At 37.8% G+C, this 71,592-nt stretch overlaps 6 protein-coding genes, 1 long non-coding RNA gene and 1 pseudogene across 14 annotated transcripts; 3 read left to right on the top strand and 5 right to left on the bottom strand.

The window, feature by feature from the left end:
• Positions 1–3,933: 3,933 nt before the first annotated feature.
• On the bottom strand, positions 3,934–4,933 carry LOC114532823 (zinc finger CCCH domain-containing protein 10-like). The gene is given in 3 exon segments (XM_028554417.1): positions 3,934–3,949; positions 4,167–4,304; positions 4,449–4,933. Coding segments are annotated over 3 exon segments (633 nt in total). The 5' UTR covers positions 4,928–4,933.
• Positions 4,934–15,884: 10,951 nt separating this feature from the next.
• On the bottom strand, positions 15,885–20,185 carry LOC114532843 (zinc finger CCCH domain-containing protein 10-like). 6 transcript variants are annotated; one of them, XM_028554442.1, is made up of 3 exons: positions 18,770–20,185; positions 18,548–18,614; positions 15,885–17,181 (listed from the first exon to the last, which is right to left on the bottom strand). In XM_028554442.1, the coding sequence occupies exon 3, from the start codon at positions 16,927–16,929 to the stop codon at positions 16,183–16,185; it is 747 nt and encodes a 248-aa protein (XP_028410243.1). In that variant the 5' UTR covers positions 16,930–17,181; positions 18,548–18,614; positions 18,770–20,185; the 3' UTR covers positions 15,885–16,182. The 6 variants fall into 6 exon arrangements, with proteins under 6 accessions (XP_028410243.1, XP_028410241.1, XP_028410242.1 ...); XM_028554440.1 differs by having other exon boundaries at positions 15,885–18,614; positions 18,770–18,812; positions 20,054–20,185; XM_028554441.1 differs by lacking the exon at positions 18,548–18,614 and having other exon boundaries at positions 18,770–18,812; positions 20,054–20,185.
• A 124-nt stretch (positions 20,186–20,309) lies between these two features.
• LOC114532822 lies at positions 20,310–21,566 on the top strand. The gene is made up of 2 exons (XM_028554415.1): positions 20,310–20,831; positions 21,209–21,566. Exons 1-2 carry the CDS (start codon positions 20,590–20,592, stop codon positions 21,564–21,566), a joined length of 600 nt encoding a protein of 199 aa, XP_028410216.1. The 5' UTR covers positions 20,310–20,589.
• A 1,291-nt stretch (positions 21,567–22,857) lies between these two features.
• On the bottom strand, positions 22,858–24,375 carry LOC114532866 (annotated as a pseudogene).
• Positions 24,376–26,226: 1,851 nt separating this feature from the next.
• LOC114532850 (zinc finger protein aebp2-like) lies at positions 26,227–39,290 on the top strand. The gene is made up of 5 exons (XM_028554450.1): positions 26,227–26,385; positions 29,865–30,304; positions 31,920–32,044; positions 32,700–32,767; positions 36,683–39,290. Exons 1-5 carry the CDS (start codon positions 26,333–26,335, stop codon positions 36,828–36,830), a joined length of 834 nt encoding a protein of 277 aa, XP_028410251.1. The 5' UTR covers positions 26,227–26,332; the 3' UTR covers positions 36,831–39,290.
• Positions 33,497–36,337, bottom strand: LOC114532852. Of its 3 annotated transcripts, XR_003687984.1 has the most exons (6): positions 35,507–36,337; positions 35,325–35,406; positions 34,836–34,910; positions 34,699–34,739; positions 34,328–34,404; positions 33,497–34,060 (listed from the first exon to the last, which is right to left on the bottom strand). It is a non-coding gene; the product is annotated as an uncharacterized LOC114532852 (long non-coding RNA). The 3 variants fall into 3 exon arrangements; XR_003687983.1 differs by having other exon boundaries at positions 35,325–36,337; XR_003687985.1 differs by lacking the exon at positions 34,836–34,910 and having other exon boundaries at positions 35,325–36,337.
• A 1,533-nt stretch (positions 39,291–40,823) lies between the features above and the next one.
• On the bottom strand, positions 40,824–47,234 carry LOC114532863 (lysosomal acid lipase/cholesteryl ester hydrolase-like). Its single transcript, XM_028554460.1, has 7 exons — positions 47,052–47,234; positions 46,027–46,343; positions 45,635–45,878; positions 43,142–43,306; positions 42,974–43,045; positions 42,578–42,649; positions 40,824–41,976 (listed from the first exon to the last, which is right to left on the bottom strand). Exons 1-7 carry the CDS (start codon positions 47,130–47,132, stop codon positions 41,725–41,727), a joined length of 1,203 nt encoding a protein of 400 aa, XP_028410261.1. The 5' UTR covers positions 47,133–47,234; the 3' UTR covers positions 40,824–41,724.
• A 3,508-nt stretch (positions 47,235–50,742) lies between these two features.
• On the top strand, positions 50,743–53,282 carry LOC114532821 (zinc finger MYM-type protein 1-like). Its single transcript, XM_028554414.1, has 2 exons — positions 50,743–51,075; positions 52,425–53,282. Exons 1-2 carry the CDS (start codon positions 50,743–50,745, stop codon positions 53,280–53,282), a joined length of 1,191 nt encoding a protein of 396 aa, XP_028410215.1.
• Positions 53,283–71,592: the final 18,310 nt, after the last annotated feature.

Below are 71,592 nucleotides of genomic sequence, written 5' to 3'. Positions count from 1 at the left end.
CTGATGCTACTGAAGACACAGTGAGCTCGTTTGACGAATTGGCAGCTGAATTTTCTACAGCGGATAAAGCAGCGCCAGCAATTGACGAAAAATTGGCCAAGGTTGTCGGTGATCTTGTTACAAACAAATTACCTAAATTGAAAATCGAAGAGCTACTTGAGAAGTATCTTCGACCAGATAACTGTCAGTTGCTTGTAACGCCAAAAGTTAACAAAGTTATTTGGCACCAGCTTAAGCAAGGGACTAAAACAGCGGATAGCTCCATGCAAAAGTGTCAGAAATTATTTATGTCCTCATTTATGCTATTATTCAAGCTTGTGGAAAGTCAACCGGGGAGGTTAGAACGATTCTAACCCATGCCCTTGTTCTCGCCTTGTCGGGCAACAGAGAATTAATCTTAAACGTCGAGACTTGTTACGGCCTGACCTGAATACACAATATGCATCGCTGTGTAACCCCACGACACCTATAACGAGTGAGCTGTTTGGAGATGACATCGGGAAAGAGATTGATGAAGTCGCAAAAGCCAATAAACTTGGCAGTAAGCTTTCCAGTTCTCGCAGAGGGCGGGGACGAGGATATCATCCTTATGCAAGATTTCAATCACGAGGATCAAGCAGCGCAACATTAATGCGAAGCAATGCCAGTAAAGGATCAAGTCACCGGTTATCTACACTACAGTCTTTTTCGGGGACAGAGGCTCCCACCGTCGAAGGCCAGGGGCGAAGTTCAGTTCCAACCAGACAAGACCTCCACCAAATTAGTTTCATCTACTCCACAACAGGTCAGTTATATTAATCGCATAAATGAATTGATTAACAAACAACCACCTTTTATGGCTGGGCAACTAAGATCCCATCTTGAATATTGGGAAAGAATTACTTCAGACCCGTTTGTATTAAGTTGTGTGACTAATTATAAAATTGAGTTTGATTATGAACCATCCTCAACAAGACATAGCTTTAATTTGGAATATAAATTATCACAACCGGAACAACATGCTGTTGATAAAGAAGTTACCGAGTTTTTATCCAAACATGTTATTGAACATACAACACATGAGCCTGGTGAGGTTATTTCACCTATTTTCATTCGACCAAAAAAGGAATCAGGCAAATTTCGAGTGATTTTTAATCTTAAGAAACTTAACGAAGCTGTTACCTACTGAAAGTTTAAAATGGACACATTAGAAACTGCTGTGAAAATGATGAAACCTGGCTGCTTCATGACGACTATTGATCTGAAAGACGCATACTATTCTATCCCAGTTATACCAGCAGATAGAAAATATCTTAAGTTTTGCTGGCGCGGAGTACTTTATCAGTTTACAGCGTTACAAATGGGACTAACGAGTAGCCCGCGCATTTTCACCAAAGTTCTGAAGCCTGTGTTTGCAACTTTACGATCACAATATGGCCACTCGTGCCTAGGTTATATTGATGACTCCATTTATCTCGAGGTCACTGTTCAATCATGCCAAGATGCTACGTTTAATGCCACTAATTTGTTTGTCCAATTGGGGTTCGTGCCACACCCTACCAAATTAGTTTTTCAGCCAACCCAAAGTTTGGAATTTTTGGGATTTTTGTTAAATTCGCTTACTATGACGGTTTCTCTCCCAGAAAAGAAAATTACAAAAATCATAGCTACATGTTTGCAATTGTTACGAGCAAAACGGTCTACTATACGAGAATTAGCCTCCCTCATTGGTACTCTGGTCTCGACGTTTCCAGGAGTTGAATTGGGCCCTCTATATTACAGGGGGCTCGAGCGTGACAAAGATTTAGCATTAAAACAATCTAAAGGGGATTTTGATGCCAAAACCTGTTTATCACAAGCTAGTATTGGTGGGTCTCCTCCCTTCCGACAGCGTCGCGAACTATCGATCATGGTATACCTAAAATTGTTATGTCAACTGACGCTTCCCATCTAGGTTGGGGTGCTATAGTTGGCACAAACACAACACAGGGACTTTGGTCCGCACAAGAAGCTGTAATTCACATAAATGTTTTAGAACTGTTAGCCATAAAATTTGGTCTACGGTCACTGCTTCATGCAACTCGAAATCAACACATCCGCATCGAATCAGATAACACCACAGCGGTCGCTTATATAAATGGAATGGGAGGATGCAAATCTATAGAGTGTGACACTGTTAGTAAAGATATTTGGTTATGGGCAATAGCTCACAATAACTGGTTGTCCGCTGCCTTTACTCCGGGGAAACAAAATATTATTGCTGATAAACTTTCGAGAGAATTTAATATCGCCTTAGAGTGGACGTTACACTCGTCCAAGTTTACCAGAATTGCTTGGCATTTCGGTCAGCCGGATGTTGATTTGTTTGCCAGTCGATTAAATAGACAAACGGAAGTATATATCTCATGGAAACCGGATCCTCATGCATCCTTTGTTGATGCTTTTTCGGTAAATTGGACCAGGTTCTCTAACAGTTATGCTTTTCCACCTTTTTGCTTAATTGCTAGGTGTTTGCAAAAAGTTGTTCAGGAGAAGATTACCATGATCATTGTTGTACTCAGGTATGGTTCACCAGACTTTTAAGTTTGTTAATCGAGTGCCCCCGATTCTTGAGGGTAACGGCGAATGTTCTATTCAATCCTCTGCACGGTCACATTCACCCTCTGAGCCCCAAATTACTGTTAATGGCAAAATATCAGGAACAACATCCTTGAATGCAGCGTTTCTCCGCCAGTTGCCGACGTCATCATGTCATCATGGAGACCAACTACTCAGAAACAATACAACGTCTACCTCAACAAATGGACCAAGTTTTGTTTTCAAGAACAAATTAATTCAATGTTACCCTCTGTGAATGACGTATTAACTTTCCTTAACAATTTGTTTGAACAACAATTATCTTATTCGACTATTAACACAGCGCGTTCAGCGTTATCAAGCTATTTAATGGATGCTAGGTTTGCTGGTACGAATTATACGGTGGCGACGCATCCTTTCATTGTTCGGTTTTTGAAAGGAGTTTTCAATTCCAGGAAACCAACACCTAAGTATTCTGAAACGTGGGATGTAAATGTGGTGCTGGATTATCTGGCAACCATGCAGCCTCTCGATGAATTGTCTTTAAAGGAACTTTCATTCAAACTTGTCACGTTACTAGCTCTAACATCAGGACAAAGATGTCATGCTTTAACATGTTTGGCTACTACGGCTATGAAAAAGACGGAACAGTATTATCTGTTTCATCTTACCGACCATCTTAAACAAAATCGACCTGGTCGTGTGTTTTCAACACTTTATGTACGCAAATATCAAGTAGCAGAACTATGTGTCTACAGAACGTTGGAAGTTTATTTGGACCGAACATCAGCTCTTCGGAAGCCTGCATTTACCAGGCTACTACTTTCTTATGCCAAACCACACCAACCAGTTGGTACCAGTACAGTTGGCCGATGGATCAAGCAAACACTAACTCTTAGTGGCGTTGACACTGCAGTGTTCACTGCTCATAGTACAAGAGCAGCGAGTGTAAGCAAAGCACGAGGAACAGTACCAGTAGATTCAATACTCAAACATGTTGGTTGGTCATCAGACTCAGTATTTCGCAAGTTTTATAACAAACCTGTTGTTGATGATAATGTTTATCAAAATGCTGTGTTGCAATAAATTGCGTCAATTTCCTGTTATGTTGTTTGAACGTTGTGTCCACAATTGCTTTGAAATCTCATGTTAACCGGAAGTACGTAACTACGATTTGGTAGAATTTAAAGTTAAACGAGACTTACCTGGAAGTTGAAGTTTGATGATAATTCTACCAAATCCGTAGTTGTACTGAGGGTTAACATGCCCATCCCTACCCGCCCTCTGCTAATAACCTTTGTTCTAGTGTGGGACATTGTGTCCACAACAGTTTTCTTCAAAGTCTGACTCACGACAACACACCGCGTGCATCTCATGTTAACCCTCAGTACAACTACGGATTTGGTAGAATTATCATCAAACTTCAACTTCCAGGTAAGTCTCGTTTAACTTTAAATTAAAATATCCAATCAGTTCTTCATTCAAACTTGGTATAACCATCGTAACCAGTTGTTCCGGCGGGTTTGGCAGATGCATACGCATTATAACTTCCAGCACCTGCGTATGAATCTCGTGAAGGATAACTTACGCTGGAAGCGGAACCGCTGTACGAATCGGTGCCGTAGCCGCCTCCATATGAGGGAGCCGCACCTCCCCCGGACCTCATGTAGCGGGCATTCTGCTCCAACAAGATATCATTGGTGGCTCGAAGATCCGAAACATCTTTCTGCAGCTCGGATACTTTTCGTCTTTTTTCGTCTTTCGATACTTTTACGAGTTTTTTGGCAAATTTCGTACTCAAAAGCCCAACGACTACGAGTTTTGGCTGATGGCGTAAGCAAACAACGCACGAGAATGACGAATCTCGTACTCGTAGTCGTACTCGGAGTCACTGCTAAAGCTCCCTATTTTCTTCCATGAGGTAACGGTAGTCATTATCCATCGCATCTCTGGGACGTTTCCGCGGTGGTTCATCGTAGTAGCTTCCCCCACCGCCGTACATATCCTCCGGAATGTGACGGAACTTACACCCAGATCCACGGTTGCACTTGTGGTTGAGGAAATCTTTACAGATCGGAACGTTGGAATCCCGCCCACGTACGCCGCGAGGATGTCCCGGCGGAAGTTGCCCGGTACGCATAAAATCTTTCTCCTCTTGGTTGGTCACGTGAAGGTACTTGCACGTGCTCCGGTTGCACGTGCCGTTTTGGAAATCGCGGCATATCATTGGCTGATCTTTAGGCTCGCTGCCCATTCCCGAGGGATGAGCGAACTTGCATTTATCCCCGCGACTGCAGACACCTCGCTGGAAATCTCTGCAAATTTGCTCGTCAGATTTCTCCACGTTCGCGTCCGTCTTTTCGCCTTCCATGGAGATTATCTACGATTCTGCGCTTACGTCGCTGCGTCGTCTATGAACCGCGTGCGTCAAGGCCTGCTTCTTACGCGTCGTCGGTCAACTTGCGTGCGGCTGTTTAGCTTCAAATGCGCTCTTTGCGTCAGCGCACTTTAATACTCGTGCTTATATGGCAAACGGCAGCGATGCGCTTCCTGTTTAGCGCACGGACTTATAGCGTCGAGGCAACTCTTTGTGTAGCACTATCCAAGCGCTTGCAGGGTGCAGCTATAAAGGGCGCAAAAAATACAGAAGTTAGCTTTGGTAACAAAAGTGTGTATTATACTCCAGCCAGCGTATATACTTCATACCCTACGTTAACAAAAACCCCCAGTAAATGTGCAACTTAAGCTCACGCCTGTACCTGACTCAAGAAACATTTCTAAAGCTGCTAAGCAAAATGCACTGCCTGATATCAGTACAGTTGTATAGTTGCATAACGTTTGCCGGTATACTCTAAAAGTATATATTAAATAGGGCTCCAAATACAGGTCGAGGTATCTCCGGTTAAATTGACCGTCCAACCTCATTTTTGCTCGGTCAAAATCCGTTTTTGTCTGGTCACTAATTCAACACAGCTTTCAAAATTCAACATGACAAACCAAGAACCAAGACACCCGGATTCTTCTTTATAGTATTATGTTAATAGTATAGTGCTTTTCAAGAGATTTATGTACTGTATGGTAATTAATGTTGCTCAAATGCGAATGTTAAGTTGGTAAATAGGCCAAGCGAATTATTAAACAAATATGACCCGTCAAAATGACCGGCATGGAAAAAAATTAACTGGTCAACAAGCATTTCCGACCATTTTCCCTCATTGTCCGTTTACCGGCCATTATTTTAAGAGACTGATTAAAGAAACCTCGGGTACATGAACTTAACTAAAACAATGCTACACAATGCAACTTTTCTTACAACTTACAAGGCGGTTCTGAATTAGATGCATGTTGCTGTATGTAGACAGCCAAGTATTTTGTAAGCATTCTCTCTTTTAAGTTTCATGCTTTTAAAGCTATGTTTTCTAGTAAAAAAATTAGATTGTTTTTCAGTCAAAATTTATTTCATCATTTCCATTAACCGCTTCTCTTTGAAAAGTCTAAAAAATAAAGAAAGCTGGCAGGAAATAATATCAATATCTTCCAAAAAATCAATATTTTCCAATTCAAACAAATCCTTTATTGAATGAAGACTGTATTGCAAGGAAAGACCCGGAGAACTGGGGTGCTGAACGAAATAACAAACATATCTTACCATTTTTTAACTTTAACTAAAAATCTGGGCAAATCTAAACCTTTGAAACAAGCAGAAGATGCTCCATTGATGCCTCCATCTTGGACCCTAGCGACAGAATAAAATCACAATATAAAAATTAGATAAAAATATCAATGAACTAAATTAAAAAAATGGTAATTATATAAAAAGATTTCTATAACTGAATTAAGCAATAACGCAAAAGTAAGGAAGACTATCGACATGAAAGGTGTAAGTACATGAATGTAATGATTGATAATAGGTGATTTTGTGAAAAAAATGAATCTGTTTTGAAAAATGCATGTTTTACAAACCTGAGTATAAAAGTAATAAAACCAATATCTCCAAACTTTTTACAGCGATTCAAACAAAACAATGTTTTCGAAAAAAAAATTGAAAAGCGTTTAACAAATTAGTTTTTTACCTTGTAAACACTTGTAGACCCATTTTTTACTTCTTTTGTGCTTTCAGGTACAGTATTTTCGTTAAAATAACGCTTTTCTTCATTTGTCCCTTCAGTGAGAAAAACAACTTGCGGCCATTTTAAAAAACCTTATGGTGAGTAATAACTAATAATTCCAATTATACAAGGGCTGAGGAGCCTGATGTATAATTGGGGTTATATGAGTGAACGAAGGGAGAAATATATGAGATTACAAATGGTATGAGTTCGTCTTTACCGCGCTTCGGACCACTTTTTTAACACCAGGGTACCCCCTGTGAGAAGAAAAGTAAAATCGCGCGCTTTGGCACTGTTGCTATAGGAACGGTGTCCCATGATCCTCCAGCGACTATTTTAACACCAAACAAGAAGGGAGAAATTCAAAGAGTTATAGGGAGGGTGTGTCCCAAGAACACCAACGGGAGGGACTCATATATTTCTCCCTTCGTTCACTCATATAACCCCAATTATACATCAGGCTTCTCAGCCCTTGTATAATTGGAATTATATTTCATGAACTCCGGTCGAAATATATGAGATTACAAATGGTAGAGTTTAACACAATACACTCCTGAAGTGAATAAGATCCTTTATTGTCAGGCTCAAAACCAAACTGTAACAAGAACCGATTAAACATTATTTACATGTATGGCCTAGGACAGCACGGCCAAATTGAGTGTTCATCACAGGTTGTAAAACTTTTGGAAGGTAGAAGCGGTGGACCAATCAGCCATTTTTAAAATTTCCTCGAGAGGAACTGACGCGTTTGCTGCTGCCGAGGTGGCAGCTCCCCGTACCGAGTGAGCTTTGAATATTGAGGTGTCTATGCCGGCTTGGGCAAGGAACTCGCGAATCCATCGTGCTAGAGTTGAAGGAGAGACTGGACGGTGTGGTTTAATGTAAGATATGAATAATTTATTCGGTTTGCCCTCCAAATTACTTCTGAGCGTAGTTGTCAACTCAATGTATTGTTTGAAGCAGGCAACTGGGCATAGTTTCGTATCTTCGGGGAAGGACGATACGATAGCGAAAACAGGAACATCTGGTCGTGTAGTTTTGGTTTGTGGTAAGGTGAATGTGATGCCTTCCGGTGACAACCGGTAATGGTTAAGATCCAGTTGCGAAAGTGAAGACACCCGTTTAGGGCAAGTAATGGCGAAGATTGTAGCCAATTTCCCAGACAGTTGTTTTAGAGTCAGCTCAGTATTACTTCCTAGTTTAGACAAGTAGGCGGTTACCTTGGAGACATCCCATGTCATGGAATACCCCGGTTTTGGTGGGCGGAGGTTTAGGATGCCCTTTAGTAAGTTGACCACGTATGGATGTTGACCCACCGAGTAACCATCAATTTTTGGATGAGTAACAGAAATTGTCGACCTTAAAACATTAATCGAACGGTACTCAGGCCACTGTCATAGCAGTCTGATAAGAAGGTAAGTATGTCTTTCAGAGATGCTGAAACAAGATCAATTTGCCGTGGACAACACCAGCCGCGCCAGCGTTTCCAGCTCGATTCGTACGTCTTATGTGTGGAGGATCGAGTGGCTGCGATGAGAAGTTTGGCAACGTCTGCCGGAAGGCCTTCTGCTTGATAGCGCTGTGTGAGATATTGAATACGGCCATGTGAAGCCGAGGGTGCATTGGATGAATTCTCTTTGGTTCTGTCGGGTCTATTAGGAGGTGAGGTGATACCGGAAGCAAGACTGGCTGCCGGGTTAGTAGCTGAAGTAGTAGAGGCCACCATGGTTGGGCTTGCCATATCGGGGCCACTAGAACAATTTCTGTTTCGTCTGTCACTGTTTTGTTGAGGACCTTTGGGATCATGTTGAAGGGTGGGAAAGCATACCCTTTCAGTTGGTTCCAATTCAGACTGAAGGCGTCTGAGTGGAGCGCATTGGGGTCGGGTCTCCAGCTGATGTACGTCGGGAGTTGACAGGTTAGTCTTGAGGCAAAGAGATCGGTTCGGCAATGTTTCAGGAAAGGTTTGATGATGCTGGGTTCTAGCATCCAATCGCTGTTGTCTGTAAATAGACGCGATTCCCGATCTGCCAGATTGTTCAACTTCCCGGGGACGTGGAAAGCTACCACAAATATATCCTTCTGGATGCACCAGTTCCACATTTCTAGAGCGAGTTGGAGAAGCTGAGGAGAGTGTGTGCCGCCCTTGTGGTTTATGTACGCCACAGCTGTAGCGTTGTCCATATTGAGCGACACAGTTATCGAAGTTTTGTTTTTGGTATTCGCTGATTGGGTATTCGCTGAGCCCAACAGACAAAGTGTCTGTTCAATGGAGGTTTTTAACTCAGCTAAATCTACGTTTACATTGTTTTCGAGACGATCATGTAAGGTGCAGAGGGGCCCTGTGGCATTAAGTAAGGAACGTTGGGCAACCTGTAGTTCCTTGTCCCGTTCCTGTACAAATTTTCGATTGTTTTGTGCAATATGTTGTACCACTGAAGGGTCAAGGGTCGGGGCTACTAGAGCCTCAACCGAGGGCACAGCTTGATTCTCTAAAATTTCACTCACTTGATCAAATGAAAGTTTTCGGCGGAAATTTTTTTCCAAAAAGGATGTAAAAGCTTCTGAAAGTGACCAAGAAAGGGTCATATTATCAGGATCATACATGAGTTATTAAGCTCTTTCGTAATAGGGGGAATATCTGTCCCTCTCCCGTGTAACTTCACAGAAGAATCCAAATCTGATGAGTCGACAGTCGTTTCTGGTGACTTAATAGTCAAATCTGATGGCTTAATAGCCGTGATTGGTGGCCCGAGAGCCGTAGGTTCAGGCAAGTTTGCATCTAAACTGTCGATATCATTTCCCGCTGAAACTGACTAAGCGTCATCTTGAATCGCTTCGTTGCATTGTGAGTGGGAAGCCTGCGAGGCTGTTTCACTGGTGTGTCTTTCCAGGTTATCGATCCTGGCATTGCAGACCGACATATCTGCTTTTAAATCTTTCACAGATTGTAAAATTTCACGAAGAATCTCTTCGTCTTTGTGACCGTTGTCACTGGTTCTGCGTCGTTTTGACGATCCGTTCTTCGATATATGATGCGAATTTTCGCGCGAATGAGATCGTTTGCGATGATGTTGACTCGCCATATTCCAAGCTTAGATATAGAGGGATGAAAATACTAAGTTTTCGTCGCTGTTTAAGAGAAAGTTGGATTAGAAAAAATGATTTGAAAGGAAAAACAAGAACTTACCTGTTTATGGCCGAAGCACAAGGTAAAAAAGTCGCTGGAGGATCATGGGACACCGTTCCTATAGCAACAGTGCCAAAGCGCGCGATTTTACTTTTCTTCTCACAGGGGGTACCCTGGTGTTAAAAAAGTGGTCCGAAGCACGGTAAAGACAAAGTCATACCATTTGTAATCTCATATATTTCGACCAGAGTTCATGAAATATAACCATTAGATAGATGCAATTTTTTTGTTTTTGCTGATTGTTTTGTGAATTTTGTGTCTCACGCGCTGCGTGATATTCCGCGTGATGACTTCCGGTGAGTTGACAAGTCACACGTGTCATGAGAGAATTTAATTTGTAAAACGCCGTTTTTAAGACGAAAAATTACTTTTTTAAAAAATTCGTGCTACCTATATGGCTATTTCTGGAATAATTCTTGAAGGGTATCGGTATATGTATCCTTCGTTAATTGTGGAAAGGCAATTGAGCATATTTATGGCTCAAAATTTATTTTTAAAAATCAAAAAAGCTGGTCCAATTGATGCCGAAAGATATTAATTGGCACTATGGAATATATGTACTCTGGCTGAATTCTTTGCAATGAAATCCCATATTTACACGTAAATATTATTTATGCGAATTTTTCACGTTTCTAACCGTCTTTTAAATCTGTTTTTTTTTAAATAATATCAAGGCATAGAGTGTCTTATTGCTAATTTTTTAACCTGGAACTGAAACCATATAATATGGCCATGTCTTTATTTTTTGTCTTCAGAGTTACGCTAAAAAGACCCGTGTGTGGTCATAACGGTCGCGCATAAGCATTAATTTGTAATTTTTGTGTGAAAAATAGTCCAAGACAAAAGGTGATGAAGTTGTTTTTTATAGCCAAACGCCTAAAATCGCTAAATACGCTGAATTGCTCGCCTTATTTACATGACATGTTGTTGTTGCTCATTTCAAGTACACAAAGTCCTTTGTAAGCTCTTACATTTCGTTTTCACATTTCTATTAATCCTAGATATTTGTTAATTCGTTTCGTTTTATCTCCTGGAGATATATTCTATCTAAAGCATGTATTACATGTTTTCTAAACTCAAAAATAACTATTGCACAGCTTTCCTACTCAGCTATATTTTTTCCTGTTTTTGCCAGCATCAAATAATCTCATAAACTACCTTTTAGCTCAGAAGATCCACTTCATCCATCTTTTTAAAAATTTTAAGTCAAATGAGACATCGCCCTAAAGGATTTGTTTAAATCAGCATTTGTTTGTCAAAAATTCGATTTTTCTATCGATTTGTCTTTTGCTTTGTGGCCATACATTATTCCATTGCCATTGGAGTCTACTTAAACTTAAAACTAGGACTATAGTTTGCTCTTTTGATGGACAGGTAACTGAATGCAAGTGAAATAACTCATACCACTAAGAACATTGAGCAAACATAATCGCATGCCATAATCTGACGAACCCTCAGAAAAGAATGTTAGTCCTGATCTTATTATGTTAAGGTTATGGCAAACATAAAGGGACAAACATCATTTGCTCATGACTGAAGCAGTGAATTTGAGATCCTCTATATTATAATAGCCAATGCCACGCAGAAAATTGCAGGTTAGTTTGATTGTTATCCATTTTTCATTCCTGTGGAAAGTGCTTGTGCGATATGTAGGGTAAAATGCATCATTAATGCACCTATTGTGTTAAAATAATAGCAAACATCACGGTCAAGAGGACAAACATCAATCACTTGGTCATCAATGGAGCAATGAATTAGTGAAGATCTTATCTTTTAAATGCTATTCAGCATATCAAAGTGCAAAGTGATGCTACGAAATGAGTCATTTACATTCAATGTAAGGAATGTGTCTTCCTCCCAATCTCATTCAGGACACATGAATTTTGATAGGAACTTTCATAGACATCGCACGAGAAAGGACTGTAAGGTGATTGAGATATCATGCCACATTATAATTGAATTTTAAAATATCATGATGGTCAACAAAATCAGCCGTTTTAAACGCGAAACTTTTTTTTCAATGCTTATTAGTAGTAATTCATAATTTCTTGTATGCATGTTAGTATAAGTATAGTGTAAATGTGGTATATGTGTCTAAAAACCCGAGTGGAAGATTAGCACAGGCTAAACTGGGGTGTATAATTATGTACTTCACTTCCCGTCTTCAAATAAAGTTTATTACACATGCCACCAGATTGATGCGAAAATTGAAATTGGATTTAGTTCCTTGTGGAAAATTGATTTCAGATTAGATGTTAGCAAATGCAGTTTAGCAATGTCAATGCAATAAATAAAATGCCTTTTATATGTGATGATTACGATCAGTGCGCTAATTGCGCTAATTAGTTACCGAATATTGCGGACGCGATGGCGCGAAAATATTTGACGCAATAATTAGCTTCGTCATAATCACTGTCATAATTGTCTGACTGCGCGAGTGAAAACATTACTTTCAACGAGTGAAAATTCTTTTAAAATGGCTAGCAATGAAAGTCGAAAAACTGTGCCACCGGGTCAATATCGGTTGGATATTTACTCTGGAAGAAAGTACCAGCCAGCGCTTCTAGAATTTCTAGATATACAAAACTACGTCTTTTCGTTGATTGATAACGCGAAGAGAATCTTGATCGAAGAGGAAATTATGAACAAAAACAAACTCCAAGAAAGTTCAAAGAAAGACCACGGAAAAGGTAAGAAGGAATTTCTTTATATTCTAATGATGAAGTTGTCGATTTGCGATTATTTGTCTCGTATATTCAATTGGGTACGGAATTGATCGCGTGCAGAAGAGTACGAAGTGCTACGTTGTTCGGTTAAGAAAAGAGCGTTCCATCCGCACAGTGAGTACTGCATTTGCACGAGGTTGCAGTTAAGTATCTATGTGTGCAACTATATGCACTTTATTTGCCATTTCTGCTGATTTTGTGAGTAAAATTTTGCTATATTCTATATTCTGTAGTTAACTAATCGTTATTTTTTTGAATCGAGTTCGTTTGATATCGCCATTGTCGCGCGCGCAGTTTGTTGACGCGTGCATTCAAAACAGAGTAAAAAATACAGAGCTGGCACTCAGCAATGACTGAAACTTGGTCGGGTATATTAAATGAATATGGCGTTTTTTTAATGCGCGTGAGCGAAGAGTGGCCAAATGCGCATGCTCGCCAAGGGGCGACTTTTCCTGACCAACGTTAGGCCAAATTTTGGCAACTTTGAGCTCATTCGTCACTCTTAAAAATTTGCTATTAGTTTTGTTGTTTTAAAATATTTTACCATTCCACATTGTGAATTTTATTAATAAAGTTTTATTTTATTTATTTATTGATTCCTATGAGGAAACAGTGAAATCTAAAACGACTGTTTTTCATTTCACCAGGAACTTTTTTATTTTAAGCGTATTATTTAGCAAATTTTCTCCCTCAGTTTGAGCAACCGTTTTTGCAGTTACTGGAACGTGGCTTGGTTCTAATGTTCTTGATGGAGAATTGTTTCGGTTCTTTCTTTCAATATTTGAACTAAGCACATTATTGTTTAGGCTTCTCTGTGTGTATGTTTCTTCCAAGGTTCGAACCAAAAACATCGTTGTTAAAGCTAAACTGTGTGTCCTGCTCGTTTGTCTGATCATCCGTCCGTTATATAGGCTATAGCTGTAACGTCCGTCTGTTATAAAGGTTAGTGACCTTAGCTGGGGTATATTACCATGTGGTCACTAGCGTAACTAGCCTGTATATATAACCCAAATTGTATTAATACGCAAAATTTTGCTAAAAAATAAAAATATATTTTACACAAACTCGTTCAAACTCGTACAAATTCTTTCAAGGTATCCTTATCCTTTTTACCGTTTTCCGACTTTTTTGTGGATACTAGTTTCGATTAAATCATCTTCAGTCCATCTTTTTTTTGTTACACACTTATCTTAGCATATTTCATTGCTATTTTAGACATGGTTTTGAATTGATCTTCGTTTGCAAGGGAGTTTGAATCTGTAGAAAAAAATGATGAAAAGATATCGTGCACTTTGAATGACAGATTTTAGTCAGTGGTACTGATAAACTATAAACTTGTAATTGTAGTCATTTCTTTCAAACTTCATTATGGAAATAATTATATGAAATTTAATATGTTGTTAAGGTGGTTTAACTTGGTTAAATATTTGTGCCATAAATTGTAGAAATGTAGTTACCGTTACCGTGTTTCTGTAATTCTATTGCCCACGACCAGTGTCACAGGATATGTATGTCCTCAAACTCTACGCCCAATCGACCTTTTTCTTTTTGCTATCGCCACCATTTAGCTTGAGTACTATAAACCATAGAGATTATAAATAACACTAGAGGGGGCATTGGTATCGGAAACATCAGTCGAAAAAGGGAGCGCGATAATGGGGGGCAAATTCAAGTCCCGGATGCTAAGCCAAGCGCTGATTGGCTAGATCAATGCCTCCTTAGCAACCACGTTAGCAACAATTTTAAAAAAATTATATTCGTTATTTAGGTCGCTTTGCCGGTTTTTTAAGGAAAAACAGTGCTTTTTGAAACTGGTTTTACTAATTTAGACATCCTGAGACGATATTTTAGGCAAAAAAACATTTAGAAATAAAAAAAACTCGTTAAAAACGACATATTTTGGCCTCGGACATCATGAATGAGTGAACATCCGGGACTTGGATTTGCCCCCCATTAACGCGCTCCCCAATTTCTCCTCGATGACTCCTCTAGTTTTATTTATAATCTCTATGCTATAAACTCGATGGTGACATAACAGTCAACCAAAGTTATCAGTCATTGTTGATTGAAAATGTAGCTCCGGGTGAACAATTTATGTGTTGCATTTTCCGAGACACAACATCCTAGATTTTCACATGAACCTCATCGTTTTCGATGTAAAGTGGAGTATGTGAACTGATATGGAAACAAATCTACTACGCCCCCCCCCCCCTCGCTGCTAAAAGAGCATGGCTTGCGATGTTGCACGTATGTCAGCGTAAAGGATGGCTCATGCATATGCGCTGATCGAAATAAAAACAAAAGATAAGTGTGGGTGTCAAATGATTCCCAACATTTTCAATGTCTTTGACGAAGGGGAGGAGGGTGTTTTACCATCGCCTTAGCCAACGATGCCAAAATTTTTGAAAGAATGCAAATTTCAAACATACTACGAGTGCGCGATTACATTTGAAATTTCCATTCTTATAGCCCGATTCTCATCTTTTATTTTAACCCATAACCAAGAAACATTCACTGCACCCACTTGCAATCAACGGTGACATTGATTTAAATGAGCTTGTCGATTATCAATGCATTAAAAGACATCTAAAAGCATTTTGCTCTAAAAATTCACAAAATCACGTGTCAGATCCAGAACAGAGGGTTAAAGCGTCATGCGCTGTTGCATATCGTGCGGGCATAAAAAAAGTGAAGGTTCCTCTTTTGAGGAAAATATTAGCAAAATAGCCATGTTTAGAAGAATAATAACCGATAAACCTCACTCCACTGACAGGGATCCGTCAGTAAGTATCACCCAAAATGCAGGAAATCAAGCATAGAGACCCAAAAATACAATAGGCCACTAAGGTCAGATGATCTGAAATGACGGGAAAGGACTGAGAATAATTGTCAAATAAAAATCCATTTCTCGGGTTGTTCTCAAATTAATATAATTATTATGAAATATACTATATTTCCGTTTCAAATTTATGCCAGAGCTATAATTTTCATAGCTAAACCAAATCACAAAATTTTGAGTGCCAAAAGGCAGAATTCATTAGGTAATGCAGAATGGATTTCTATTTCGACAGACTTTCTGAGCGCTGATTGGCTAAAATATGAACGGGGAAATCACATGTAATGTGAACTTGCAGAAAATGAACGCAATAAAAATCTTCACGTATACACGAGAATCCAAATCTCACTCCGCTGACAATGCGAAACAATCTTTCCACAGAACAATTATATTTTTGAGTTGTTTGAAACAAGTATTACATGATGTAAAGCTACATACAGAATATTTAACTTGTAAAGAAAGATGGATCGTGAGATAGCCTGTTGTAACATGAAATTCAACATAGTTTTATCAGACTGCCGCATTTAGTTATAGACTAACGTTTTTAGAAATATTACGACCATGGAAGGATAGGTAATACTTCTACAAGAGTTTTTACCAATTAAAAAAAGGCCTCTCAGGATATCAAATGATCTCTCCCACAAGGTCATGTTAAGTAAAAAGAGAGCAGTATTGCGTCCTTCATTACTGTCAATAGTTTTCTTTTGAATATGTAGCTAATTAAAAAGTGAAAACCCTTAATAATTAAAATATCCAATCAGTTCTTCATTCAAATTTGGTATAACCATCGTAACCAGTTGTTCCGGTGGGTTTGGCAGATGCATACGCATTATAACTTCCAGCACCCGCGTATGAATCTCGTGAAGGATAGCTTACGCTGGAAGCGGAACCGCTGTACGAATCGGTGCCGTAGCCGCCTCCATATGAGGGAGCCGCACCTCCCCCGGACCTCCTGTAGCGGGCATTCTGCTCCAACAAGATATCATTGGTGGCTCGAAGATCCGAAACATCTTTCTGCAGCTCGGATACTTTTCGTCTCAACGAGACATTTTCTTCCATGAGGTAACGGTAGTCGTTATCCATCGCATCTCTGGGACGTTTCCGCGGTGGTTCATCGTAGTAGCCTCCCCCACCGCCGTACATATCCTCCGGAATGTGACGGAACTTACACCCAGAACCACGGTTGCACTTGTGGTTGAGGAAATCTTTACAGATCGGAACGTTGGAATCCCGGCCACGTACGCCGCGAGGATGTCCCGGCGGAAGTTGCCCGGTACGCATAAAATCTTTTTCCTCTTGGTTGGTCACGTGAAGGTACTTGCACGTGCTCCGGTTGCACGTGCCGTTTTGGAAATCGCGGCATATCATTGGCTGATCTTTAGGCTCGCTGCCCATTCCCGAGGGATGAGCGAACTTGCATTTATCCCCGCGACTGCAGACACCTCGCTGGAAATCTCTGCAAATTTGCTCGTCAGATTTCTCCACGTTCGCGTCCGTCTTTTCGCCTTCCATGGAGATTATCTAGGATTCTGCGCTTACGTCGCCGCGTCGTCTACGAACCGCGTGCGTCAAGGCCTGCTTCTTACGCGTCGTCGGTCAACTTGCGTGCGGCTGTTTAGCTTCAAATGCGCTCTTTGCGTCAGCGCACTTTAATACTCGTGCTTATATGGCAAACGGCAGCGATGCGCTTCCTGTTTAGCGCACGGACTTATAGCGTCGAGGCAACTCTTTGTGTAGCACTATCCAAGCGCTTGCAGGGTGCAGCTATAAAGGGCGCAAAAATACAGAAGTTAGCTTTGGTAACCGAACACCCTATACTGCTACAAAAGTGTGTATTATACTGCAGCCAGGCTGAGCCAGCGTATATACTTCATACCCTACGTTAACAAAAAACCCCAGTAAATGTGCAACTTAAGCTCACGCCTGTACCTGACCCAAGAAACATTTCTAAAGCTGCTAAGCAAAATGCACTGCCTGATTGACTGTACAGTTGTATAGTTGCATTACGTTTGCCGGTATACTCTAAAAGTATATATTAAATAGGGCTCCAAATACAGGTCGAGGTATCTCCGGTTAAATTGACCGTCCAACCTCATTTTTGCTCGGTCAAAATCCGTTTTTGTCCGGTCACTAATTCAACATGACAAATCAAGAACCAAAACACCCGGATTCTTCTTTATAGTATATGTTAATAGTATAGTGCTTTTCAAGAGATTTATGTACTGTATGGTAATTAATGTTGCTCAAATGCGAATGTTAAGTTGGTAAATAGGCCAAGCGAATTATTAAACAAATTTGACCCGTCAAAATGACCGGCATGGAAAAAAATTAACTGGTCAACAAGCATTTTCGACCATTTTCCCTCATTGTCCGTTTACCGGCCATTATTTTGAGAGCCTGATTAAAGAAACCTCGGGTACATGAACTTAACTAAAACGATGCTACACAATGCAACTTTTCTTGCAACTTACAAGGCGGTTCTGAATATAATACATGCATGTTGCCGAATGTAGACAGCCAAGTATTTTGTAAGCATTCTCTCTTTTAAGTTTCACGCTTTTAGAGCTATGTTTTCCAGTAAAAAAATTAGATTGTTTTCCAGCCAAAATTTATTTCATCATTTCCATAACATTCATCATAAGCTCCTAAATATATTGCATTGTCTAACATCACACAATGGTAATTATCTGCAGTTGTTTGTGCGTCCACTTTTGGCCTTTGCCAAATTGTACATTAGGGATATTTTAAAAGTGGTGAAAGCAAATAGGGCTTCCACAGGAAAAACTACATCACTCTTTCAACTACAGATATGTATATGTGTTGACTATGACTAATATCTGCGATCTTTTACTTTGTTACTTGGGACACTCTATTAACATACTCAAGTGAAATTTGACGCAGTGAATTTAAGAATGCAACATCGAACCCTATTTGCGTAACATAAGAAATATGTATTTGTAATCAGGACCCCACATTAAAAAGACACTTCTTTTTTCTTGAGTGTACAGAAGGGAACAAAAAATTGATGTCATTTATTCAATGTAGCAGATTATTTACTATAAATAAGGAAGTTGTTATGCATCTAACAATTGATCATATTGGAGTGAATAGGATTTTGAAGTAGATGCACCTTATACTGATGGCTTCTAATCATTGAGTTAAATGAAGTCAGTCAAATCTCATCAACCAAGGCTTTTCTGGAAGTATGGGAAGGTGGGAGGGAGTTGTTTTAGAAATGTGAAGAAATGAGTGAAATTAGTGCTGAAGTAAGACCTTATAAAAAGTAACTGTGAATATAACGTCAGATTTACAGGTGCCTGTTAATGCAGTTTAAAACTACGTTGTGAGTCACCTTAATTTCTTCTGTGAGCTGTATTGTGGATTATTTGTCGACACTGGTTAAAAAATAGAAACTTTATTAGGAAACACAGACTTTGTTTAGCTAAGCAAAGAAGTCCAACCAAAAGTGTAATTAACTTGCACGGTGAATGACTAGCAAATCACGTTGGAAGTGTGACTAGTCACTCATTACAACACTAACAGCAAATCTCTACTGCTCAAAAGTCAAAAGAGGTCTCAAACACATACTGCAATAATTTGTGACATAAATCTTGGTAAATGAGAGGATAGTAAGGTCATTGATAGAGAAAAACATTCATCTGTGAATATGTATTGGTTTCTAATATGTGGGTCATGATTGTTTTCAGTGTAGTATCATTGTGAAAAGTTTTTTACAAATTTATTAGCCACTGTAAATATTTTTTCACAAGATTGGAATTTAATAAAAAGCTATACAAAGGCTTATGCTGGACAGAAGGGGCAGATCATAAAATAAAAAATTTGCTTGCAAGAACAAAGCCAAGTCAATGCAGTCAACGACTAACTTGCAGTAGTATTGTGTGGAAATTTCATGCAGTCATATAAAATATTTAAATGGCTTTAGTTTGCTTTACGAAGAACATGTATAGACATGTTTGACGGGGAATTAGTAACATAAATAAATTAGCTTGTATGTATAGGTACACCACACAAGTGATTAATATTGCAAAGCTTCCAGGCTGGTAACCTGTGCCTGCACTGATGAAGGCCCAGGTTAACAGACCAAAAGCTTTGCAATATTAAATACATGCAGTGTATCTACAAGCTAATTTAGTGATATTGTGATATCACCAATCACCATGCGAAATTACAGGAATATTACTAGTAACATTGTCCAACATTGTATCTACGTGTAGACAACGTATAAAACGTGTATATATGACGATGATTTAATAGCACAACAGGGGCAATTGAATTGTAGAAAAATAGTTCCTAAAACTAAATTCTTAAAACTTTACATTTCTAATAAATGCAATTCGTCTAATATAGGCCTCAAGTCTTGATATTACTGCACACCAGATGCGATAAAATATACAATAACCAACAAGAAAAAGCGTCAGTATTCCTAATAAACTACTGAAAAGCAAAATAAAATAGTTGTAGTCAAACTATTAATCTATATACGAATATTTATCGCAAGAGATGTTCACAAAAATTGACCGAGTTTATGAATCGAACCTAATGATGAAACGCGCATCATAATTTGTCTTTCGTAAAACGACTGCAAATATTCATAGATTATCAAAAAGTACATTACTTGATCAGCCTTATATCTTCTAACGGTAGTCTTCTTTCTTTTACCGAATATCTTGCAAGAAAAGAAAGCAAATTCTCGCTAATATGAAAACCCTTCCAACAATCAACAAATTTTTCGATCAAACCACGCGACGACTACGAAGTACGAATCAAGCAGTTGAAGAATCTTCGTGGAAACCCACGTAACCGTCACGCGTGGTTAATCGCGTCGCGCGAGTTTGGACACGAAAATCAAAATTTCCTACTAAGGCCTGTTTCAAACGTCGCATTTTGCATGTGTCGAATACAATTGTTTGAATTATCTGCATGCGAGATGCGACGTATGAAACAATTGAATTCGCCGTTTTTAATTGCGGTCGACCGTGATGCTAAATTCGACTGTTCCGGTCGCATTATGCGAGCTCGATGCGACGTGGTTTCATAGGTCGCATTTTGCATGTGTCGAATTTAATTCGCTTGAAGAAAAAGACGAAGAACGTCATGTTATATTATTGAAAGAATTTCCCGCGTTTTTTCGTCCATGTGGTATATGCAAATATGGAGGACAAAGACAAAGGAAATATTGAACCAAAACAGTCGACGACGTATTGTATTTCATGTGGAAAGCTAACAAACTACATTTGCCTGCAGTGTTCTGCGTCTGTTTGTAATCGCTGCGCGATACATGAACCAGACGACGAATGCCAAGGCTGGCTTGCTGGGAAAGCAGTTGGATATTGTATCAATTGCAATATTTTTGGGCAAGAGTATGAAGAAAAATTAGAAAATAACAAGAAAAGGTTAGAAATGTGACATTTTTGAATGTATGACGTAAAAACATATCGACGTAAAAAGTGATTATTTCTTTTGAATTCAGTTGACGTCAGGCTGAATCAGCCAATTTTATTGATTTTTTTATTCGTCATTTGCTATATAGCAACAATAGCTATAAATGTTAAAATAATATGATTATCAAAATTGTGCCTTCCAGAAACTGAAGGATTGGAGGCTAGAAATTGACCACCCATTTAATGTCCAAACATGGCTATCCCAATGCTATATACTGAAAATAATTTGCTTCCATAATACTTTTCCTGGTGTACTTTATTCATGTCCACAATTTGCAACCAACTATTGCTGGTACACATTTGGGCAATTTGTGTATTGTTTTATATAGTGAGCAAACAAATGCCGGTGATAGTTCTACAATCCCACAGAATGAGGATGATGGTGAAGAAAATTGCACAAGATTTATTGGTACCAAGAGAAAAAAAGGAAAGGCTGGAAGAAAAGCAGTGTGGAGTACTGATGCTGTGGATGACTTAGTGGATATCATTACATCTGATGACTACAATAAACAAAAGTTGATATTTACTAACACAAAAAATCAAAATAATGGCATTATTTATGAAAAGGTATTAACTGAGCTGAAAAAAGAGCAAAAAAGAGGAGAAGAGATTACGTTCACTGTTCAACAGTTGAGGACAAAATTTAAACGTTGTGTCAGCGATTGTAAACAAGCTTGCCATGAATAAAAAACTGCCACTGGAATCCAACGCTTCCAAGATGAAAAAGGATTTGGAAAATGGTTTGACTTGCTTTTTCCACTTGTGAAAACACGTGACTCATGTCAACCCGGTATGGCAGTTGAACCTTCTGCACTTAATGATCTTAGTGAAGAGGAAGAGATTGCAAAAACCTTTGATGACTTTGTTCCTCAAAAGAAAATAAAGCTCCCAAAGAAAAATCAAGTAACTGAAGCTGTTGAATTGCTTAAGCAAATTGTTGAAAAAGATCCAGCAAAGGAGCTAATTACATTTATGCAAGAAGAAGCAGACAAGGCAAGAAAGCATGAGCTTCAGTTGGTGGAATTAATGTTAAAACATACTTCTACACCAACTAACAGTAACCAGGTTAATCTTGTTCCACCACATGATATCTCAGGTATGAGTTTTGGTTCTGTCCATGGAGGACCACATCAAAATTGGAGTAGCCCTCAGCAATATTTTAGTAATCAAAGTACTGAGAGTCCTATGTATAACATGCCAACCATTGGCCAACCCTCAAGCTTTGTATATCATCCTGGAAATGGGTTCAGTCCCCAAGTGTGACCAAGTAGGCTAAGTATTGTACAATAGGGATTTAGAATTGTTGCTGTTTTGTTTCCAAATGTACAATCTTTAAAAATAACTGTAAGAAATATTATAATAGATGTCAGAAGGAAGAATTGGACAAACATTTAGATTTTGTTTGCAGCAGAGGTAGTTAAGCCAATGTGCATGTAATATGTGAAGGCACTAGCTCTGATGAAAACATTTGTATTCAAGAGTTCCCATATGGAAAATCTAGACTATATTGAATTACAGTCTATGACAAACCAGAACAATATTTTTGAACATAAATATTTATTATTAACATTTTGCATTTTTTGGTAAAAAGAACAGATTAATACAAACATTTTACTAGGGTTTTTGCCCAAGTCAATACTGATGCATAAATATTACCTTATGCAGAGAAAGAAATTTTTTCAAACACACTTACTAGAGTATATAAATTTGTATATTAATTATTAGCAAGAGTAACCTTACACTTAAACTCTGATACCATATCAACAGCGCATATTCAATGAAACATCTTTTCCCATTCATTTTGCTCATTTGAGCATTTCTTCCTACTGTAATTTTTTAAATTCAAAGTTACTGTTGCAAACACTTCAAAGTTGAAATTAACGTGAAGTGTCCCCTCATAAGGTAATGTTGGGGATATATATAATGCATCACTTTTGACTTCAGCAAAAACTCTTAAATTCCTTTTAACAGAATAAACAAGAACAACGTTCAATTATGTTCGAATAAATCCAGTCTCTTTTTCAAGCCAAAGTTTTTCAACCAATGCCATTCTAATCTTTTCCGCCAGAGGCGATGAATTGTTTACTTTGGAACAATTGGTCATTTGCAGTATTTCCCGAATTTTTTCTCTATCCCTCTTCTCACTGGTAGTAGGGTCAATGGTAAGGTCCAACTTTTTTGGCATTGTATCACCCAGATTGATACAAATATTGTGGAGTACCATACAGGCAAGTGCAAATATGCGAACATTCTTGCTGTCGCTCTCACATTTCCGAAGAAGCACACGCCATCTTCCCTTTAACTGGCCATATGCCCCCTCTGTGACCATCCGAGCACGACTTAGCCGATAATTAAAGTATCTCTGTTCGGGTGATAAAACAGCATTGGTGTAGGGTTTCATCAGCCATGGTGCGAGTGGGAATGCTGAATCACCAACAATAAGAGGAGGCACAGTTTGTGTGCCCACTTTTTTTCCTATCGATGGTAGACCATCGCCCTCTTCGATATTTGACCAAAGCTCAGTTGACTGTAGAATTATTGAGTCGTGTGAGTTTCCTGGGTAGCCACAGCTCCCCAAATGAATCGATAATGTGAGTCAACCAATGCCATGAGGACAATAGAGTAAAAGTTCTTAAAGTTATGGTACTCTTTGCAAGCTTGCATTCCACCTGGAGGACACTTAATAGGGATATGGCAACCATCAACTGCAGCCCAACAACATGGAAATTGCCACATTTCTTCCATATCCAAGATTTTTTCCCGAAAGGTCTCCTCTGAGTTTGGCATATGCTTGTTGACACTGTCTTCCCATAGTATCTCAACAATAGCTTCAGATACTTCTCGGGTAATTGTTGCAACTGTTGACAATCCAAGACCACAAAGTTCTGAGATAGTGTAGTAATATGTCCCACGGCCAAGGCGATAGAGACAGATAGCCAGTCGCAAAGCCGGCTCAACAGGCTCCTCTGTTAAAGATTTCCTTTCCAATTTAGTACGTATGCGCCCAAGAATAAAAGAAAATGTACCTCTTGACACTCTGAAGGTTTTTTTAAACCGAGCATCAGAGTATGTTTGCCACACAATATTCCACCAACCTGGATTTCGTTGAAATCTCCGACATGAACGCTTCACGGTTGTAGCTGAATTTCGTGCGGATAAAAGGAGAACTACCACAGCACATATTTTTAATAGCTTTTGTCTACGACTTATTAAAAAGTGCAAAGCTGCTTCGAATGTCTTTCGCCTCTGCCTTGCCCGATGTATTATATTATTTAATATTAATATTTTGGTACACTTATTTGAATTTGGCGCCATATTGCGCCATTGCTTTATTTATTTATTTACGTCATTTACGTCATGATATGCGCCCAAGCGGACTGCCGCTAATTGAATTCAGCACATGCGAAATGCGACATTTGAAATGACGGTCGGATTATTGTTTTAGGGTCGAATCTAATTAGAATTGTATTCGACACATGCAAAATGCGACGTTTGAAACAGGCCTAAGGGGGCCAGTGAACTCTCGCTCTCTGATATAGAGAGAGAAAGCTCACTGTCCTCTAATAGCTCCGTGAACTCTCTCTCTCTATATATAGCTCACTGCTTAGGGCGTACCGTTGTTAGGACCGGTTAGGAAGTTTTTGCACATTCATAGAGGAGACTGAACTTTCCCTTTACCCTCAGATGTCTGAAATGAAAATAATTCAGAAAAATTACCATTTTACACGGAGGTGTCCAGGCCAAAAATATATTTTGGACGTAATCATGGTTCGGGAGTATTAGTTTACTGTATCTATATTCCTAAATCTTTGTCTGCTTATACTTGTACATAGGCGTACGGGCGCAACTTAGTTTGAGGGGCAAAAAAAAATCGCCCGAAGTTTTCATTTATACAATGTGCCCGAATTATAACTTTTACCAGATTTGGCAAAGCGGCGGATGTGCTTTTAAGAAAGTGTAACAAAAATAGCGAAATAGTATACAAATATGTTATATATATATTACAAAATTTGGTTTTAAAAATTTTAGCCATGTAATTTAGCTTTCAGTTTGCCAGAAGTTTCGGCTGAACTTTGCCCGAATTTCTTGATTTTCAAAATTTTTTTGCGCCTATGTATTTGTAGCTGGAGTAGTTGGTTGAGTCTGATGATTCTAAGGTTTTTGCATGTAGTCTGTCACCTTTCTATACCACAAGCAAACAGACCGTTTATTACCCATGAATTACCAAAATCTAGATGTACAGTTCGTTAACATGTACTCATGTAGAGTTCGTCAACACAGGCAAACATCGTCACGCAGCTAAAATACTGTTGATATATACTTTGTTTCCAGATTCCAGATTTCCAGTAGTGGTTAAATTAAACAGCACTGATAGTCATCATGATTTTCACAGCAATAAAAAAGGGAGGCCCAGCCAATGGGTGCAACTCAAACTTTTCCAACGTTCAAATTTTTCTTGAAGTCTGAGAACTGAGAAGTACAGCAATATTAAGATATGTGGACAGTACATGATCATATGTATAACAACTTCCACAACTAAGAATGTAGAAAATCATACTAAAGGTTAGATTTAGATTTATATTATCCATTGATTACATCTATACATGAGTAGTAGCCCAACAGGCTACTACTGTTGGGCTGTACTAATGGGGTGTAGTATGATGTCATACATATAGCATAATAATTTCCTCATACCTGGCCACTGGACTAGTACAGACACTACTGTGCGTCTGTGCCTATACCGTAACAATATAGTTTTGAATTTCAATGGGGTAAACATACGCAAGTGAGTCTAAAGGACGAGTGCTGACAGCGCTAATAGCCTAATGCCGCTAAAGTACTTTTTCGCAATTGTACTAGAAACTCACTATTAGACCTATTACTCGTTAATGACATAGACGGATGTTAAGTATAGCGCAATTACATTTGAAATTGCACCACATTGTCATTGACATTTTAAAAGTAATAGCACTCCTCTTTGCTTATCAAGACAATTTTGGATTTATGTATTTTTTAATACTGAAATAAATTCATTAAAATGTGAAAGATTGGGCTCTCTATGTAAAACCATTAAGCTATTTGCTATTTAGCCAACCCAATGAACACGGTGTTCGTTAGTAACACCTCTTCCCCAGGGTCTTATCACGTGACTTAGAACACGTGAATCGACATACAATATGGCGGCTGAGAATAATGTAGTTGATAGTATAGTAGAAAATAGGGAAAAGAATTTCTATGTTGGCGTTAAAATGAAAGGAAAGCATAAGAATGGAGTTATACTAGACAATAATAGTACAATCTCCACCTGCTTTCGTGAAAAGGACCAACAAAATGGGCATCTATCAACTAAATTGAATGGATTTTACAGTCACATAAACTCAGGAAAAGCTAGTCCCATTCGTGAAGGCATAAGGGCATCGTCTTTACGTGCATCACCAGTTAGAAATAAAAGCATGACCGTACCGAATTTAGATAGTTCAAAAAACGAAATGAAAGGCGAAAATAGGTAAGATATTTTGGAATTTTTTGCATAAAATATGCGTATATAACAATGTGACATGTTTTGTGTTTACATTCTGAAAGTAGGTAAAATACACAAAACGCGAATATTCTATAAGTAAGTTTATATTTTGTTGTGAGTGGAACATCGAGTAGAGACTTCTAGAATAAATAAATTGAATGTGATTCGCATAGCATTCTGCTTAGGTTGGTGTGTTTTATTCGGAATTTTCTTTGTTTGATTATTCGCTTCTTATTCCATTTAAAATGTTATCTGCGCAGCTTTGTGTGTTGCCAAATTAAAGCATTTAAAAATAAGGTGGAGAAACGGGAATAAATGGTTAATGTAGATAGGATATGATGCCTTAATCTAAAGAATGCCTATCAAATAACACCACTGAAGTTACCATATTACAAACTGCACAGTTAGGCACAGCTGCACCCAATATTTTTGTTGAGAAAACTTGCATATATTAGATGCCTAAATATACCTAACAATCATTTTGTTAGAGAACAAACAGATGATCAAGTCCAAGTTGCCCCCTTGTTGCTGCGATTATATATATGCACTTCATTTTTTATTCATTATTTTTGCACACTTACAAAAGATTTCATGCATCTGCACTCATTTTACACAAGCTTTTTGCACCAGAACTACGACTTTCCAGAACATATCTCTATAGAAGCATGTGTTCAGGGCATGTCCAGGCTTATCTGACTAACAAGGTATATATTGTCAATGTAGATGCACCATTCTCTCTTTCACTGGGTCAAATTGAACAGTTCATGTTTAATTGCCCACACGACACTCCTGTCTTTAAGTTCTGTGTATTAAATTCTTCATTATAATACACACATTAAATATCAGAATAGTTTTTCAAAATTATGTGACCTGAGATGAAAAGTTGCAAATGTGGAAAATACATTTGTCTAAAATTAGCAAATTTGTATGCTTTTGTACTAACCATGAAAAATAGTATCAACTCTTGCATAGTGCATGATATGAACATATATACAAAATTACTAAACAATTGCTAAATTTGGGATGCTTTAATAAGCAACTTTAAGTATGAATGCAGATTGTGACTATTTTCATCCCGAGCGGGCGCGGAGCGCCTGCGAGGGTACTAATTCCGCTCGAGATTAGGAATACACCCGGTAGACATAGGCGAATCCAAAGTTGTCCAATTCTTTGTCATGGACGTCGACGTTGGTGGTTTTAAGTTATGCGCATGCGCGAGTAACGTCTGGTAATCAACGAACATTCTGATTGGCTAAGACAGAAAGTTTGTATTCAATGAGAGCGCAGCAATTTATATTAACTGTCATTTCGTAAACATTTTGTAAAACGTTCATAAACTTGTGCAAAGGAAGTAAAACGAAAAGAACAAGATATAGAAGCATGACAGTTAGCAAAGAACAGACGGTCAAGACAAAGCCGTGTAAGGGAATAATTCATAATCTGCAAAACTTATAAATGTTAAAGTGTTTACTTTGTTTATTCGTATTTGTTCGCGACAAGATGAGCCGTATTGTATACTTTTCAGCTTTGTATGCCGTTATTTGTTTAAATTTCACTTTTTATGCAAACGCATAAACCGTGAAAGGCATTACACCTTTGCTTAACTTCAAAAAAGTGTTTTGAAAGTGTAATTTGAATTTTGGTACAAAAATACACATTTATAAAGTATAAACTTTAGCCGCCGTCGACTGCAAAATACAGATAACATTGAAGTTTTTTCTTTGTCTGTAAGATTTGTACTGTTTTAATCGTTCGAAACTTCGATTTAAACCGTTTACTTAATGCGGCATGGTAAATGCAGCAAAATTGAACGGGCAATTACCTTAACTAGCTTTATATTATTTTTGTATTTAATGATGGAAACATTAGCTATAATGATACTCGGTAAAATAATAAGACTGATTTGAGTTTTGTGTCATTTCATAATATAAGTTTAGTTAAAGAAATTGTGACTTGGTTTGACTGCAGCATTGTCTAGCCACCATTTAAATACAATTTATACTGCACAGGGAATCTGTCACACATTCCATTATCTGATGTCGTCCCACACACAAAAATAATTTTAGTTACATTTTACAATGGAGTATTTTTTAAGAAGTTTGAACTTTGAACTGATAAATTGCAGTGTGTATACTAAACGTAGTGAAATATTTTATTTTATTATTTTATTGTATATTATGCATTCTGATTTACCATCGCTGCTACTAAAAATGTATAAATTGACCATTGTCATCCAGCCAGGAAAACTACAAACACCATTATACTCAAAACCAACAGATTTCTTTGTGCCTGGGTCACTACAATTTTTACAAGTAAAATATCAATCGCAATAAATCCCTTTAATGATAATTAATGCATGCTTACTATATAAGTTTCAATATAACCAAGGAGCAGTGTGGCAGCGTCTTCAAACAACTTAGCATCAAATGTGGTATAACAACTGCCTAAATAGACAAAACACTTCTCGACGTTTTGACCTGAGAGCCTTCATCAGGAGAGTTAGTATGAAAATAAACAGGGGAGAATACATGTTTTGTATGAGGGCTCACATGACATGAAAATTAGAGCCCTCTGCCCCATTTCCGGTACTGACGATTGCCGTAAACAACAAGAAATGCGACTCATCCACAGTCTTGGCACTCTCCATCCCTCTGGCATAAATGAAAGACTCTCTTTCATTTAATGCTACTTCACCCATAGTAATACGACTACCATTCCTTTGTTTACATCAAAGCTGGTTGTAATATGTTTTCGTTGCTGATTAGGCTTCCCTCATTGCGGGCTATTCTTAGCCCACAATAAGGTGCCTCTTTGCAGGCAATGTAGTGTATTCCAATTTGTTTTGATTTTTTGTTTTCTATTGGCCCATTTTTATCATGTGTTTTGCCCCCATACAAAACATGTATTCTCCTCTATTTATTTTCATACTAACTCTCCCGACGAAGGCCCTCAGGTCGAAATGTCGAGAAGTGTTTTGTCTATTTGAAACGTTTGCAATACACTTGCCAACTTGATATTTTACTTGATTAAATTCAAAATTTGTCTGACCAAAAATTTCCTATTATGTAGCAACATAGGTGCACATACTGTATCTGAACTCTGCCATAATCTAACTCTGCCATAATCTAACTCTGCCATAATCTAAGTTAAACTGGCACATTTTTTTCCTCTCTTTATTGATTATAAACAAAATATTAACCTCAAACATTTGGCAGCATATCAGTTAAAACAACTGAAAATTGCTATCAGGTGTGGAAATTTTGACTATAGGAATTGGATAAATGTTTAAAAAATAGAAAAACAACTGATATATGGTTCTATAAGGTAAAAATGCCTATTCTTCATTTTAGCACAACGTTCAGATTTAAGTATTTCCACTTTCGGAGTTAAGTATTTCCACTAAAAACATATATATATATATTTAGGTTTGTATTTGGTTAACATATATAGGTTTGTATTTTTAGGTTACAACATGATGGCAAAAAATCCGAAGGTTTTTCATGTAAATGGATGGATTGTGATTTCACTGCTTGCGAGGTGCTTGAGCTTGCTAGTCACGCTCAAGAGAACCATGTTGACCCAATGAAGTCATGTGACGTATTTGTCTGCCTATGGCAGGACTGTAAAGTTTTCAACCGACCAAGTTGTTCAATGAGCTGGCTCACGAAACACTTAGAATCACACATTGGGGTGAAACCATTCAAATGTATCTTTGAAGGGTGCTCCATGTCGTTTTCAACACAAACCGGTCTTGCTCGGCATGTTCCGTGCCATTTCCAGGATAATGCACGTCAGTCAAAGAGGAATGTAAATAACAATGTCGGAAAGGATGATTCGCCAAGTAAAAAACAATTGAGACGGAAACGCTTAAAATACATACGATACAAAAAACCTGGCACGCATGGTAAGTTTCGTTATAGTTTTCCAGTTTCTGTGGGGTATAAGATTTGTATTCCCCATTGAGTATGTTTGACAAAAAATGAACACATTCAATGTAATAGAAAAATAGCCGAATTCCAATTAGGGACGGGAAATTCATCTTCGACGGGAAAGTTGATTGTAAGCTCTAACACCATCAAAGGCAACCAGTTATCCCAATATGGTATAAGACTTACGTGTGAGCACAATTGAGGCGGGGAAACAGTCCAAACGCACGTAGGATAGGTAGATACTCTTTTGCCATTGGCGACGAAAATAATAGATCATAAACTCGTAAATAATCTGTATATATATTTTAACCCGAAATTGACGATATAAGACTTAGAACGTGAACCGTGAACGTGAGCGTGGTTCGAAGACGTTTTCTCAGTAACTCTGAACTTTACTCTGGTTTGTAGACGTTGTTCTTCGCTTGTAGACCTTTAGCTCCTTAATGTGAGAATACCTCAACTATACTGCCGAGTTTTGGAGCCTACAGCATGCCTTAACCATGCACAAAACTTAATTTCCTATGGTACCCTACAGTATCAGAGAAATGATAGTTGTCACTAACGTATATAACCCAGACTAGCAGTTCCTAACCTACATTGATTGCAACCCGTCTCAATATAAATAGGGATGGTGGATACGTTTATACGTATGTCATGGATCGGGTAATGCTTAAATGATAACGTATACATTTGTACGATAATCATTTTGTTTGTACTTTCTCTTAGCGTTGTTCCGTTCTTGACCGTGTTGATATATTTGAGAAACTTGTCTGATTTATCCGTCTAAATTCGAACTCTAAACAAATTTCTCGTCCAGACGGGATTCTTGTCCAGCTTATCCGTCTGCATGTTTAGACGGGAAAATTCGGACGAGAAACCCGCCTGTGACCGGATTCACATCAAACGAATTTCCAGTCAAAGACGAGTTATCCGGCTCTAATATGAATTCGGCTATAATGACAAATGTGGTTCGCTAGTTTACGACACTGCCAGGCATTTTATGAGTATATTCAAATCCTTTGTTACTTCTACGTTTAATTCAAATTTTCTATTATCACATCAACCAGTTACATTATTTAGTTGTAGTAGAACAAACGTGTTAATCACTGATCAGAAGAAATGAGTGCAAACAAATTTTCTTAACCACTGCATGTAATTAAATTTCTTGATCCTAATTAAATAGATTAGCTCTTTTAAGGACAGACTAATTGAGTCCAAATTCTCCAGAAAATCAAGCCATTGCTGTTGCAATTGAATTCATTTTTCTAACGGGGTTCATCGAACCAAAATCTGAAACCTCAATTTGACGACGTAACCTTATTAATGCTTGTAAGACATTCCCCGCTGGGATTTGTTAATAATGCAATGCACGTCATGTTTATAGTAAGATCAATTGCATTTTTCATTTTTGACATGTACAACTGTAAAGATTTTAGATGGAAGTTAATAAGTTCACGGCAAACAGGTATATAATCCATGGCAATTACATGTAGTCACAACGATTTTTATAATATAAGATAAGATTTTTTACTGTCTAGATTGTAAGCGATCTAGATTTTATCTGATCTTAGTGGCAATTTATTGTTTTAGGGAAAGTTGAAGATTTTGTTGACCAACACACAGTGGACAGCATCAAATCGCGGTTGACAAGTATGATTGGAACAGATACGGAATCCATCGGAATCGATGGATCCAGCATACATTTTATTGCTGAGGTAATTGTGCAAGTTGAAATCTGCCCCGTTCTTAGTTCTGAGAGATTATAGACATGGGCTCATGGGAAGTGAAATGAAATATTGCCATAAGCTGTCCGTTTTTCCAAATGGTGCATAACCGTTGCTAAATATAAATTGAAATTCCACTTGTTCTGCATTCAAGGCCATTCTCGTTTATTGATTAATGCTCGTTGGGAGGATCGATTGATACTCAATATTCGGCGTTCACTTGCTTGTTCGCTTGTTTTCTCGGATCCGATTCACTTTTGATAGATTTTAATAGTCTAATTACTTACAATGTATATGGGCAGCAGATAATTTTAAGCCAATGCAGCACTACTTTATCAATAACAGACTTTATTCCATACTTCAAGTGAATTGGATCCGACAAAATTGAATGTGCGAAGAGGCCTTAAGAAAAAGCCTGTCTTGGACAGGCGTCCTGTTCGATACAAACACTTCTTAAATACCAGCCTTCCGGAAATGCGAATCGTTTCGCTCACGTCTCTATATAAAACTTTTCTGAACTTCCCTCCCTAATACAGACGCTGTCGATTACTGTACTCCTCAAACTGAATCCCTTTTCGCGATGGATATAAATCATTCAATTTTGTATATGTGTTAAAACAACTTAGCTTTTTTTTTTTTCTTCCAGCCTTTTGGTAAAAGAGTAAGCAAGAAGGGTGAAAAGGAGATATTACTTCATTGGATACCAGAATCAATGTAATGTATAAACTAACTGTTTACTTTCCCCCAATTGTCCATGATGGTTGCAGGTCATGCATATTTCAGTAGAATTACCCTTTACAATTCCTGTATACCACGCAGTTGTAATTTGCATGCATGAATTTGAAATATTCATATTTATCAAATTATTATTAAACTTACCGTGGAGTTTTAGTATTTGTCCTAAAATCACTTTATTTTCACATCCCACGTCTACTTTAGCACCTTCCTATAAGCTTTGTTTTCATCGAAGTATTCTCCTGACTTTGCTAGTTGGCAAAATGCTCGTTGTCTAATCTTCGTCGAAATAAACCAACCTATACGAATCAGTGAATCAGTTCATTTTATTGTGTAATAGTTTGATTGCGGTGGCGATGTTGTTGATGCTGATTCGTTCAGCTTGGCTGAATGATTCTGCAATACACATATTCCCGCTTCGACCCTGATAACACGCATGCATGCTTGGAAAATGTATATTAATATGTATTAATGCATTTTCCACGCAGATGTTATTGAAAGCCATAGGTCGGATGAATTGCAATACGGATCAGTTATGCACTATCGTTCAAAATGTTTGGAAATATTGTAGCTATTATGTCAAACTTTCTATATGTATGTCTCTGGAATATGAAAATTCGCGTAACATGGCCAAAACGCTTCACAGACCCTTCTAAGACTGCATTTGAAGAAAAGTTACGTTTCCCTGACTTATGTCGTATAACTACATGTACTGTACACTGTTAATTTTGCGGTGTCATATTGACACCAAAAAAGGTGTCAAATAAAAAGGTACAGAATAACACCATATCGGGTGCTAAATTGACACCGCGAAATAAGGTGTCAAATTAGCACGATCTTTGGTGCTAGTTTGACGCCTACTTTTGGTGTTAATCTAACACCTGAAGTTTGTGTGGATTAGTTTTTGCACTTTTAGCGCTAGCAATGGAGCGACTAAATAGCATAAGCTATAATCATACGAAGTAGACCAAATGCGATTAAAAAATATTTATTTCTTCATATGCTGTGACTGGAAAATCTACGTAGCTACAAGAATTTTTAAAATGTTTACGGTACTTAACGTCCTTCAAAAGTTTTTGTCCTAAGGCTTCCCGACGAGAGCAGTTTCCAAGAATGCACACACATTTGCCACACCAGCAATGTACTCCATGTTTAGTAGATAAAATGAAGTTGAGTCTGTTCTTTGATAAGTTAACATTTGCCCCTCCACCGCAATCATCAAAGTTTGAACATCTGAAAGGTCTTCTGAACGAATTAGCCTTGGGTCCTGATCTATGGAATCAACAACGTATAATAAATAACAAATATTTTTAAAGAGGACTTTAAAAGTGTCTAAAAAACAAAATCAGCCCACAGAGTTTTGTCAAACTTAGGGTTAGGGGTAGGGTATTATGTCGAACAAAGAAATTTGACAGTCAATTATCTGTTTGGATTGTTTGTTAACAAGAATTATGGCAAAGTGTTGAAATAGAGCACTTGACATCAATCCAACAGGTACCTTCTATCAACATGAATGCTGTAAACTAAAAGCAAACTTACCTCTGTAATATAAGCTGAAGTGCAGGATATTCTTCAAAAATTGTTTCTACCCTTGGCCTTGTTATGGTCCATGAACCCTGTATCAGAATGAATGTTTAACAAGTCAGATCCATTTAATAAAGGGTATATACGTATAATAGAGGTGTTATACTGTATTTTTTGATAGCATGCCTACAACCAGATTCAATTTCCTACTCCCAACTATTCAACTATACTCTAGTTCAGGAACATTTTAAAATCAGGATTAGGATTTTCAGGAATATTTTCAAAATACAAACCACACAAAATACAAAATCTAAGATGGTCGACAGAAACCAAGTTTGGCAAACACAGATAATCATAAAGATTACAACAACAAGGTTATCACTTACTGTTCCACAACCACAATTGAGTCAGCAAGGAAGGGATATTTCTAAATTTTCATAGATGAAATATTTTATTTTTCTTCCATGGTTGGATACATTAATTGTATACACTTTCATTGTTGACAGTAAATATCCCTTCATACCCTTGTCATATCATTAGAATTACAGTTTCCCCTTAATCTGCCACATTTGAGGCCTTCATTCAATCTTGGTGAAAACTTAAAATAGACAAGAATTATAATTAATCATAGGTATTGTAGATTTATTTATAGTTGATAAATGTATCAGTCCACAATTCAACCTCACTATAGAACACAATCAATGGCTGGGCAATTGAATGACTGACAGTATTTGTTAGAATACAAGTTGAATTCAAATTTTTCAGCAGGCTATTAGATAGTACTTTCAGGTAACCTGTAGGAGATTTTATGTCTCAATAATGTTATCAAAAGACATATTATATAGGCACATATATTCCATGAAACAAAAAACATTCTCTAACATCAAATGTATCAAATAGGACACAAATTGTCAACTGCTAATATAGGATAAAATATCGTTAAATTACATCAATATAAGAGCTTAGCGCAGATGCTTCATAAAATCACGGTAAAATAAACATGAATAGATACCTATTATTGCAATGATATTTTCTTTGACCCAGATTGCTAAAGAGATCATCGCAGTATTATAAGTAGAATTCATTTGGCTTCTCTATAATAATAAATAACACACATTTGTTTGTTTGGCGATTTGGCCGTTTGAGCGAACGTGGACCTCCGTACTCGATCAAATTCAATTCAATTCAACTTACCAAGATATTTCTGAGATAATATCATAGCCAATTGTCTTGATATTTCCTTATGTGAGTCCGTTGCTGTTCAGCATATTTAGAAGTACCAAAATAGTTAAGAAATACGCTCAAAACGTCTTTAACACGGCAGTATGAAATACGATTCAAAAGAGTTTTCAAACGACGCGCTCAAAATTTGGCAATTTGCATACAGGCGCTGATCACGTGTTATATTTTGTTCCTTATATGGACATACATATCAGGCGATTGCGAAATAAATACTTTGTAGCAATCAATACATAAGCAGTCCGAAAATATAGCACGGAATAACACAGTTTGATGAAATGAAAAGGACAATGCATCACTATCGATGTACCATTTGTCTAGTATTCGTCTCTATTGGTTTTTTTCCATGTCGTCAGATCACTCAGATGAATAGTTGTGCGAAAACGCACAGGAATTTCCTGTTCTAAAACATTGATTCGAAAATACAGATTTATTTTCCAATAACTTAAATAACCGCTCTTTCCCTATCCATTCTGTCTGAAGATGACTTTGTAATAAAGTCGAAAATTCTCTACCGCCATTTAGTGTTATTTTGACACCCCATACTTTAACCCTCAATCTGGCGTTATTTTAGCACTTTCCGTCTGCGAAATAGGTGCTATTTCAGCACCTTGCAAAGGTGCTGAAATTATAAGGTGTCATATTGGCACTTTTAGCGTAATGTCAGATTTGGTGGTGTTAAATTAGCACCGAAATTGGTGTCAAAATAGCACTTTCTATTTAACACCACTGCAATGTGTTGATTTGGCACCTACGCTGGTGCTATTTTAGCACCTCAAAATTAACAGTGTAGAACTCAACGCCACGACAACGGCTGATATTAAGAGAACCCTATATATGAGAGAGTTCTAGACGCTGTCTGCATGCGCTGTTTTTTACGTGGAAAACTACAGACTCCACGTCCTACTTATAGTTCTCCTGCATTTCAATTAACATCTGCGGTTTAGTGGAGCTCTCCCCCAATGATGACGTGTTGTCTTAAACCTTACCTTTTGCACCATTTGTTCTATATATCATGCATTTATAAATATATAATTTCAATAGTTGCTTTCCTAAATTTTTAAGCGTATCATGTGAAACAAGGCTTTATATTTTACGCTTTGTTCATCATGCACGAATTTCTCCTTTCAGTCTGCCAGATGAGTGGGTGCCATTCGATGAAATTGAGACGTCCTATCGGAAATCTCTTCCAATTCGTTGCCTGCCCAATGACGTAAAAGCCCAACTGCATCCCTCATTTTATCGCAGGTTGAGTCACAGGAAAAAACGACGAAAATGAATATGGCCGCATCATTTTTGTTATCATGCATGGACATCCAATATTAAATGGCATTGTCAAATTATTTATTTCCAGAAAAATTACACATTGCGGGCATTAACCGCATAAAACTAAAATAAAAGAAAGGCTGTCTCAAGATAAATACGCGTCTATACGCTTACCTTTAGCCAAAATTTGGTGGTGAAATTTGTGTGTAAGGGTATATTTCGTATTTGGCTGTGTGTTTACCCGCGTGGAACAACTCGTTTCAACTAAAAACGTCTCTGGTTACAGATAGCCTGCCATTTATTTTAGTTAAGAGCCAGTCCACGGCCACCAAACATTGATTCTTTGAAGGGTTATCGTTTTGAAGCCATACAAAATCCGTTATATAGAAATGCAGAGCAGAGCGAATATCTAACCGCGAATAAGTTACTGTTCTTTAATTTATAAACATACTTGTCTGTCTTCTCAAAAAGCACTTGGAACTTATATAGATCGTTTCCAGCCTGCATGCGGTGACCGAATCAGACAGTGTAATGAGAAGACCATGCATCAATCCCTATTGCTTTAAAACATGATAAAAAATATACGATCTTGTGGTTTATATATTATGTTTCCTTTTGCACAAAATACAAAAGTCAAGAAAGAATATTTTGTGGCCATTATTGCATATATTTCTTTTAGATTTTGCCTCTTGAAATCAGACATTGTATTGCATATAAAAAAGACATGTTTTCAATACTATTTACCAATTGAATAGTTCACACCTTTACAAAAATATGAAACCAAATTGCTTTTCTTAGTAAACCGTTAACGAATTTAATAGCATTTTTACCAAAAAAAACCTCTTAATATTTACTTTGGTGTTCTAATAAAGATCAATTAAGACATAACCAACACATCACCAAAAGACAACCACCTTATCATCGTTACAATCATTTTCAGGCAATTTGGTTGATATGTCGTCAGGTGCAAACGATCTATATAGTTAGAAGAGTGCGAGATGCGTAGATGCTTCACAAACTGGACATATGCATTGTGTCCTAATATTGCATTTTTGATTGAATTCGAGATTCAAAGCCAATTGCAAATCACCACAAAATCTATAAGCGAGGCCTTTTATGGCACCAGAAAACATTTTCTAATGCTTCTGTCTCTAATATTGTAACCTGTTATATAGCACACCTAATCCAGAAATCAGAAACTTCTAGAAAAAGTACATGTTTAGCATTAACTATCAACACTGCAATATATATGCGGGTCTGTTTATATGAGAGTCTAGACGGTGGTTGCGTCATGCGTAATATACACATGGTTTCTCCATATTAACATGCTTTCTAGGAAATTTCTGTTTCGAAGATGACGTTCCACCTTGGCTTAAATTGAAAGACATGACCAAACCTGACATTAACCAAAAGACATCAACCATGCAAAACCTGTTTTATGTCTGTACTTTCGTATTCTATCATTACGGAAAGAATGTCGGATGCACATTTTTCAGAATGCTAAAATAGCACGAAAACACACAACGCTGTTGAATTAGAATACAACAAAGCATAAATTCCTGTTTAAATGTGTACTCCGAAAATACGTCAATTTGTTTTTTACCACTAAACAATATTCAACTGGCAGTAGATATTATGGCAAAATTTACATTTGTCATCTCTTTCGTAATCGTGGGTTTCTCTGCATTCAGTTCTCTGGATTCAGTTCCCTGGTTTTCAGAATGAGATCAACTTCTTAATCTTGTACAGCAGCATTCATTTTCCATACTGTAGTAACTTATGTCAGACAGCTTCCTTTATTATTTTGTGACTCGACATGCACTCCTAAGATCAAGAGTGGAAGTTTGAACAAAGCTCCACCTAGGTGGTCGTAATAAGTTGTATTTGACAATGTCTCAATAGTTTCGCAAACTTTTCAATAAGTTTCACTAACTGCGCAAATTTTTGAATTAATTAACGACGGTTTAGTTTAGTAAATTTCTGCACGATTTAGAAAAACCTTCGCTTCAAACTATAGGAATTATTTTTAAATTGTCCGGGGCCGGTTGTTAAAAGCTGGATTTGACGCTATCCACCGGATAGTGATCTTAACCGTTGTAAAACGCTGTTGGAACAGAACCACTGGAACTAAATTTTAAGGTTTATTAAGATTTAAAAGGCTTTGAAATTACATGCGTGAAGGGTGGCGTTGAATCGCGCAATTTAGCTTTCTTACAACCTGCCCCAGTCATGCCTAGTTTAATCCAATTATCCAATCAACTGCTTAAGTATATTTTACTTTTGTTTTGTCTTAAACATATTGGCCTATACACTTGTAAAGCTTGTAGATGTTTTTGATAATCTCGGCTTTAAGCTACATTGTATATAAATTTATTGTCACATTTTATAAATTATTCATTTGTATTTGTTGTAAATACCTCTATACTTAAGTTGTGTAAATAAATGCACCATTCGATATCAACTTAACAATTAAATCACGCCCATATTTTTAACATCTACCGTGTGATGTTTTCTTTGGCATTAAGAGGGTAGATGGTTTCCGAGTATTGGGAAAGGCAAAGTTCGATTAAATAGACCAGAGTGGTTCGCACGAGACCAGAATGGTAATTTGAGTCTCTTCAATGGATAAAATGAATATTCATTAAAAAAATTTTGTATGGCGTTTGTATGGTATGTTGTACCATAAATTTGATAAAAGACAACTCACTCCCTAAAATGTTTGCCAATCTGAACAACGCCCAACTATCAGAAAAAACGCTTATGCTCATGTCGACATGTTTTAGCTTGATTTTTCAACAACCCCTGGGCATAAAATATTGGTGGTATCTTCTCCTGGGCAACTGCTGTCGAACATAAATGCTGTAAAATAGTTTTAATTATGAGTTTTAAAGTCACTGGTTGGCATGAAGCCTTTTTGGCTAAAAGTTTTTTTCAAATCTGGAATTTAAAACAATTCATTTATAGTTTTTCTCCTCATGGTCGCAGACGATTGGGCTGGCACTGCATGGTGGCGGCGGCCAGATGATCCTATTCTTAACCGCGTCAGCTATCGTTCCATTCTTTACAGAGTTCACTGCGTCTCACTAATAAACAGGGGAGTGCATATTTGTTCAGGGCTATTATGATAATTCTATATATAAAAGCGATCGTATCAAAACCTGCGTCACTCCGGCCTGCCTAAACTTACCCTTTGCTCTCCTGGGGCGGGTTGTATCAAGCCCGTTTAGCTTAAGTCTCTCTTGAATGAGTCAACTTGAATAATATACACTGGATTTGTAGTTGTAAACAGTATCTTTGTATATGAAGGTTAAAAAAATTTAGTTCGTTTGTTGAATAAAACGATAGACTTGCTTTCTATTTTAAACTTAACCACCGTTAAAGCTGAACGGGCTTGATACAACCGGCCTCTGTTGGGTAATGCATGACTAACGACCACGCAAAGGGTCGAATGAACCAAGCCCAAGGGCGTAGAAAGCAGGGGTGCTGCGTCAGTATGAAGTATCACGAATATCACGTCAATGTGACGAATCTCGTGGCGGTAGTGGGAGTCGTAGTCAATTCTAAAGCTCTCTAAATATATGTAGGGGGGCGTATCTTTCAAGCCCGATAACAAAACGGTACTTTAATTAAAAGAAAATTATTTGAAATTCAAACTTTGAAATTTGAAATTGAAACAGACAGTAACACATGTATACTTGTGTTCTAAAATGATCATTTTCCGTATCTAGAGCAATCAAATATAAAAAAAATTCTAACGAGGCGCCAACCATGGTGGTGCTCGTAGCTTGCTCTGTCCCCCAATCCTCAATACCTTCCTACGCTCCTGAAATGAACTTCGCGTATCTATATTATAAAGTTAAAATCTTCTGGCGACGACCCTGACAACCATTCGTATGGATTGTGTTTTTCTACTAGTTCTGGTCACACATTCACTGATCTTAATAGATAAATGAAAGACAAGACTGCACTTCTATTAAATATATTTAATATGTACTTCTTTCCTTCCTTCTCTAATTAAATATATTAATATACTCATTTCTTTCATTATCTAAAATTTAATAATTACATCATCGCGTTTCTCATGTACCGAACGAATTAAGAGCACGCCGACTGATGCATGCAGCTACCATTTTTAATGCGTCGGGCACAGATAGAAAACGCGACGACTTGTAATTGTGAATAAGAACTATAGATTGCGAAGGGCAGTCAACATAATCTTATGCAGCACAACTTTTAAGTTTGTTTCCTTTAAACATAACTTTAGGTTGCATTCATAAAGCGTGATTATCAGGCACTTTCAGTCACGAATTATTCTCATTACTAATTGCATTCTCCATCTAATATAATATTCTTTAAAAAACAAGGAGGAATTTCGTTTTAGACCAATCAGACATTATGTTTACATTTCTGTAACCAATCAGAATGCATAAATATTGGCTACTTCCGATAAAAAGATACATTATTTACCATTTACCATCTTACATAAAGTATTATATATTTTGGCATTCTAATTGGATTAGCCTGCCGATCAGTTCAAAACGAAATTCCCCCTTGTTTCTTTAAAATAGATTTTTTCGAAATTACTCGTAGATACTCATTTTGGATTAACACCAATTTAATACGTCAAAATGAACCCCCAATTTTGAGTTCGCAATAGATGTTCCAAGCAATGAAGATACTGACGTCTTGGGCAAGCCAAGCTAATCGTGTTCGGTCGGTCTGCATATGGGCCTTGGCCCCGGTCAACTTGACTATGAAGAATTTCAACTGTTTTTCTAAAGACAATAAAAATCGTGCAGCCATAAATTGTAACATTATGTGATCTAAAATTATAAAAATATACTGGCCGACATTTCAGACTCATTGATATATAGATAGCTACAGTATTTTCATTGATTCGGAACATTTTATGCCATAATCTCCAACATAGCATACTCATTCAAATATTTCAAAAGAGGTTTGTAGACCAATCTACTTGCATCAAGACCCCATATGAAATCAAGATGTTCCCACTTCGGTATCTCTTGACTGTAAATAACGTTTGGTAGGGCTTTGGCCAGTAAAGCTACATCGCGTGGGTCAGCCAACCAGTCATGCTCGCCGTAATATAGTACAGTCGGTACAGAAACATGGGACGCGTTAAATACAGGTGGTTCAGTCTAGCGAAAACAAAAATCCATGTTAATTTCTTCAATGATTCCTTTGTATTTTTCAATAATAACTAAGCTTTCCGATCCAGCGATTAACTGTTCGGAACTAACCTCAAATAGTTCAACGAGTTATGTGGCCATAACAAAAAGCTTAATTGTGCGGGGATGTATTAACTGTTTATTGACCGAGACTGAGGCTTTTTAGCATGGACCAAGCGACGAAGGAGCGAGGTTCATGCAAAAAACCTCGGTGTGATATTTCACAGAACAGATCGAACAAGCGAGGTCAATAATCTGTTAATTATATGGCTGAACTACATGAGATATCCGGGATAGCGGTCCAGATACGGAATATACGGACATGGTCCGGATATGGGTTTTTACGGACTCGTCAACCAATCAGAATCTTGAAAAGCTATACAATGAATTTGTGTATTCGTCTTATGCTGAATGTTTCTTTTGAAAGCGATTGTTACTATGGTATGTTATCAACAAAATACATAAAGATACACCCCTGTAATTAAGCGGTCACGGCTTCTACACGAGTAACCCATGCAAGCAGTGATCAGATATAGGTACTGCCACATTACAAAAATTGTATGAAAAATACCATGTTATAATGATCCAAATTGTCCTTTTTATTGTAATAGTTGAACCTTTGAAATTTCCCAGATTCGACCATCTATAAAATATAGTAAAACTTGATTAATAAAGACGTTCTGTCTAGCTTAAGTTAGTTGTTTCCAATCTACTAGCACACCCTAATATCTGGTAAACTCTTTCAATCAAAACTACTGTGACCAAGTAATAGCATATCTTCACTTGCATTCATTTGAATTTATAGGTAATGAACGAAAAAGAGACGCTCTTGCAAACTCTGTATCTTTGTTTGCAAAGCAATGCTCATTGCAAGTAAATTTCTGCCCTAAAATATTCTCTGCCTGCATTTGTGTCGTAAATTACACATTCCAATTATATAACATAAAGTAATGGAATTACTGCATACCTGACCATAATGAATAATGTTCTTTACTGACGTTCCCGCAGGAGTGTGGGAAATATAGACCGGAAGACGAGTCTTAAAAAAAAATTATAAAAATAAAATTTAGGACCATTCGCATTTCACTTTCTTAAACTACATCGAGAAAAACCCTTTAAAAGGAAAAAAAAGTACCTTATTTAACTGAGCAGCATCATAACCACATAACAAAAACATCACATTTTCGCAGATAATATCTTCGAATTCTTTATGACCACAAAGAAACGTGGCGAGAAATTTCATGAAAGCATCAGATGGCAAGAAGTCAAACCCACATGCTCCAATAAACTTGCAAAGAAACTTAAAAGAAAGATTGATGAATAAAAAAAATCAACGCGGCTGACTTTAACCGCTAAAAATGATTCCCCGGCCTCAGTAATGTAACTTATAATTTTATTAGTTTTTATATTGGCAAAAAAATTATTCTGAAAAGCAAAGTTAAAAAATCATAATATTTATTATGTTTTACATAAAATACATTGGTTTTAACAAAACAAACTATAACTGGTTTTTCCGCACGAAAAATATATAGACATTTGGGGTCAGGTTGAATTTTCATTAAACCTAGCCAGCCACAATTGGCCAATCAGAGTCGTGATTTCTGAGATAACAAGGATTTAACAATATAATTCATGTAAAATGTTTATACAACCGGCCTCCGGCTGGAATAGAACCTGCAGGTAAGCTTGTGGCTTATTTGATATCGCAACTGAAATAAAACGCCAAAATTCGTTAAGGCATTACTAAATGAGATAATAACGAAACAAATCATGCTTAACGGTTAAGACTAAGAACTGGTATTGTAGGCACAAGCTATAACTTGATCCGGCAATATTGCACGAATCACTGAATTCCAAGGGCTGGTTGTATAAAATTCTTTAACTATATTTTGCATAGTTAAATCCTAGTTAGCTCAGAAATACACGACTCTGATTGGCCAATTCTGTCCTTAACTACAGTTAAAAGTTAACTAGCCTTTTAAACAACTGGTCCCACGATTCTACGTGGGCCCGAAACTAGATGCGATAATCGAGGGGGGTTGGTTCAATACTTGTTCTACCGAAGAAATCCGTTAAAAGTAAAAAAAAATATTAACTGATTATTGAACGAGCGTCAGAGGTCTGTACTGTGAAATATCAGACAGAGGCTTTTTAGTTGCGACCTGAATTTCTGAAGGTCTGACTGCGCCCATTTTTTAAAACTTTTCAATAATTCCAGTTTCAAAGTGAGTTTGTTTTCAACTTAGTATACTTTTAGTGTTATTAATAATGGTAATTGCACTGCGTGAAGTGCAATTTGGTGTGAAATCAAACGCGTGATTACAATTCACGTGATTTCACACCAAAATTGCACGACACGAAGTGCAATTTCCACTTTATTATATTCATTTTGAAATCATTAAAAAAATTAAACAAATTCAAAACGATTTATTGGCTGTTTATTATATGGCAAGCGTCACTTCCGGTGAAATGGAGCTCAGTGATTGGCTGAGGAGAATTTTCAGCGGTCCATTACTTTCCCGTAATGGACCGGCACTTACCAGTAATAGACCGGCGTTACCGGCGATCCATTACGAGATGAAAAACAGAAAAATTCTGAGTGAAAAAGGCACAAATAAATGCTCAAGAGAAAATTCATTTGATTCTGAAATTTTTAAGACGTCTCCAGACAGTTTAGGTAAACTAAATAATTCAATGCGGAATAATAATAATTTCCCGATCGGTCAAATAACATAGCAAGATGAAAGTTAGTAAGGCAATTTCGCATAAATTATATCAATATAATACAGTAAGTAATTAGTACAGACAGTAGAAGCTGACTGCGCGCGTAAACATTGTAGTCGAAGACTGAATACAAACAGATTTCTGGGCTACCTACTATGTTCGTACTCGAATAGTCGAATTAGCGGTAAGTTGAATCGGTGGTTTGACGCATCTTCGTTCGCTGTTTGTTTTAGACGCTATCAAAAATCCCCCTAAATGAAACTACACTAAATATCTGATTTTAATAGTCAAATAATTAATTTTTGGGACACCCTCCATGTAGTAGACACACTATATTATACATATGATCTAACGTTTAAATTGACGTACGACAATTTTATAGTTGGTGACCAAGTGAAGAAGTTTTTAGTTTTGTTATATAAAGAAATTTTAACTAGTTTGATGAGGTGAATATTATTTTTGTTTCAGTTTCCGCTGAATTTCCTGTTTTGGCGCAGAAATCATCCGCGTGGATTTCGGCAGTCGGCACGTATTTTCGCGGAATTCCAGCAAGAATTTTTATATAATTCTATGAACAAACCCTGTCTATAAGAAAAACGTGAATATGCTAGCAGAAGCACTGCTAGCAAAAGGGGGAATATGCTAGCTGAAGCACTAGAGTGCAACGAAAATGATACACCGGTGAGTGGCGAATGCTTTAAATACCGCATGTTCAGAACTATTTGGCTTAAAGTAGTATATCAAGGCTATTTTCTATGCAGTAATCACATTGCATAATGGGGTCAAACAATGTTACGATGTGTATTACACATATGTTGTCAGACATTTAGGAAGCTTGGTTAGTTTATGTTTATATTAGCTGGGGCATGAGGCAAAGGTTTTACCTAAACCAAATTACCCTTACCTCTACATCTTTAGAAAAAGGTGCAAGGTATCTTATAGGACTTGTTATATTTCCAACTGTGGCAACAGGACCAAGTGCAATTAGAACATTGACTTTGCCTGCCAGTTCTTTATACACAGACAAACCAGCAAATGCCATCATGGTCCCTTGAGAGTGTCCAATGTAACCAAGTGATGCCATTTTTGTAGTATTTAACACATAGTCAATCATTGCTGGTAAGTCATAAAGTGCCATTTTATCCCAGCTGAAATGTATAATAGAACATCACCATGCAATGCAAAATTGAAATAGCTTAATTTTGATGTCTTGATTTCCTGCATGTTCTTATACATATGGGAATTAAGACTTGATAACCAGAGTTTAACATGACCTAATGCACTCGATCCACATACCTGAAGTCCCAGAATTCTGTTTGATCAGGTTTTAGAGTAACATGTTCTAAACCATAAGTATTTCCACGTACATTACCCAACCACACATCAAAACCTGCATCAGCCAAGAGGTAACCTAGTGATTCACTGGGGAGATTTGATACCCAGTTACTGGATGAACACAACAGGCCATGCTGTAGGAAGACAACTGGTTTGTTGCTACTTGAATATTTTTCATTCTTTCCATGTGGAATGCGATGAATCTTTAATATGTAGCCATCAAGAGTTTGCACCTTGTGTTCTTCTGCAGGGTAGCCCCAATATTCAATCATTTGAGGCTGCAAAATATTATACAAATTAGTAAAAAACTGCAGTGGACACAAAGCTTGATTGGTACTAATGTGATAACATGATTGGTACATCTAATTACCTATGCATAGTTCTTATAATTAAATTTAAGACTTTCTAGAATGTGAATTAACAGTTTTATGGGTAATAGTTTATATGTAATAATAATCTACCAAGCATCAATAAAAATCTCATAAAATGAATTAGAACGGAGAAAAGGAGTGTTAATTTTCCAATAAGGGAACTGTCAAAAACAAACACTCTCTAATACACTGTAGTTACACTCAGACCTCTCTTATAAAATATGGGTTCCAATTTTAGCTTTGCTGTACTTATAAATTCGGTGTAGTGTGAACTGAGCTTTAGTAATTATTAGTGATTAGTGATTAGTGAACAGTTCTTTGCACTGTCGTTGATTACCCATATGTCCTAGCGCAAAAATCGCCTGACACCATCAGGGCAAAGTACATATTGAATTTATTCATAAATGTATCGTATGATCGAAGTACTAAGAATACGTACATATTCCGATACAAATTTGCATCGAGTAGATTAATACCGAAATAATTAATCTCACAAAAACGTTTTGCATTTATGTTACAACTGTTGTAATATTTACATCTTCTACATACAATAAAAATTTCTTCGGGTCGCCGATCAGGTATAATTTATTATTTATACGGAACCGCCATACCTACCACATTAAAATTGACTTCAGGGTCAGTCCGTGCGTCGAGGTATGTAATTTGGAACAGCAAAATAAACAACAAGCCATACATAGTACGAAAATCGCAGAGTCTAGAGACCAACACAGCTAGCAGTAAGGTACAGTACGTCTTGCTATAACTAGACACCTATAGGCTATGATGCAAACTGCAAAGGCCTTGACAGCTAAGAGGTCAAGCTTCCGTTCGTACTCGGGTCACGCCACGATACAGATTAACTCATTGGGTAGTGAATGCTGCCTACTGAGTGTTTTGTCTTTTCAGTGGTTTCAGTATTGAGATGAATAAACCGTTGATGATGGTATATTCAGCTCAAAGGATTTCAATGTTTAGCAAGCACGCCCTTGAGCTGGTGTGATATATTTGCGCCTGTATCGAGCAGAGAATATCCGGGGGAGAGTGTGGGTGCAGCTCAAGGGGTTCAGCTGAGCCTTCTTGGAATTATTTAGATTTAAAATTATCTAAAATACGTCAGACGCTTTTTGACCAAAAAATGCAACGCAATGGCGTGTAAAATGTTAACAGCTTGAGCCCGTTTACCACCAGGCGAATTTATTCGCACGACGCGAAACGATATCTGAAATTCGGTGATGTGATTGGTCTGCGAAAAAATTCGCCGCGAAAAAGTAGAATCGCTTCCTACTTTTTATTCGCGCAAATAAATTCGCCCTGTGGAAAACCGGGTGATGCAATTAGAACCTCGTCCACACTAAAGCCGGCTTTCCACTAGCGATATTTTTCGCGCGAATCGACAATTTACTTGTGTTCCAGATCTCTCAACTGCAACCATCTGGAACAAATTGCTCAAATACAAAAGAATAAACTCGCTTCGCCCGAAAATTATCGCTAGTGGAAAACCAGCTTTATGCGTTATCAAATATCTCCGTTTTCATGTGATTGAAAACGCATCGATCGCTTTGCGTCCACACTACTGTTTTCCAAGCGTTTTCGATCGTCCACACTAAAGGCCGACACACACCGGACGGGATTTGCCCTGAATTTTTCAGTTTTCAAAATTTGCTAATTCTAACAATGCTGTGATATTCATACTAATTACTGAATGATAGTGCATTTTGACTGGTCTGGTACCTATATCTCTCAAAATTTTCTTTGTGAATTGAATTAATTTGCTTCTGAAAATGAAAAATTCGCTTCGCGTTAGCGAATCACGTCCAGTGTGTGTGACAGTGTGGGCCTATAAACGCTCAAAAACGCGCGCCTGCAGTATTTAATATTTGCGGCATTTTCCGCGTGCGGATTTTCCTATAATCTCCTTATCAGTGTCTATTTAACAAATAGATTACAATGAACCGTTGTCTGTTCAGTTATAGATACACGGTATGACGTCATATGTGATAAGAACAAAAAAAGTGGCCACGAGCCGCCGGGGCGAGTGGTCACTCTTTTGTTCTTATCACATATGGCGTCATACCGTGTATCTATAACTGAACAGACAACGGTTCATTGTAATCTATTTGTTTTATATAATAAAACTGAAAAAAATCCAAAATTAAACCGGTAAAAAGAAAATTGCTGTGACGTCATTCCGTGCGTCTGTCCTCTTATAGATCATGGCTCTCGACCAATGAAATTGCTTGAATTCTTTACGTTATTATATAAAATCCTATAATCCTATAATCCTATAATCTCCATATGGCTTCGTCTTCTAAGACTTCTTAATTGCTAACAAGCAAGAAGCTTTTATTTGGACCGATAGCGAAGTTGAGTTGCTGCTGAGAGTTGCCAACTTTAGTATGGATTTAAATACAAGGCTTCGACAGCATTAGTGACTTTAGAACCGAGATCGTTCATAGGGAAATCAACGGAAGGTTGAATAGCGCAATGTTTATTTCTAAACAAGCGTTTATTATAAGTTTGTAAGCTACAGTAAAAGACACCTGTTGTATTAGTGTGGATGAAAGGCCAAAACGCATCGAAATGTTTCCGTTTTCGAACGAAAACGCGTTTCACTTACGAATCAAGGTTTCCAGATGGAAATCCACTTAAACGAGGAGTGAAGCAAAAGCCGTTGCAGTTGTCGTTGCCGTTCTATATCGCCAAACTTTCTATTGAGTGCAGTGTAAACGGGGCTCAGTACCGACAGAGGACAGTATGATCGGTGATCACTGCAGAATAAAGTGCTTTGATCAGTATTTAACATAATTCAGAAGTTTTCTTCGTCACTGGTTACGAACAATACATCGCTGTCAGAGTGTAAATATAATGAATGACATAATACCCGTGGTTTAATAGTCCAACTGTGGACCGCATGCTTGCCACGTGTAAATTTATGTGTTGATCTTCAGTAGGAACACGTCTGTCGGGTCTCACGTTTTTTACGTTTATACAAAGAAATTGTTTAAATGAATTGCTGGATTGAACGAAAAACCTATTAAAGATTTTGGATCGCTTGCTGCTAACGTAAGGACAACAGACTACTCCAGTACATGCCGAAATTCAGGGGAAATCCCCTGTCCAATTGATGCCATGCACTTACTGATTACTGATTCGCAGCGCTAGATGGCTAGAGTCAGTACAATTCCGTGAAATGAGACTTACTAAACGGTAAGAAGGCTTCTACTAAGTATTATGTTCCATTAACAAAAAACCGTAACGACAACCGTAGCAGTTTGAACTTTGAAATTCTATGATGCCGTAACTTTACAGTACAGGCATCCGCCATGCAACACGGTATTAATGGCTGCCAAGGTGGCTGATGCTATAAAATATTTCTATGTGTGTGCAGTCAACAATGACCGCTTTATATACAGAAATAAAGAGTTAAAAGACAAACTTACTAGCATAGGCGTACGGGGGGGTGGGGCTGGGGGGGCTGCAGCCCCCCCAATTTTTGGGGGAATTAATCTATTCGGGCAAAAAGAGTCTTGTCATTCGGGCAAAGACGTTACGACGGTCTGGTGATTACACGGGGAATCTATTCACCCAATAACGCTAAACTGAAACTGTTGTGTATATTAGCATAGATCGCATAACTGGTTCAAGCATGTGCGTCAAATTAACCTTTATTAAAGGTTAAGTGCTATAAATTAACCGGATTTGGTTTTGATCACAATCGGATAAGTAATTTTATACCACACGGTTTAGACTAGTGTAACGGATATCGGATAATGGATTAAATGTAAATATAGGCTAATACTAATAGAATAAGGAAAAGTAAGCTGCCGCGGATGCACCATTGCAAGTGCGTCCGAGATTAATATATAAATATAGCAGTTGATAATAAATATAGCATTCTAGATAATAAAGGAAGCGTACACGCCCTATGGAACGAGAGCATAAATACCAAATGCGAAATATTGAATAATAGAGTTGGATCTAAACCACATGTGTGTGCATGTGAAGTAAACTTACACTAGTCTTTCCTCAGGCCTTTATCTTTTTTGACCGCTTCGTCGCTATATAAATAATCGCCTGGAATATTACAAAACTCAATAACCAAGCTCTAATAAAGCGTATGGCATCTCGTAAAAGGCGGTACCGACACCGTGTTCGGTGCGAGGAATGCAATAAGGAAATCGATAGTGATTATCAAGAGGTGCATTCTCGATTGGTTCATAATGGTAAAAAAGTAAAATGCCATCCAGTAATGGAATCATCAGACTCATCCCAGTCGAAAATCAGTAATTTCTTTCTAAAAAGTAACATGACAACCAAGGACGATGACCTGCAGTATGACATAACCCAACCTGGAACTGAATCGAGTGGTAGTAAAGACTTTGCAGCCACAGTGTCTTTTGATGAAGATCTGCCGGACAAAAATGTGAAGGAACTCGTGAGCAAAGAACCAATAACGGCGTTCATTGATGATGTTGAATTAAATGCATTGTCACAGCTCAGAGAAAATAGTGAACAGAATACAGTGACAGATAGCGAAAATGTTACACCAGAATCAATGACGATGTCTAGTATTCTAGCAGCTACACCAATGGATGATCTTAGTTCACCAGCACATATTCTAGACGAACAGCCTGAAAAGGTTTCCATTCCCAGTGAAAATACAGAACAGATTTCGTCCCTTCACGCCCCAAAACAGCCTATATTAGCGGAGTATCCTGCAAGAAAATTCGGCAATGAAACATTTGTGCGAAGATTTCAATCTGAATGGTACAAGAAGTATCCGTGGATAAGTTATGAAGTGGATAAGGATGCATGCGTGTGTTTTGCCTGCGTGGAATTTGGGAAAGATACTTCATTTGTGTTTAAGAATTGGAAGAAGTCAGCAAAGCTAGCAAAACACGGCAAGAGCGAGAACCATGTCAGGTCCATGGCAAGATGGCTTCAGTTCAAAGCAATGCAGAGAAACAAAACTTCCGTCCTACAGCAGCTGAGTACTGCACACAAGGACCAGGTTGCCAGTAACAGACAATACTTAAAAGTAATCATACAATCCTTGATGTATACTGCGCAACAGAATGTTGCGATTAGAGGTCATGAAGAGACCCGGAATGATATATGGGAGGTATCTGACATAAATCGAGGGAACTTTCTCGAGTTACTTTGCATAAGATGCAACGATTTGCCTTGGCTGAGGTCTAAACTGCAAAGCCAGCTCCAGTTACATGCTCAGTGGACATCGCCTGTTGTTCAAAATGAACTACTAGAAATAGTAGCAAACGTCATGCTTGAGAGGATAGCAGCTGAAGCGAGAAGTAGCGACTATTACGGAATAGTTGTAGACGAAACAGCAGATATCAGTCGAACAGAGCAAGTATCCATTTTCCTTAGATATGTTTTCAATGGCGAAACTAAAGAGACATTTATTGGTTTCTATTCAACTAAATCCACGGAAGGGGAAGTATTATATGAGCTAGTGAAGACAGCCATTAGCAAGCTGGAGTTGAAGTTAGAAGACATAGTTGCAGAATGCTTTGATGGCGCTGCAAATATGAGTGGCGCTCGTAAAGGGCTTGCCGCACGTATGAAGGAGTGTTCACCTCTTAGTATCTACGTTCATTGCCATGGACATCGGCTTAACTTGGCGCTACAAGATACTATGACCACAATTGAGCCACTTCAGAAAGCTTTAGGCGTGATCCAGAGTCTCCATAATTTTTTGGAAGGAAGTCCCAAACGCCACGCTATCTTCAAGGATATCGAAGTCGAAGATGAGGGCGAAGATTTTAAACTGACAATTAAATCGCAGAGCGCTACTAGATGGTCTTGTCGCTGGGCAGCTGTAAAGGCAGTGGTAAACCAAATGCCTAAGATCATCGAGGCTCTTCTCTCACTCTCAAAAGATCGTGATCCGAAGACGTACAATGACAGCAATTCCCTACTTAACTCGATTTGTGACTTTCGATTCGTTGTTTTGGTTTGGTATTAAAGGTTGTTTTGTCCAACACCGATGGTTTGAGCAGATACCTACAAGGAAAGCAGATGGATGTCGTAACGGCAAAGAAGAGTGTTGATGGCGTGATCAAAACACTAAGTGAATGTCGTACCCAGGAAAATTTTGATCTCTTGTGGTCGCGCGCTGAAATCATGGCAGACAAAATCAAGGAACAAATTGAGGGTACTGATTTCAATTTCAAAGATGCAAAGGTACCAAGACTCAAACAGCCATCACGCCGGCTGCAGACACTTGTCGGCGAAATGCCTGAAGTGAATGCAGAAGTGGAGTACCGAACAGTGGAAGACCACTATCGTATCACATGTTACTACCTAAGCATTGACAGGATTGTCGCGGAGATGAAATATAGATTTGAAGGTAATGATCAAGAGGTGCTATTGGCACTTGCAGACATAGTCTTCAGCAGCTCTCCGACCATGAAGAATATTGAGTTGGTATCAGACTTCTATAGTATCGACAGTGAGCTTCTTGGCAGTGAGAAAAACGTCTATGAGAATATTGATGCTGATAACCCTGATCCTGAAAGAAAAAACGCCGCTGAAATTGTGAGGAAAATGTTTGAAAATGGTGTTCATGAAGTTCTTCCTGTTGCTTACAAAGTATTTTCGATTCTGGCCACGATCCCTGCAACATCCTGCTCTGCTGAGAGATCTTTTAGCGCTCTTCGCCGCTTGAAAACCTATCTTCGAAGTACAATGGGGCAAAAACGCTTAAACAGCATTGCCCTTATCAATATTGAGAGAGCTTATGCAAATAGTACTTTAAAGAACGATATGGAAAAGATAATTGACATTTTTGGACAGCGACGTAATCGTAAATCATATTTCTTCTAGTCTAGATTATAGTTTTACAAAACTAAATTCCTTGCATGTCTAGTGCAAAACATGACGGAATTTCATATATCAAATAAAATGTTATTATGTTAGTCACTTTTTCTTTCGTTGTAAATCGTAATGAATATATTTAGTTTAGAATTTAAATGGCTAGGGATGATATTTCTTTTTATATTACGTCTGTCAATCTTCAAAGGAAATCCTTTCATTTGTAGTCTTCTCAGATTATATAATTTTATGATGACGTCACAAAATCTATGACGTCATGTCATTCGGGCAAATTGAGCGCAGCCCCCCTAAAAAAAATATGCCCGTACGCCTATGCTTACTAGTGACTATTTCTCATCGGTGAAACTGACTTGTTCACGACAAATGGAAACCAGCTTAAACCGTCAAAACGACATTAGACACGGAGTTGAACACATTCAAGCCATCATGTATATGTGCATGCATGGCTACCTCATATCCTAGAGATTTTATAGCAGAATATTTGTTTGTCCGAATATTTATTTGTTTGAATATTTGTTTTGCCCGCTTTGCCGGGCTGAAATTTAGAAAACGATTATATGAGTAATTTTTGCCGACCTGAGATTTAGCAAATGCAGAAGCCATTGTTGTTTATGCACGTGTTCCTCAGCTAGAGAACATTGACTTTTTGGAGAAAAAAAAACTTATGGTAAACTGGTATGCTAATTTAATGCATAAAAACCGATGCATAGTTTTGGTCTTTCAAAAGTTCATGCATTGTAGATCGTATATAACAAGATGGGATACGAAACTTTTTGGTGATATTTTAATGGGGTTTGAAATTTTTGCCTTAACTTGATAAGGGAGTCAATTTTTTTCTAAAATTAAGGTTACCCTCCGTCCCGGGGTTGTAGATACTTTATGACCGTTGCCTTAGCTTAAACGGTGAAAAATGATCCATTTATTGATCAACTGAGCTGAAATCAGTATTTCGATGTAAATAATAGTTTAATTTCAATGAAAGAACATATTAAATGCATAAAATACAGCTAGGTTTATAGTCATTCATAAGATGTATGAAAGTATTATTTAGTGCATAAAATACAGGTTTATAGTCATTCACAAGATGTATGAGAGTATTTTAAAACTTTGGCTTATCTACCGTTTAAGCTAAACGCCTTTCGAACAACCGGCCCCTTATAAAATCTCTTTATTGTGAAACTAGGTTATACCTAAGGGTAGAAATTCTGCCTGAAAGCATGATGTCAGTGTTTGGGTTGCCAATCTTGTTCCCACGGGAGTTCTCTCCGAAACCTGTTTAGGGATTTCTCTACGAAGTGTCCTGCACGAAGGCAATTTAGCCTAACCTAGTTCCTATTGTTAAGTGTTTAAATATTTTATTTAATCCCTGATCTCAGTGTTTGCTATTTCGGTTGCTATTTACTTTTGCAGTAGTTTGTTCGCTAAATAAACCCTCACTGGAGTAAATTCACTTTGTATTGTAGTGGACGAGGTTCAAAATTTATCTCTTTGCTAATAGACAATAGCCAATAGCGCAGGAGATCAACATATTTAACGGTGCGATTAAGATCTCGGACTGTTTTTAAGACATCTTCGTCTTCGCCCCTCGTTATAATAAACAAGACGCCTGTTCTGGCGTTAACTCCGGCGCACGTGCCAGTTTTCAATATAGAGCTTCTGAACATAAACAATACAGTTCATATTCGCATTTAGATGCCTTGCGAACCTAAATGTTCGATCGCGAAATTCAGAAGCACATCGTACTTTAAAAAGTATAAAAGTTAAATCGTTCAAGAATGTAAATAAATGGTATAATACATTCGCTTTGTCTTACACTTTGCCTTTGGAATTCGCGCTTATATAGTTATATTAAATCTTCAATCCTGTGCAAACTACGACGAGTCAAAGCGCCCATACACGACCACATCATCTTGTTAAACGGCGAAATAGCAGCGATATTACTAAAATAGGACCAGAATCTACACGTATTAAATATATTCTTACCCCAATTCAGTCTAAACTTAATCGAAAAGCATGAAAAGAACGGTTTATTTGTTCCTCTTGGAGGAATTGCCGTATCATGCGAGCGAAATCGAATCGCGCATCGGAAAATTAGCCAAAGCTGTACACCACAACTCTTGGGAGATAAGACTGGGACATAGATAAATCCAATCACATACACATTTAAATACTAGAATGTTTCGCGCCATTACACACTTGCGACGACGAAAAATAATAAAAAAAAAAATAAAAAAAAAAAAAAAAAAAAAAACAAAACAAAACCGAGGCGAATTTTCAACTCCGTCGCTGACGCCGGAGTAATGAACGCACAAAGTTGGACAAAATTTGGGTAATCGCATCATAATGGAAATGCAATGAATAATTTGCGATATTCGTCGAAACCTTGTAATCCGGCTACTACATATAACAATAAACAATTTATTCTGTTGTAACTCGAAATAGCTGCGTGGCTAGAGGCAATATAGAAATCGTTTCCCCATTCACACCTTCATATATCGCCTGCTTTCTTCACGGTTTGCTGGGGAACTTCATTTAAGCCTAATACATTGCGATCCTATAAAGCCCTTATAAAAACTAAGAAGCCTAAATACTAAAGCGCCTGAGTACGAGGCAGGAAAAGTATTATGTTTCGTTTATATCAGTTTAAAACCCACTAAGACCCTAATACAATGCGCGAAAAGAATGTTTGTGGAATGGTATGACTCCCAAAATGCATGAAGAGTTTATACAAACATGTAACAACGAAGTCGTCAAATTGCTGCTCGCCCGTCAAAGTAAATTGATTTTCTTTACATTTTCTTTTACATTGTAGCCATGTAGCTCTGCGAATTTTCTGGACTTTTTGCTTGGGTCAAATTAAAGGCTAATCTCCACTCCGGAAAACGAGCAGCGGATCGGATCGGATTTTTTTCCGAGCTGGTCCGATCCATGAAGTGATTTCGGATCGGATAAAAAAAAGTTAAAACTATTTGAACTTTTTTTTATCCGGTCTCGGACGCTTTCGGATCAATATAAGCCAAAATTTTCAACAAACGGCGCACGCGCGGATTATCTTTCGTTCCGACCCGATCCGATCCGCTGCTCGTTTTCCGAAGTGGAAATTAGCCTTTACTCAAAATATCATCAAATAATGCCTGTGAAATGAATGTGAAAGTAAATATGAAACCGTAGTCACCGTAGAGTCGACGGTTATGTCCAAGCGTCCTAGCCACTGGTACCGTCATTCAAAAGACAAATTTTGATTTGCGCCGCCCCCGGCAATTGTAAATCAGGATCTGCATGTGGCCTTTCTCGTTCGCTTCAAACTCGCTCCACGCTGCGGCAGCAATAAAGCAATATTACATCCCGAATGCCTGTTTCTCATGGGTGAAAATGACTTATATATTTGAATTTCGAGCGTTTCGATGATGGAAATAAATCACATGGTGTTTTTTAAGCCTCGGCTACACGGGAAATTTTTGACAGCGATTTTCTTCTCTTGGTGTATACAGTTGAGTAAACTCAACAGAAAAGATTACGTCACTGTCAACAATTGTTAAGCAATACAATTGTGTACATCCGGGACAGGTCATAAGGGCTGCTTTCGACCTATGCGTTTTTTAGCCATATAGGTCAACAAATGCATACTAAAATATGCACTTTTTTCAAATATGACAAATATGAGGATTTAGACTTTTTATTACGTGTGTGTACGTGCGTATAAATAAAGCGTAAGTGAAAAGCAGCCATGACTCACTCAATAATTATACGAGAACCACTTGCACTGAGGATTTTTATAAAATACAAACAGAACAGTAACTTCAAAAAACATTTTGTAGCTTTAATAAATCTGCGTTTCGACAATATTTTAGTCATTGTCAGGACAGATTAGTGCAAGTAAAGTTACAAACACTGGAATAAATCTATATTGTTAAGAAGGAGGAGTTTAATTAAAAGTGTTACCGGAAAGGACAATTGCGTCAGCAAATTTCATGACGTGATTTTAAATTGAATTGTTATATAATTTGTTTACCATGGACCATAATATTTTCTTGCCCATTTAAAACTTAATTTTAACATTTTGCTATCCGTTCTATCAACAGGAATCACATTTTCCATGCAGTGAAATTAGTATGGATGTCATAGAAGGCATTTAGCCTATCTGTTCGATAGATAACGACCACACTACGAACAATGAACATTCGAGTTGATGAGACTGGTCATGATGTAGATATATGTAAGTTGGCAACGAACAAAAGGTACAAAGAACAAAAACTTAAAGAAATAATATCTGCTATATGTGCTATGCTCAATAGTAATGGTGGAAAAGTTGTGGTATACAACGTGTGCCAGTGCCGACTAGCCAACCTATCGGAACGTTTGTCACTTTTGGTGCGAATGCTGGAACAAAATATGATTTCTATCATTGGAGTGAATCTGACTGTATCGAGTATTATCTTTGAAGAGAGAGAAGAACGTCTGGTCAGCTTGGTCAAAAAAGTGGATTCTTTAATAACAACAAATTATCATCTCTATCTGCCAAGTGAAGCACAAGTTTTACAAGTATCTCCTCTGGAATCTCTAAAGCATGTCCAAGATATTGTCAATAATAAGTTCGTTTTAGAACCAATCGAATTTCATTCCCATCTAAAAAGATTCATTAAAATGCAAAACTGTGGTTTGCGTGAAAGTAAAGTGTGTACTTTTAAGCATTTAAAAGCAGATCAATCCAAACGCACGACGCTAGCAGATAGGATGACTGGTAAAAGCAATAAATTCAGTTGCTACGTTTCCGCCTTTGCCAACTTCAGAGGAGGGCACATCTACTATGGCATCACGGATGATGGAGTTGTTGAAGGAGAAGTTGTTTTCAATGAAGAAGACAAACATGATATTTTAAAGAAGGTTGGGAAGGCAATTAGCAAGATGATCTGGCCTGAGAATATTGGTCAGCCTAAACGAGGGCAACACTGGGATATCTTCTTTCAACCAGTGTTAGATGAAACCTCCAAGGATATCCCATCAACCTTCGTGATCGTCGTCTCCGTGGTTCCATGTCCTGGCGGTGTGTTCACTGAGGAACCAGAATGTTATGAAATGGTGGAAGGAAAAGTTAACAAGATGTCGTTTCTTAAATGGAAGGAAAGAATTTCTGGACCAGAATGGTTGGGTGGTCGAGAGAAAATTCCCTATTCAGTTTCCCGCATTACATGGAGCTCAGCTACTACTCGGAAGACCTTTATTGATACTCATAAATTATTTATGCCATTAATTAATAATGGTCATTGGGAAGCCATCTTAAAAGAAACCAAAAGTCTTGAAAAAAAATCCAAGTTATTTAGTACTATGAAGTTATCAGTTTTGTCAAAACGAATTACAGCACTTTTTCGCAAAGGCCGCGTGGATAAAGCAGATAACCTACTGAAAGAGTACAACGAAATTGTAGCTAAGGGAGAAGATTCATCCATGTTTGAAGTAATCGGGTTGTATTTACAAGCAGCGCTGAAACGTGCACGCGGAGAGACTATTGAGCTGCATAGACTATTACCTGCTGCCTTGTCAATGGCGGAGTTGGTTGAACCAGGCATAGTAGCAGCAACAGTATACGTTTTTGCAGGGACAGTCCTTAATGATCGGATGGAATTGGGCTATTCACCCGATGTCCTTTCAACAACAGCTCTTGACTATTTACAGTATGTTCCAGACTCTTCTAAGGTTGCAGATGATATAAGAAAAAAAGCATACTTGACCCTAGCAGCTTCCCAGCTGGGATTTAGTATAAATGGACAACGCATCAAGGAAAGCATTGAGCGTTCAAGTTTAGATAAAGCAAAGGATATAATCATGAGTGTTTATGGATCTGTTTGTGATGGAAACCCACTCAGTAAATATCACGAAATTCAACTAAATTTGGTTCAGTCGATTTGCTATTATCGGCATTCACAAACACAATTCAACTTAGAGGAAAGAACTCGTCTTTTGAATGATGCCTTCAGCTACGCTAAGAAAGCCGAATGTCTTGCGAAAGAAAACCATTTTCCAGAGATGGCTGAATGGAGTAAAGCTAACGAGGCAATGTGTACGGAAGAGCTAGTGTGTATAAATAAGCGTTTTAAAACTAACAGACGGACAAATCATCCAGACGAACGAATCGTTTCTGACGTTTCATAAGAGTACGAGTCGGAGAAAACTTCGGACGAACAAATCGTCGAAACTTGACCGACCCTCGGAAAGCGAACAAATAGCGGAAAGCAAACAAATTGCAAGACGATTTTTCGCCTGGATGACTCGTTCTTCTTCTAGTTTGGAAACGCTGACCTATTTATAAAAAGAATTATTCAAACAGAGAAAGATTCAGATTGGACTCTGGCATCCAACATCGGCAAACTGCGAAAGCATTATATGTTTTTATAAACTCTACATGTCTTTAGTGACGGTGTCAGGGGTCCCAACAAAATTTCCCCCCCAATTTTGCTGTCTGCGCCTTTCCTTCTCATATCTTTTCATGTTCCGTAAGTAGTTTTATAGTTTTACTGCACTCTCTGCTTAACATAATTATTAAAGGGCTTGCCTCCCTAAAATATTTGTTTGTCCCCCCCCTCGTACATTTTTACCTGGCGCCGCTATTGCATGCCATCAAGTTTACAAATAAGTCTTAAGATGTGATTTGCAGAATATCTGTGAGTATCCCACAGTTGCACCGAAATGTCAGTGCAATGTCACACTAAATGTGGGAATGGTCCCAGAGACACTGAATGCTTCACATCTGCTCAAAGACACACGTTATTGCTTATTCCATAAATTAATGTCAATCCCAGTTCTCGCGCTCACAGTTTCTAACACCTTCTCCCCATTAGAGAGTGACAGCTTAAAGTCACTCATCGTCTTTCGTTTCGCACACTATTTTGCACACTATTAAAAATAACCATGAAACAATTAACACTTATTTACTACGAACGAAGGAAACATTATGTTTTGTGGACCCGAGACCTGTCGATATTTCACGAGGCGAAGCCGAGTGAAATATCGATGGTCGAGGGTCCACAAAACATAATGTTTTCTGAGTTTTCGGTAAATAAGTGTTTTATTATATACCACTTGTCAAAGAAAAACCAAACTACAAGGTAAACAACGAAATATCTATTTATAAAAGATATAATTTCAAATGGATAAAACTTAAAAGTTGTTATTTCCCATGAGATAACACGTTATCTCACTCTGCAGGGGGTCGCGCTGGCGACATCAAAATTTCGTCACTCTCGCGTGATTCGCTCTCGACCAATGAAACGCTACGAAAACAAAACTTTGACAAATGGTATATAATAATGACTGTTGATTTATATTATCCGGTATTTTTTATGTACATTTCGAGAGAAAAACATAAAAACTCTCGACGTCCTAGACACAACGTGAAAAGTTGTTTGTGGCGCCCTGAAAAAAGCTGAGACGACGTCGCCATCCAAGACAACGCCATATTTTCGCGCCATATTACGCCACCTCACGTCCTCTTGAAGTTTACGTCCTCGATCTAAGTCTGTCTAATAACTGGCGTAAACCTGAACTCGATTATATTCCGGTTCGTCAAGTCGTCATACCACAGTATCTGTTGTGCGTCACGCTCGTTTTGCCTAACGATGATCTGAAGAAAGGCTTTCCTCACATCACTAGTGATACAGAACATTCGGAAGCGATTGCGGAGGAGTATATCTAAGAGGAGTAGTGGTTGCAATAAGGGTCCAGTCTCTAAGGAATCGTTTAGTTAGGGCGTGTCTACAATTGGTTTTGAAGAACAGTCGTAGACAATGCGCATTTTTGTCGATGTTGCTTGCTCTCTTATCACTGGTTGATGAGGTATGTAGTGGAAAACCTTTCCGGTAGGTTAATTTAATAACTTTGCCAATGTAATAACAATAAGTTGACACGGGAGCCGCAACAGCTAGTTGCCAATTACCGCGGACCGAATAATTACTTAACACAACAACAAAGCACAACATAACAAACATATAACAAAAAAACAAAGTTAATATAACACCAGACCAAGAGTGGATAAGATCGAGTAAATATGAAAACTGATCACCACGATCAGTCAATTTATAAAACTGAATGAAATAGAAATTCGCGTCGAATATATATATAGGTTAGTAGACCTTATCAACTCTCAGGCCTGTATTCAAAAAGCTCACTCACACTCACACTCATTGAGTGTGACATATAAATTTTGTTAATGCTGATCAATGAGAAAGTTTTCTCTGAATACATGGAAAGATATAAGATTAATCACTGAAAATCAAGCCCCTATTCGGCTGGAAAAACCGCCATTAAAACGTTATGAGAAGATTAAGATCTCCCACTCAATGAGTTTGAGTGTGAGTGAGCTTTTAGAATACAGGCGTCATTCTCGTATTATCTAACAACAGCAGGATATTGGACACGCAAGACTGCGCGCCAAGTTACATTTTAGGCATATTGCTTTGAATGTTCGAGGATTTTCAGAGTCATAATTCACTGCTAAAGATTTAAACTTTGAACTAGACGTTGAACTAGAACAGACTCGATCACCCCGTCTCTTAACTGTTCATTCATTATTTTGTCATATTCTTCCAGCTTCTCCATTTTCTCAAGCTTTTGCGTGATGTTGTGCAGTCGTGCAATCGTCTGATTCTTGTTTCCTGTCAGAGGCATACAGTCACTTTTCCAAGGTAGCGACGCCAAAACATCTCTGCACAGTCGCTCAAACTTTTCTTGGCCAGTATGGAGTAGGAAATGCTTGTAGGTCTTGGTGCTTGAGTAAACACCACCATAAAGTGTCCACCTGAAAAGTGTCAATTCGGCTCCTGGATCCCTCTCCTGGTCCTCACCCAATACTGCGGGCCCACCAGACTTAATACGTTGAAAGTCTGTTACACCTAGCATGACGTGGACTGTAAGATGTTCCCAGTTGACTTTTCTTCACTAAAGCATATGACTAAAGGTTAGTTGTCGAAGGCGTGGTGGTTTTCTCTTTATCTGATTAATGTTTGGATTTGTTACATGGGTTAAGATATCCTTTTCTGCTTTATACACCCTATTTCCATCTTAAACGCATTTCCCACTGTTGGGATCCAATCGTGATGTTATAGATCTCCACCATCTTGTTTGAAGTGCCATACATTTGTTCAATACAACGTCTTTCCTTTTTCTTTGGTCTTGGCCTCAACTTTGTAATGGGGTTACTGCATATGTACGAACGATTTGCACCTGTATCAATCATGAGTCTCGCCGACGCCCCTTCGACGCTCGCAAGTAAGGTGGATGAATAGCAGAAGAATTCTGGGTTGCTGTTCTCATGCCTTGTTCTTCAATCTGATTCTCACTGTCCTTTGACGATTGTCCTGGTTGTTGGGATGTCACGAGCCCTGCTTGTTCTCCTTTGGTTTCGTTTTCCTTTTGACTGTTCCTTGTGTTGCCCATTGATGATCTTTCGTGTTGTAGGCATATGGAGGTATGGTGTTTTTGTGGCATCCTCGAGCTCTTGGGCCGGTTGCAAAAGTCGGCTTGCTTAACCCAGGGTTAACTTAAAGTTTCACATCAATTTTTTTAATCGCTTTTTTATGTTGAACATGTTTTTTCATAAATATTTTGTCGATCAATAGAAGTCTTATTTTGTAAAGTCTTGAAACAAACAGCGGTGCAGAAGCATATAAACCAAAACAGTTTCCCCAACTCTATTAAGTAGTGAAATTTACTAATTTCGGAAAGATTTGACTCATCGACTTCGATGTTGAACTGGTTCCAGAAACGGAGCAAATCCTTGTAATCTCCAGAAAAAGGTGTAATAGGGTATCTTTGTAGCTTCACCGCTAGTAATATTTCATATTGTTTCCTTTCACATTTCACGTCGATATATTTCAAATATTGTAAACGATATATATCCCAAATGTTGCATAAACTGTATAAACTTGGTCCGACACTATAACCTTTTGAATATTTGTCGATCGAAACGCCTTTTCTTATCTCGTTAAAGTTGTATGATTTCACGTATTAAGACCGCACCGTGTGATTTTCTTCGGAATTTCGTTCCGATCTTTGTTGAAATCCAACCGTTATTATTTTCGCGTGATGCCTACGTCCTGCCGGGGTCGCAACGTTCAGTGTGGGGAATGGTCCCAGAGACACTGAATGCTTTACATCTGTTCACTTCGCTTTGTTTAAAACTATTTCAAAATATATACAAAAGGTTTTCTTTTCTGAGTTTGCTCGCTCCGCTCCGACACATGTTATTGCTTACCCAAAATTAACATAATCAACTGTAATGTCAATTCCAATTCGCGCTCATAGTTTCTAACATTAATGCTTGCATGGGAACTTCACGGTGGCTTTCTGCACATTTTACAGACAAATTTAGCGTCCAAATTTCTCCCTAGACGGCTAAAATTACAAATATCTCTTCGGTAACATATCTGCTAGAGCTAAAACCTATTTAGAGTTTGCGCTTGGCAGAGACCCGTCAGAACGAAAGTTAGATTGGGGGGCTGCGTCCATTCGAAAAATGGTGCGTGGGCACAGCTTGCAACACATTCTTCCCCCTTCTTTATGCGATTTATATCTCATATAACCTTCAATGACGCAACTAGCACAGTGTAAAAATCCGTCGCATGTAAAAATTTTCTTAAAGAAGCTTCATCAATACTCAATAGAAAGGTTTCAAAAGGTTCTGTAATGCGAATTTTTTTTGCAGTGTCATTTTCAACAATGTATCACCTTCAACAATGTCACCTTCAAGAGTGCCATGCATTAGATTTTATTCGACCAAAACAATGTTTGGGTTCTTTTTTGTGCAATCTGGCAACCGTGGTCGTAACAGTATATTGAACATCTTTATTATTGAAATCACGCAACGTTGTTTGTCTCTTAACTTCGACTATTGGTCAGCGCAATTTTTGCAAAGTGATATAAGGGAAAATGACCACTCACCAGTCATAACATTTTAACACAATTAGCCTTTCTCACGACGACGTTTTTGGGGTACTTTCAATTTTCCCAAACGGGTTTATAATAAGTTATAATGAAACAAGTTATAAGGAATAACTAAGCAAAATAATGAGAATATGGTCAAGGCAACGGGGTTGTTCATTGCTTGTCTAACCCGTTTACTACAGCACGGTAAGAACAAACCAAATACCAATTCAAACTATGATTTAATAACCGAGACGGTTCACCTTCAAGATGAGACAGAAAGTGTCAATGCAAACTTTATTACTAGAGTACTTCAACTACAGCAGACTATAAAGAGCCACTCGAAATAACGTGAAAAACTCGCCCTACCGGCTCGTTCCCCCTGATTATCTCTCGTTCACCCAAACTCCCACGCGTGTTTCTTTAAAATACTGTACAGAAGCACGGAAAATGTTTTCTATTTCTTAAGTAGTAGCATTCTGCTCATTTGGGCAATGTGCTCTGGGCAATGTGTCAAAATGCTGGAATTTTGAGATTTTGTATGATTTACAGATTTAAAGTGAAGATTTTTCGGAAGAATATTTGCGTTCTCTGTTTTTTAATTAATTTATGTGCAGGTTTGAAGCGTCAAAAAGGTCTAAATCATCGTGGTGTTTGAAAAAAAGATAAGAACTCCTAGAAGGTCTATCATGCATCAACAAGCAATTATTCACCAATGAATTGCAAAAGTGCGAGAAACTTTGCCATGAATTATTATGTTTTTACAAGGCTTCTGAGTTCTGCTTTCTTCGCTTTCTTTTCAGCCGAGCAAATCGAGAAAATTGAGGAAGATAAAAGTTTTCAAGAGTACGAAACAGGTTATCTTTGGCTATTTTAGTGAAAAACCCCAGATAAAGCCAATTTTAAAATGTAATCGCTTTGTTGCTTTTTTATGATATATATATATATATATATATATATATATATATATATATATATATATATCCGTATTGATCCGTATTGATATATATATATCCGTATTGATCGTCCATTTAAAATAGATCCGTTTTAAACATGATCTTACGTGGAGGTAAGATTCAAACCAAGCAACCAGCTCGAGTCTAACACTGGCAATTCTAAGAAATGACTCAAAATTTATTGTCTTGCGAAAGTCAAGGAAGATGATACGAATGACCTTCTTAGTATTATCGATATATAGCCATATACATCATTTAGTCCATTTGTTTATCATTTGTATATCTATGTACCTAATGACTTCTTCACCGATCTAGCTAGAAAGTCAGACTCCCTCTTATCCGTTTTGGAAGAGGAAGATGTAAATAACAAACTCCATCGCTTTAACCATGTTGTGCAATCAACACTAGATGTTCACGCACCGATTAAAACAACAGCGATTCTTAATCGACCTTGCCCTTTTATCACACAAAATCTTAGAAACCAAATGAAAGAGAGAGACCGATTACACCATCAATTCCTAATTACGCGTGACACTAAGGACTGGGAAAATTACAAGATCTACCGAAATAATATTAAAAAAGCTCTCAGGAAGGCAGAAAATGAACATAATTCTAATGAAGTACAGCAACACAAAGATAACCCGAGGTCTATCTGGAAAATAATAAACCGTCTGGTACCATCAAAGAGCCAAGAGAGACAAATTTACACCAAAGATCACAAATCTATCGCAAACGAATTCAACCAATTTTTTTCATCAGTTGGTGAAAATGCTGCAAAGAAATCTATTCATCTAGCAGCTGCTAATAACATCGCTCTGCAGGAACCCTATGAAAAAGTTTATATACCGGAAAACGATCAATTTTCGTTTAGGGCGGTATCTTGTTATGAAGTTCGTCGAGTGGTGTTATCTTTACCTAACAATAAATCTCCCGGCCCAGATTTAATTAACCCAAAGATAATAAAAGACTGTCCTCCAGTCATTTTGGGTCCTCTTACGGATATTATTAACTGTTCTTTCCGAACTTCTACCTTTCCACTGGCATGGAAAAAGGCAGAGCTCATTCCTATACATAAAGAAGGTGATCATGAACTACCCTTTAATAACCGACCAGTGTCACTACTAGCAGTAGCGTCGAAAGTGTGTGAAAAATTAGCTCTTGAACAATTGAATTCCTACTTAATCAACTACAAGCGATTAACTCCCCACCAAAGTGGAAACAAAACACTCCATTCGACGGAAACATTAAATATTTTCACCACTGACTCAATCTTAGATGCCATGGACAAAAAGAAGCTTACAGCGCTAGTGTTGCTGGATCTCTCAAAGGCGTTCGATAGTATAAATCACCAGAGGCTACTCCAAAAATTATTCAATGTCGGAGCTTCTAATTCCACAATAAATTGGTTTAGAAGTTACCTAACTGACCGCTCCTCAAGTCACTCGTATTGATTCTACAATATCGGAGCCACTATTATTAACTCATGGGGTACCTCAGGGGGCCATTTTATCGCCACTGCTCTTCTGTATATACTTAAACGATTTACCCGCTACATCCTACAATGGCAATCTGGAATCATATGTAGATGATACAAAGTTACTGTTATCGTTTCCTCTATCAGAAGTTGACAACGCTGTAAAAAACTTGGAACAAGATCTACATATATGATCGCGACTTGGTGCTGCGAAAACAGTCTTCTGGTCAACCCAGACAAAACTAAATTTATGATTCTTGGAACAAGACAGTTGATAAGAGAGCTCGATGTTAATATCTCGGTTCCTTTCATGGGAAAGCTTTTAGAACCTGTTGATTGGGCGAAGATCTAAGAATGTTGATGGACAAACACCTAAGTTATGACAAACATATCTCTAAAGTAGTATCATCTTGCCTCCACAAATTTTGCCAGATAAACCGAGTTAAAAACAACTTCGACTCACCATGATAATATCCTCGTTAGTGATCAATAAAATGTTATATTGTTCCACAGTGTGGTCAAATACAACAAATGCTAACATGAAGAAACTTCAATCGGTTCAAAATTTTGCAAGTAAAATAATCACAGGATCTAAGAAATATGATCATGTAACCCCATTACTTAAAGATCTGGAGTGGCTGACTGTCGACAAATTGCTCTATTTCCGTGATGCGGTTATGACTTATAAATGCATGAACACTTTAGCGCCAAAATACCTCTGTGATATGTTCGAGAAGAGAACTTCTATTCATAATAGGTCAACTAGGTATTGCAACTTAGTACAAATACCCCGGTTCAAAACAAGTACAGGTCAACGGTCATTTGCGTATAGAGGAGCTGTGATTTGGAACAACCTAGATAGTAAACTGAAGGAATGTACATCACTTAAGACTTTTAAAACTCATTTGAAAGATCATTTACTGTCATTTTAGCCTGTTATCGACATTGTAAATACTATTAGCTTTTTAACATTCTATTAAACATAGTTTAGTTTTAATTGTAAATTATCCAGTATAATATAATTATTTCTTAAATATTGTAAATAGGTTCTGAAAAACCCTTCTGGGAGAAACTATTAAAATTATCTATCTATCTATCTATTGACCCAGTGATCAATGACAGCAATGAATAAATCGTTGCCTGACCCAGGGAGCCCATCACAGCCCACGCTTAACATGCACATTATTTTATCTCCAGCATCATCATTGATCCATCCGCTAAAATCAGAAAAAACGCGTTTATCAAATGACTCATTAAAAATATGCGCGCGAAGTGCTCAGCAAAGTGCTTGATTATTCTGAATTTTTACTCGTTAATTTCGTAGCTACTTCTCCGCCGTCAATGCCCAAGTCAGATTTGTAGAAATAACAGTTTGTAGAAATAGAAGTTTCAGACTTGATTAGAAATAGAAGTTTCAGAGGTTATTTGGCAACGCGGCGCGATATTTCAAAGTTTTTCATTTTCCAAAAGATAAACTAAACTATCATTAGATTCTTGTAGATTACTTAACGATAATACGGTCAAAATGTATTATGGTTAAGCAATCTACAAGAATATTATGATATAGGGTAAAATGTTTGAAAAATCGCGCCAAATCGCGTTCTCCTCTGTGTAGGCCTTTTATGAAATAGTTTTACGAATTAAAAAATATATCGGGATTTGTTCACCCAGACAATCCCAAAAAAATCACAGTTTAGTTTAAGAGCAAATATAAAGTAAAGAATTATAACAGGTTGCAGCTCGGTTTCTCTCACACATTTATTGTTTACGAGTTCTCTCTCTCCTATAGGCCTATTTTGCCAACACGGTAAGTTGTATGCAATTACCATTCTGACCAGTGTCTATGCCACAATCGCCAATCAATTTTGTTCCGGTTAAAACTTAAAGTGTAACATTTGCACGTGTGTTCATACGCTCACACGAAACTAGGGTACGAATCATTTACGACAAATCGCATAGACTATAGTGTAAATGGGCCTTAAGTCAACATCGTACCCAGGATAATTTCGATGTGTTATATAGGGCAGAGACAGCCCGCTGCGAAATTAACCTTAAGTGTGACACGTTTTTCGTCCTTTTGTGTCCATCTTTATTTTGTCCTGTAACTTGTGATTTGTTTGTTCCTATATAACACGATATGGTGTGGTGTGAAAGTTTGTTGTCAGCTTGTTTTGTTTTTCTATCTAACCAAAAATCAATCACCTACAGCGATGTTACGATCTTTAGTTTTCCGGCGATTGTCTGCGTACTGCTTGTTTTAACCTTTAAACTAAATGGTTTTCCGTGCAGGATTGCTTGATACTGCACGCGGGAAATTGCGATCGTCTTCCTATGACAAACAGAGCGAGCAAGCTGAAGAATTAGCTTGACAACGGTTGGAATTCAGCCTGCAACCTAATGCTTTGGGTCCGAGGCGCTAAATACTGCTTGTGCATGCATGGCAATAAGAAATGAACAGTTTTTTCAACTCTGCGTTCAGGTATTGTTGAGATGACGAAGTCTATTTAATTCAACACCTCAATTACGTCACAGCCCATATACGCAACGTAATTGTCTATTGTTTTACACAAATTAATTGCTTTATTTGGCTTGCGAATGTCGAAAAATTGAGCACGAGCTTTTAGAGCGGAAATGCAAAATGCACACAAATGGAAAATTGTTTGGCAACTTGTTGTTTCAAAAGAAAAAAAACAGACGATGAAAAGACAAACAACACACACCAAAATGGAGGCTCATGCATGTGAGTTTTAGTTTGCGTAGTGCGCACAATCAATGGTAAGGGGAGTACGAGTTTCCTCATTGAACTCGCGTCTTTGTTGTAATTATTGTAATATGAAAATATTTTTTTAAACCCGAGTCAGGTTGATCCAATCATTATGGAATGGGGGGTGGGGATACTATTGTATCACTTCGCCGATTCATTCGCCGTAAAAGGCGTCGAAAACGTAGCTACATACGAAATCTGTTTTATAGAATAAAAAGGGCGTCAACGACAACGAAATACCGAGATTAGTGTCCATATTACCACGTAAAAGCCTTCAACGAAAAAAAACCGCACGTGAGAGGGGTGTTCGGTGTTGGTGGTTTAATTTCTGATTCAGTCATGAACTAAAACACCGCTGAACACCATTAAAATCATCACCCAAAATTTCACAACTCGGATGACATTGTGTCCGAAGGACCTTGATGAGGCAGCAATATCACCAGTGCGATAGGATTGTTTTGATTTCAATCCGATGTCCTGAGTGACTGGATGGAGGATCCTACCGAAAAACTGCAACAGGGGAAAAACAGTGCTTGACACCCTTAACACTATCACCAAACACCTAAAAAAAACCGACGATATTTTGACCGAGTAAGAGCATTTCATTAAGAAGCAGGTACATCGCCATAGGAAAATGGTTATTCTCATGTTGATAATGCATATGTATCATTTTATGAATCATTATTAAGATCGGCTTTCTCTGTGTAAGCAAACGAGCAAGTTGAAAAATTAACTTGACCACGGTTGGAATTCAGCCTGCAACCTAATGCTTTGGGTTCGAGGTGCTAATTACTGCTTGTGCATGCATTGCAATAGGAAATGAACAGTTTTTGCAACTCTGCGTTCAGGAGTTGTTGAGATGACGAAGTCTATTTAATTCAACACCTCAATTACGTCACAGACCTTATAGGCAACGTAATTGTCTATTGTTTTACACAAATTAATTGCTTTATTTCGCTTGCGAATGTAGAAAAATTGAGCACGAGCTTATTGAGCGGGAATGCACAATGGACACAAATGGAAAATTGTTTGGCAACTTGTTGTTTCAAAGAAGAAAAAACTGAGGATGAAAAGACAAACAACAAAGACCGAAGTGGAAGCTCATGCATGTGAGTTTTTTGTTTACGTAGTGCGCACAATCAATGGTAAGGGGAGTACGATTTTCCTCATTGAACTCGCGTCTTTGTTATGTTGTAATATGAAAACGATTATTTAAACCCGAGTCAGGTTGATCCAATCAATGCTAATGGGTTTTTTTGTGCAATATTCTCTGCACATTTAGGGATGGTTGGGGGGATACTATTGTATTTCATCGCCGATTCATTCGCCGTAAAGGCGACGAAAACGTAGCTATTTACGAAATTTATTTTATAAAATATAAAGGGGGTCAACGACAACGAAATACCGTGATTAATGTCCATATTACCACGTAAAATCCTTCCATGGGATAAAAACCGCACGTGAGAGGTTTTTTTTGGTGGTTATTTAGTTTTTGGTTCAGTACTGACATGAAATAAAATACCGCTAAACGCCACTAAAATATTCACCCAAATTTGGAAACTTAAATGATATTGTGCCCGAAGGATTGTTTTGACTTCAATCCAGTGTCCTGGGCGACTGGGCTGGAGGATCCTACCGAAACATTACAACAGGGGTAGAACGGTTCTTGACACCCTTAACGCTATCACCAAACAACTGAAAACACCGACGACATTTTGACTGAGAAAGGAACATTTCATTAAGAAGCAAGTGCATCGCTAGTGCAAAATGATTGTTTTGATGGTGATAATGTATAATTATATGAGTGAGGTTTTTGAATCAATATTGTGATCGTCTTACTTTGAGTAACGAACCGGGCAAGCTGAAAAATTAGCTTGACCATGCACGGTGGGAATCAAATTCTCGACAATACTGCTCCGGAGTCATTTTAACACTACTCCTGAGACTGCATGGCGAACACCAATTAGTCAAACAGAGGAAATAATGTATTTGTTCATATAATTTCACAGTTATTTTTAATCTTGAAGCACAAAACATCGCGACACACGGGGATTGACACTCATTTGCGATCAACGGCTAACATCAGGAAAAACCTTGTCTGAAGGATGGTGGCGGGAAACATTCGTTATTTCTGGTTGTTAAACCCCCTGCCTTAACTTAACAACCAGCAACGAGTGAAGAACCACGTGATTT

This window comes from Dendronephthya gigantea, unplaced genomic scaffold (genome assembly GCF_004324835.1).
Source record: "Dendronephthya gigantea isolate DGI-Jeju-01 unplaced genomic scaffold, DenGig_1.0 000081F, whole genome shotgun sequence".
Lineage (NCBI taxonomy): Eukaryota > Metazoa > Cnidaria > Anthozoa > Malacalcyonacea > Nephtheidae > Dendronephthya > Dendronephthya gigantea.
Note: the sequence above shows the minus strand (reverse complement) of the source record. Positions and strands in the feature narration are given on the sequence as shown.

What these genes read in the sequence shown, in the direction of transcription:
- LOC114532850 (XM_028554450.1), top strand. Translation starts at nt 26,333, where the DNA reads ATGACCGTACCGAATTTAGATAGTTCAAAAAACGAAATGAAAGGCGAA. An exon ending in CAAAAAACCTGGCACGCATG is followed by an intron (nt 30,305 to 31,919) that starts GTAAGTTTCGTT and finishes TTATTGTTTTAG; the next exon opens with GGAAAGTTGAAGATTTTGTT. An exon ending in CATTGGATACCAGAATCAAT is followed by an intron (nt 32,768 to 36,682) that starts GTAATGTATAAA and finishes TTCTCCTTTCAG; the next exon opens with TCTGCCAGATGAGTGGGTGC.
- LOC114532843 (XM_028554439.1), bottom strand. Translation starts at nt 16,929, where the DNA reads ATGGAAGGCGAAAAGACGGACGCGAACGTGGAGAAATCTGACGAGCAA.
- LOC114532822 (XM_028554415.1), top strand. Translation starts at nt 20,590, where the DNA reads ATGGAGGACAAAGACAAAGGAAATATTGAACCAAAACAGTCGACGACG. An exon ending in TTAGAAAATAACAAGAAAAG is followed by an intron (nt 20,832 to 21,208) that starts GTTAGAAATGTG and finishes TGTTTTATATAG; the next exon opens with TGAGCAAACAAATGCCGGTG.
- LOC114532863 (XM_028554460.1), bottom strand. Translation starts at nt 47,132, where the DNA reads ATGTATGGCTTGTTGTTTATTTTGCTGTTCCAAATTACATACCTCGAC. An exon ending in CTGAAGTCAATTTTAATGTG is followed by an intron (nt 46,344 to 47,051) that starts GTAGGTATGGCG and finishes AATATTTTGCAG; the next exon opens with CCTCAAATGATTGAATATTG. An exon ending in ATGCTGCTCAGTTAAATAAG is followed by an intron (nt 43,046 to 43,141) that starts GTACTTTTTTTT and finishes TTTTTTTTTAAG; the next exon opens with ACTCGTCTTCCGGTCTATAT.
- LOC114532821 (XM_028554414.1), top strand. Translation starts at nt 50,743, where the DNA reads ATGACAACCAAGGACGATGACCTGCAGTATGACATAACCCAACCTGGA. An exon ending in TAGACGAACAGCCTGAAAAG is followed by an intron (nt 51,076 to 52,424) that starts GTTTCCATTCCC and finishes TTGGTATTAAAG; the next exon opens with GTTGTTTTGTCCAACACCGA.